We start from the raw sequence: 72,089 nt of genomic DNA on the forward strand, positions 1-72,089 counted from the left end.
ATGCATCTGATGTAGTCATTAACTAGACCTGGGTGAACTGCAGAAGTCAGCCTCCCACCCTGGGCTCCGCCAGGGGGAGGCCCGCCCCATCATGCAGCAGGCTAGTCTTGTTTAGAAGCAGATTGATGGGCCGTCCAGGATTGTTTAGCCTTGGGCTTAGTGGATTTGGGAGCACGAGATTGTCTCGGGTATGCCTGACCTCAGGGGCGTATCTACCTATTGGCCAGGATGGCACTCGCCAGGGGCGCCAGCCGAGCAGGGGGCGCCGCCCGGCGTTGTCACCCTCAGCCAATGGGTTTAATCCCTTAAACCAGGGGTCTTCAACCCGTGGCCTGCTGAGCTGATCTCCGTGGCTCTCTACCCGCCCGCCAAGCACTGGTTTATAGTTTTACGTTTAAAGATCCTCAGGAGCGCTCAGGAGTGCTCTGGAGCGCACCGGAGCTCAGCGCTGCGTCGCGTGACTCCCTGCGCTGCAGCAGCTGGACTGGCTGCTGGGAAATAGGGGGAGTATCTGCCAGTGCAGCTGTTGCAGTGCAGAGAGTGTCACGTGATGCGGCGCTGAGCTCCGGGTAGCATGCTCCTCTCAGGTTGAGCCTGATCGTGTGTGGTGAGAGGCTCCACTCTGCGGCGAGGTAGTATGTTAGTATGTTTATATATGACGGGGGAAGTCACCTTGTCCTACATGAGTGCGGGACCCGGCGTGGTGGGCGGGCGCATGTGTTGTCTATGGGGGGATGATTATAAGTCTGCCTGTGCTGTCTGTATATAAGTGTGTGAGGGGGGGGAATAATCATGGTGTGTGTGTGTGTGTGTGTGTGTGTGTGTGTGTGTTACTCATGGTGCCTGTGCTGTCTGTACGTGTGGGTGTCGGGGGGGGGATTAATTATGGTGTCTGTGCTGTCTGTCTATGTTGGGGGGGGTGTGATCATGGTGCCTGCCCTGTCTGTACGTCTGTGTGTGTGTGTGTGTGTGTGTGTGTGTGTGGGGGGGGGGGGGGATTAATCACACTGCCTGTGCTGTCTGTACATGTGGGAGGAGGGGGGGGATTAATTATGGAGTCTGTGCTGTCTGTACATGTGTGGGGGGGGTTAATTATGGTGCCTGTGCTGTCTGTAGATGTGGGGGGGGATTAATTATGGTGCCTGTGCTGTCTGTATATGTAGGGGGGGGGATTAATTATGGTGCCTGTGCTGTCTGTATATGTGGGGGGGAGGGGGGATTAATGATGGAGTCTGTGCTGTCTGTCTATGTTGGGGGTGTGTGATCATGGTGCCTGCGCTGTCTGTACGTCTGTCTGTGTGTGTGTGTGTGTGTGTGTGGGGGGGGGATTAATCATACTGCCTGTGCTGTCTGTACATGTGGGGGGGGGGATTAATTATGGAGTCTGTGCTGTCTGTACATGTGGGGGGAGGGGGGGATTAATTATGGAGTCTGTGCTGTCTGTACATGTGTGGGGGGGATTAATTAAGGAGTCTGTGCTGTCTGTCTATGTTGGGGGGGGGGGGTGTGATCATGGTGCCTGCTCTGTCTGTACTACATGTGGAAGGGGAGGGGGGATTAATTATGGAGTCTGTGCTGTCTGTACATGTGTGGGGGGAATAATTATGGTGCCTGTGCTGTCTGTATATGTTGGGGGGGATTGATTATGGTGCCTGTGCTGTCTGTACTCTGTATATGTATATGTGTGTGTGTCGGGGTGTGTGTGTGTGTGTGTGTGTGTGTGTGTATTAATTATGGAGTCTGTGCTGTCTGTATATGTGGGGGGAGGGGGGATTAATTATGGTGTCTGTGCTGTCTGTATGTGTGTGTGTGTGTGTGTGTGTGTATATTTATCATGGTGCCTGTGCTGTCTCTCAATGTGGGAATTAATCATGATGCCTCTGCTATCTGTCTATGTTGTTTGTGTGTGTGTGTGTGTGTGTGTGTGTGTGTGTGTGTGTGTGTGTGGGGGGGGTGATCATGGTGTCTGTGCTGTCTGTATATTTGGGGGAGATGATTATGGTGCCTATGCTGTCTATTGGGGGCATATGTGCATCTGGCACTGCATTACTGGGGCACATGTGTATCTGGCACTATTGGGGGCTTATGTGTATCTTGCACTGCACTACTGGGGCACATGTGAATTTGTCACTATTGGAGGCATATGTGTATTTGGCACTATTGGGGGCATATGTGTATCTGGCACTGCACTATTGGGGCGTATGTGTATCTGGCACTATTGGGGGCATGTGTATCTGGCACTGCACTATTGGGGGCGTATGTGTATCTGGCACTGCACTATTGGTGCGTATGTGTATCTGGCACTATTGGGGGCATATGCGTATCTGGCACTGCACTATTGGGGGTGTATGTGTATCTGGCACTATTAGGGGCATATGTGCATCTGGCTCTATTGGAGGCATATGTGTATCTGGCACTATTAGGGGCATATGTGCATCTGGCACTGCACTACTGGGGGCATATCTGAATCTGGCACTATTGGAGGCATATGTGTATCTGGCACTTTTGGGGTCATATGTGTATCTGGCACTGCACTATTGGGGGCATATGTGTATATGGCACTGCACTATTGGTGACATATGTGTATCTGCCCCCCATATGTGTATCATACCCCCATTTTTTATTGGCCACACCCATTTTTTGGCGTGCACACACAGTACCATTAACACATTTTTTCTACTTGCACCACTGTAAATATGTATATATAATATGTGGAAGGCCTCCTGAGCCTGGGATAACTGCTGGGGAAGGAGCGGAGACCTGGAGCACTGACACGTGGAGACCTGGAGCATAGGAAGCAAAATGCTTTTAGTGGCCCTCGGATTTCACTGAATTTTTTAAAGTGGCCCACACTGTCTTAAAGGTTGAAGACCCCTGCCTTAAGCCATAGTGTCTGGCAATACCTGGTGTGCTGAGCTGCCTGTGCATTGCCTGGGATGGAGGGCGGAGGATTGCTCAGCAGGCAGGAGCTGGCACCAGTGTCCGGCACCACAATGCAGTACAGGGAAGAAACTGAAATTAAACTACAATTCCCAGCAACCCTTGCTGTTGGGAGCTGCAGTTTATTTTCAGTTTCATCTCGTAGTATGGTGTAGTGTCGGACACCTGAGTTAGGTAGTGCGCTGCACTGCACTACTATTTGATTATATCACCTGGCCTAGGTGGCATTGTCTCCTCGGCCAGGCCAGGCCAGGCACTGCTGATGTTCTACTGTGTAGCGTAATTTGATTAGGGGGTACTATTGTATTGTCATGCTCCTTTCCCACAAGATCATGACCCTTTTTTGCACATGCACCTTCCCTATTTCAAATATGGGGGGCACCAGTCCCATACTTTGCCAGGGGTGCCTGGACCCCTAGATACACCCCTGCCTGACCTTTTGCTTTCCCTTGAGGCCGAAAGGAACGAAAAGTGGTACCTTTAGGCTTCTGTGCAGAAGGATTAGTATTTGGGAGAAAGGCAGTCTTAGCAGTCGCCACACAATTTTATTTAAGTCTTCCCCAAACAAAATGTCCCCCTTAAAGGGGAGTACCTACAAGGTCTTTTTGGAGTCTAGATCCACCTTGCATGACCTCAACCACAGAATGTGACGAGCCAGGACAGACGTAGTCGACTGCTTGGCTGCCAACACATCCGCCTCAGAGGATGCCTCCTTAATGTAATAGGTGGCGGTGGTAATGTGAGAAAGGTATTGTCTGGCATTGTCAGATATATCCTCGGGCAGCTCTTCCTCTAATGCCTGAACCCATGCTTCAATTCCTTTTGCAGCCGAAGAGGCTGCAATAGTGGGTCTATGTACAGCACCTGTAAGGAAGTAAATAGAGTTCAGGCATCCCTCCACATGCTTAAAGTATCTGTCAGTTCCTTCAGTGAATTGACATTGGTGACAGGCAGAGTGTACGACACCACTAGGCGGGTGACATGAGAATCCACCGGCGGTGAATTTTCCCACTTGTTACATAACTCTGCAGGGAGAGGATAGCGAGCCAAGGCCAATTTAGACAGAGGGAATTTCTTCCCTGGATTAGACCAGGGCTCCTGCCTGATGACCACTGAATGGTCAGAATGTGGTAATACATTTTTAACCACCTTCTGCCATTTAAACATATCAGTTTTCATAGCCACAGTAGTGGAATCCTCATCATCAGTGATTTGTAGGATTTGCTTAATAGCAACCACAAGGGCAGGGACATCAATTTGCAATGGAGAATCATCGTCAGAAACACCTGATTCAGTGTCCGACAAGACAGTATGCTCCGCTTCCTCTTCAGATGAAACATCTAAGAGATTTATGGACCGTGAGGAGGAAGCAGCCTACTTAGATGACCCAGAGACACTAGAGTGATTTTTGTCTGACCAAGGAATGATTTAATTGCTGCAACTTGTTAGACAAATTTTCCACCCAAGGCGGATTAACCATAGGGACAATTTGTGGCTGTAATGGCACAGGTGGTCCCATAGGGAGCATAAGGTGTTCCATCAGAGTACCCAGTAGGTTTGTGAATGCAGTACAGGGTGGCTCCTGATTGGTTACAGGAGCTGTGGACTGACTGGGAGATGTATGATACATAGTATACAGACCATCATACACAGCTTCCCCCTGTGGCAAATCTTTGGCGCATGCTCTGCATGATGCAGGAGTGTCCACAGACTTACTGCCCTTCTTGTTAGACATTGTACACAAATGCAACAACAGCAAATTAGTATGACAAAGCCAGAGTACAATACCTGCGAATAAATCCGTCAGTATGTGACTGTAGATACAGTACACAACACCAGCGAATTAATCCAGTATTATGTGACTGAGTACACAGTAGAATACATGTAATAGGTAAATATTGTGACGCACTATATATATGACCCTGACGCACCTAGTCCCTTAGGGTACAGAATATAGTGATAGATATATCTGGGAAACACTGAAAGTGAAACCACACAGCAGATACAGGCACACACAATCACAGGCAATGCAGATAATTATTATGACAATAAAATTGCACTGGACTAGTATATGTACAGATATATATATATAACACAGCACGGTCCTGGACCGAAGGTATATATCAGAATACTCGTATTATATATCTTGTAATAGGTACACTTTTTCTTAACTAATGCTGTCTGTATAGTGTTTTTAAAGTCACAGCGCTATATACAGGCAGCTTTACCTTGCCCTGCAGTCCCAGAGTCTAGTCGCAACTATACTTTTAAGATGGCACCCAGTGTCAGGGAGTGAGGGAGAGTGTGAGGCAGCACCAGGGCGGGAAAATCTGCAGTAGATGTTGCCCTGGGCCGGGAGAGGCTACAGGTCAAGCGCCAGCTCCCCTATGCTGGACTTCCACCCCAAGTACTAATGAGCCTTATTATATGGGGCGCAGAGCCGGCCCTAACCAATATGATGCCCTAGGCAAGATTTGGCTGGTGCCCCCTAACACCGCCACTAGTTCCGCCTCTGACCCTGCACCCTTTTCCCAGCACCATCACCCCTCACCCATAGCAGTTCTCATTTTGGTGCTCCTACCCCCTATATTTTAAATAGGAACAGTGCGCACATTCATTCTGCAGCCCAAAAAGGGGCGTGTTTTTGCTGGGAAGGGGCATGGCCACAAAATAGTACCCCCAATTCAAATTACGCTACACAGTAGTTCAACTTTATTCACGTTATAAGATGCAATAGTGCCCCTTATTCACGTTACATAACACAGTAGTACCATTTTACCTTATATACATTACTCCTCACAGTAGTGCCCCTTATTCACATTACATCATACCATATTGCTCTTTATTCACTTTGGACCACACAGTAGTGCCCTTTCTTTATGTTATGCCACACTAAGAGCACCTTCTACAGATAGGGTCTAATTCAGAGTTGATCCCAGCAGCAAATTTGTTAGCAGTTGGGCAAAACCATGTGCACTGCAGGGGAGCAGATGTAACATGTGCAGAGAGAGTTAGATTTGGGTGGGGTGTGTTCAAACTGAAATCTAAATTGCAGTGTAAAAATAAAGCAGTCAGTATTTACCCTGCACAGAAACAAAATAACCCACCCAAATCTAACTCTCTCTGCACATGTTACATCTGCCCCACCTGCAGTGCACATGGTTTTGCCCAACTGCTAACAAATTTGCTGCTGCGATCAACTCTGAATAACCCCCATAATCCCACACATTAGTAATGCCTTTATACACATAATATCACACAGTAATGCACTCACACATATGACACACATTATGAATGTCTTTATAAACATAATGCACCTTACACATTATGCCAACCTTTATTAATGCCCTTATACACATAATGTCCCTTACACATATGCCGCATTTTATTAATGCACTATTGCACAACCAACCCACCCGCACTCAGCACTCACCTGGATGCTAACACTGTGACCTCTGCCTCTGCTTGGATACAGATGTGTCCTCATACATCTTGCCTCAATACACCATACAGCAGGAGATGCCTGGCGTGAGTCATCTGGCAGCTCTGCTAACGTTGAGCACCTTTTTTTTTGACGAAAATGCATCTTATTTGCATTACTATGTGGCTAGGATGCACAAGCAGCTTCTGCTGTTTAAAAATAAGAATTTACTTACCGATAATTCTATTTCTCGGAGTCCGTAGTGGATGCTGGGGTTCCTGAAAGGACCATGGGGAATAGCGGCTCCGCAGGAGACAGGGCACAAAAGTAAAGCTTTTACAGGTCAGGTGGTGTGTACTGGCTCCTCCCCCTATGACCCTCCTCCAGACTCCAGTTAGGTACTGTGCCCGGACGAGCGTACACAATAAGGGAGGATTTTGAATCCCGGGTAAGACTCATACCAGCCACACCAATCACACCGTACAACTTGTGATCTAAACCCAGTTAACAGTATGATAACAGAGGAGCCTCTGAAAGATGGCTTCCTAAACAATAACCCGAATTAGTTAACAATAACTATGTACAAGTATTGCAGATAATCCGCACTTGGGATGGGCGCCCAGCATCCACTACGGACTCCGAGAAATAGAATTATCGGTAAGTAAATTCTTATTTTCTCTATCGTCCTAAGTGGATGCTGGGGTTCCTGAAAGGACCATGGGGATTATACCAAAGCTCCCAAACGGGCGGGAGAGTGCGGATGACTCTGCAGCACCGAATGAGAGAACTCCAGGTCCTCCTTTGCCAGGGTATCAAATTTGTAAAAATTTACAAACGTGTTCTCCCCTGACCACGTAGCTGCTCGGCAGAGTTGTAATGCCGAGACCCCTCGGCAGCCGCCCAAGATGAGCCCACCTTCCTTGCGGAATGGGCCTTAACAGATTTAGGCTGTGGCAGGCCTGCCACAGAATGTACAAGTTGAATTTTGTTACAAATCCAACGAGCAATCGACTGCTTAGAAGCAGGTGCACCCAACTTGTTGGGTGCATACAGTATAAACAGCGAGTCAGATTTTCTGACTCCAGCCGTCCTTTAAATCTATATTTTTAAGGCTCTGACAACGTCCAACAACTTGGAGTCCTTCAAGTCGTCTGTAGCCGCAGGCACTACAATAGGCTGGTTCAGGTGAAACGCTGATACCACCTTAGGGAGAAAATGCGAACGCGTCCGCAGCTCTGCCCTATGTCGAATGGAAAATTAAATAAGGGCTTTTATAAAACAAAGCCGCCAGTTCAGATACTCTCCCGGCCGAAGCCAGGGCCAGTAACATAGTCACTTTCCATGTGAGATATTTCAAATCCACATTCTTTAGTGGTTCAAACCAATTGGATTTGAGGAAATCTAAAACTACATTTAGATCCCACGGTGCCACCTTAGGCACCACAGGAGGCTGTATATGCAGTACTCCTTTGATAAAAATCTGGACCTCAGGGACTGAGGCCAATTCTTTTTGGAAGAATATTGATAGGGCCGAAATTTGAACCTTAATAGATCCCAATTTGAGACCCATAGACAATCCTGATTGTAGGAAATGTAGGAAAACGACCCAGTTGAAATTCCTCCATCGGAGCACTCCGCTGCTCGCACCACGCAACATATTTTCGCCAAATACGGCGATAATGCTTCGCGGTGACTTCCTTCCTTGCCTTTATCAAGGTAGGAATGACTTCTTCTGGAATGCCTTTTCCTTTTAGGATCTGGCATTCAAACGCCATGCCGTCAAACGCAGCCGCGGTAAGTCTTGAAAAAGACAAGGACCCTGCTGAAGCAGGTCCCTTCTCAGAAGTAGAGGCCACGGATCGTCCGTGACCATCTCTTGAAGTTCCGGGTACCAAGTCCTTCTTGGCCAATCCGGAGCCACTAGTCTTACTCCTCTTTGCCGTATAATCCTCAATACCTTTGGTATGAGAGGCAGAGGAGGAAACACATATACCGACTGGTACACCCAAGGTGTTACCAGCGCGTCCACAGCTATTGCCTGCGGATCTCTTGACCTGGCGCAATACCTGTCCAGTGTTTTGTTGAGGCGAGACGCCATCATGTCCACCATTGGTTTTACCCAACGGTTTAATAGCATGTGGAAAACTTCTGGATGAAGTACCCACTCTCCCGGGTGAAGGTCGTGTCTGCTGAGGAAGTCTGCTTCCCAGTTGTCCACGCCCGGGATGAATACTGCTGACAGTGCTATCACGTGATTCTCCGCCCAGCGAAGGATCCTGGCAGCTTCTGCCATTGCCCTCCTGCTTCTTGTGCCGCCCTGTCTGTTTACATGGGCGACTGCCGTGATGTTGTCCGACTGGATCAACACCGGTCTTCCTTGAAGCAGAGGTTCCGCCTGGCTTAGAGCATTGTAGATTGCTCTTAGTTCCAGAATGCTTATGTGAAGAGACTTTTTCAGGCTCGACCACACTCCCTGGAAATTTCTTCCCTGTGTGACTGCTCCCCAGCCTCTCAGGCTGGCATCCGTGGTCACCAGGATCCAATCCTGCATGCCGAATCTGCGGCCCTCCAATAGATGAGCCTCCTGCAACCACCACAGAAGGGATACCCTTGTCCTCGGCGACAGGGTTATCCGCAGGTGCATCTGAAGATGCGACCCTGACCATTTGTCCAACAGATCCCTTTGCATGGAATCTGCCGAAAGGGATTGCTTCGTAAGAAGCTACCATTTTTTCCCAGGACTCTTGTGCATTGATGTACAGACACCTTTCCTGGTTTTAGGAGGTTCCTGACCAGGTCAGATAACTCCTTGGCTTTTTCTTCGGGAAGAAAAACCTTTTTCTGAACTGTGTCCAGAATCATCCCCAGGCACAGCAGACGAGTTGTCGGCATTAATTGGGATTTTGGAATATTCAGAATCCATCCGTGCTGCTTTAGCACCTCTTGAGATAGTGCTAAACCCATCTCTAGCTGTTCTCTGGACCTTGCCCTTATTAGGAGATCGTCCAAGTATGGGATAATTAATACGCCTTTTCTTCGAAGAAGAAATATTATCTCGGCCATTACCTTTGTAAAGACCCGAGGTGCCGTGGACAAACCAAACGGCAGCGTCCGAAACTGATAGTGACAGTTTTGTACAACGAACCTGAGGTACCCCTGGTGTGAGGGGTAATTGGAACGTGGAGATACGCATCCTTGATGTCCAAGGATACCATAAAGTCCCCTTCTTCCAGGTTCGCTATCACTGCTCTGAGTGACTCCATCTTGAACTTGAACTTCTTTATGTACAGGTTCAAGGACTTCAGATTTAGAATAGGCCTTACCGAGCCATCCGGCTTCGGTACCACAAAAAGAGTGGAATAATACCCCTTCCCTTGTTGTAGAAGAGGTACCTTGACTATCACCTGCTGAGAATACAGCTTGTGAATGGCTTCCAAAACCGTCTCCCTTTCTGAGGGGGACGTTGGTAAAGCAGACTTCAGGAAACGGCGAGGTGGCTCTGTCTCTAATTTCAACCTGTACCCCTGAGATATTATCTGCAGGATCCAGGGATTTACCTGCGAGTGAGCCCACTGCGCGCTGTAATTCTTGAGACGACCGCCTACCGCCCCCAAGTCCGCTTGCGAAGCCCCAGCGTCATGCTGAGGCTTTTGTAGAAGCCGGGGAGGGCTTCTGTTCCTGGGAAGGAGCTGCCTGTTGCTGTCTCTTCCCTCGTCCTCTGCCTCGTGGCAGATATGAATAGCCCTTTGCTCTCTTATTTTTAAAGGAACGAAAGGGCTGCGGTTGAAAGGTCGGTGCCTTTTTCTGTTGGGGAGTGACTTGAGGTAGAAAGGTGGATTTCCCGGCCGTAGCCGTGGCCACCAAATCCAATAGACCGACCCCAAATAACTCCTCTACGCATCGCCTGTCCACTGTCGTGTCCATAAAGCTCTTCTGGCCGAAATGGACATAGCACTTACCCGTGATGCCAGTGTGCAGATATCTCTCTGTGCATCACGCATATAAAGAAATGCATCCTTTATTTGTTCTAACGACAGTAAAATATTGTCCCCGTCCAGGGTATCAATATTTTCGATCAGGGACTCTGACCAAACTACCCCAGCACTGCACATCCAGGCAGTCGCAATAGCTGGTCGTAGTATAACACCTGCATGTGTGTATATACCTTTTTGGATATTTTCCATCCTCCTATCTGATGGATCTTTAAGTGCGGCCGTCTCAGGAGAGGGTAACGCCACTTGTTTTGATAAGCGTGTTAGCGCTTTGTCCACCCTAGGAGGTGTTTCCCAGCGCTCCCTAACCTCTGGCGGGAAAGGGTATAAAGCCAATAACTTCTTTGAAATTAGCAGTTTTTTTATCGGGGCACCCCACGCTTCATCACACACGTCATTTAATTCTTCTGATTCGGTAAAAACTACTGGTAGTTTTTTCACACCCCACATAATACCCTGTTTAGTGGTACCTGTAGTATCAGCTAAATGTAACATCTCCTTTATTGCCAAAATCATATAACGTGTGGCCCTACTGGAAAATACGGTTGATTCGTCACCTTCACCACCGGAATCAGTGCCTGTGTCTGGGTCTGTGTCGACCGACTGAGGCAAGGGGCGTTTTACAGCCCCTGACGGTGTTTGAGGCGCCTGGACAGGCACTAATTGAGTGTCCGGCCGCCTCATGTCGGCAAACGACTGCTTAAGCGAGTTGACGCTATCCCGTAATTCCACAAATAAAGGCATCCATTCTGGTGTCGACCCCCTAGGAGGTGACATCCTCATATTTGGCAATTGCTCCGCCTCCACACCAATAACGTCCTCATACATGTCGACACACACGTACCGACACACAGCAGACACACAGGGAATGCTCTATACGAAGACAGGACCCACTAGCCCTTTGGGGAGACAGAGGGAGAGTCTGCCAGCACACACCAAAAAGCGCTATATATGACAGGGATAGCCTTATGATTAAGTGCTCCCTTATAGCTGCTTTTATATTAATATATTGCCATTTATTTTGCCCCCCCTCTCTGTTATACCCTGTTTCTGTAGTGCAGTGCAGGGGAGAGACCTGGGAGCCTTCCTGACCAGCGGAGCTGTGACAGAAAATGGCGCCGTGTGCTGAGGAGATAGGCCCCGCCCCTTTTTCGGCGGGCTCGTCTCCCGCTATTTAGTACATTTAGGCAGGGGTAAATATCTCCATATAGCCTCTGGGGCTATATGTGAGGTATTTTTAGCCTTTTTAAAGGTTTTCATTTGCCTCCCAGGGCGCCCCCCTCCCAGCGCCCTGCACCCTCAGTGACTGCCGTGTGAAGTGTGCTGAGAGGAAAATGGCGCACAGCTGCAGTGCTGTGCGCTACCTTAAGAAGACTGCAGGAGTCTTCAGCCGCCGATTCTGGACCTCTTCTTGCTTCAGCATCTGTGAGGGGGCCGGCGGCGTGGCTCCGGTGACCATCCAGGCTGTACCTGTGATCGTCCCTCTGGAGCTTCATGTCCAGTAGCCAAGAAGCCAATCCATCCTGCACGCAGGTGAGTTCACTTCTTCTCCCCTCTGTCCCTCGTTGCAGTGATCCTGTTGCCAGCAGGAATCACTGTAAAATAAAAAACCTAAGCTAAACTCTCTAAGCAGCTCTTTATGAGAGCCACCTAGAATTGCACCCTTCTCGGCCGGGCACAAAAATCTAACTGGAGTCTGGAGGAGGGTCATAGGGGGAGGAGCCAGTACACACCACCTGACCTGTAAAAGCTTTACTTTTGTGCCCTGTCTCCTGCGGAGCCGCTATTCCCCATGGTCCTTTCAGGAACCCCAGCATCCACTTAGGACGATAGAGAAATGATATGCGGCATGCCTATATTCTGTGTGTGACTGTGGCTGTATCTGCGTACAGAATACTACATTACAGTGATTTCCAGGAATACATTGTAACATAGCATTTCATATGGAGATATAGCCGCAGTCACACACAGAATATAGGCATGCTGCATCTCATTTTAATCAGCAGAAGCTGCTTGTGCCCCTAGGCATGTCAAATGCCATAGGCATTTGCCTAGTTTGCCTATGCCTAGGGCCGGCTCTGATGGGGCGTTAGTACACCCGACCTGTGCTCAATTGCCCTGGTGGTTTAGTGGGGTCCCTGCTCAGTGACAGTGTGCATGCCAGCATCACGAACCGTCTCCATAGGTCACGGACAGAATGCGATTTAATGGTGGGTGGGGGACCCTCTTACCTCCTCCATGTGCCTAAAGCCGGAGCATCTATGCCACAAGAACCCAGGAACAGGCCGTGGGAGTATGCGGCGCCGCTTGGGAGGTGATGGAGTTGAAGCGCTGAAGTGTCACCATGACATACAGCGCTGACAGCCCAGATTTGAAGAAATTTTCTGTCAGAAAAAGCTTTTTCAGAGCTGCCCAGTGCAGCCCACCTATTAAGTGACCTGCTGCTGCAGACACCAACTGAAACTGAGCTCACAGTGCCTGGAGGCGGGGTTATAGAGGAGGCCCCAATGCATCCTGGGACTACCTAAAGCTTTAGCCTGTTGGTGTCTCTGGATCAAGATCCACTCTACCCCAATGTTTCCCTGTGGAAACCAATGTAACCTGCTGCAGAAAAATACAATATTCGTATTCAGCTTTATTGATTTAAAAACATTTCTTACACTACTTTTCTTTTCTACTGTATATAGGTAGTCATTCCGAGTTGTTCGCTTGCTAGCTGCTTTTAGCAGCATTGCAAACACTAGGCCACTGCCCTCTGGGAGTGTATCTTAGCTTAGCAGAATAGCAAACGAAAGATGAGCAGAACTGCTAATAAATAATTCCTTGCAGTTTCTGAGTAGCTCCAGACCTACTCCTAGATTGCGATCACCTCAGTCCATTTAGTTCCTGGTTTGACGTCATAAACACGCCCTGCGTTCAGCCAGCCACTCCCCCGTTTCTCCAGCCACTCCTGCGTTTTCACCTGGAACTCCTGCGTTTTTTAGCACACTCCCTGAAAACGGCCAGTTTCCGCCCAGAAACACCCACTTCCTGTCAATCACACTACGATCACTCGAGCGATGCTTGTGCAAATCTCCAAAGTTTTGTGTTAAATTACTGAACGCATGCGTGCTGCGTACCGTGCGCATGCGCATTTCCCACCTAATCGCTCCGTTGCGAAAAACGGCAACGAGCGAACAACTCGGAATGACCACCATAGTCCCCACTTAAAAAGTTGGTTTGTGATGTAATTTATGGGCATGATGCACTTCGGATAGTTCGGCTTGCTTTCCAGCCTGGAATACAACTCTAATTCCTAAACTGTCTGCAACTGAGTAATTTGATCGATACAGTAAAATGGCTATTATCTTATATTGGTTTTGTTATTTATATAATAAATAATAATAATTGTATTTATATGGCGCTCTTTCTCGAATAGGACTCAAGGTGCTTATCAGATACATAGCATAATATAGTACAGAAAAGCTTTTCATAAAATACAGATAGCATGTAGATACTAAAGAGACATTATGGAAATACTTGTGTAAACAGGAAAGTCTTGAGTCTATTTTTGAAGGATTCTATAGTTGGGGCCTCTCGCACTGTGCGGGGAAGTGAGTTCCATAGAGTCGAAGCCGCATGACTAAAAGCTTGACCCCCAGATGATTTACGGGAGATTCTAGGTACTGCTAAAAGTCCTTCATCTACAGATCACAGTAATCAAGTGGGGCAGTATGGAATCTGAAGCTGCTTCAGGTACCTTGGGCCCTGGTCATGTAGTGCTTTGAAACTCAGTAAGCCAATCTTGAAGATGATTTGTCATCTTACAGGCAGCCAGTGAAGGGAGTAGAGGATGGGTGTTATGTGGCTAGAATGGGGCTTGTTGGTTAACAGCCTAGCAGCTGTAAGTGGTGCAATTCTTTTGCTGGGAGTCCAAGGTAGAGTGCATTATAGTAGTCTAACCGAGATGATACAAATGCATGTATGACTTTTGGCAGATCATCTGAGGGAATTAAATGCTTGATTCTGGCTATGTTCAACAGGTGAAAGAATGAGGATTTGATTGAGGCTGATATCTGATGTTTAAGTGTCAAGTCACCATCCAGGACAATGCCAAGATTCCACACACGATCAGTGGTTTGTAACTCTGAATCCCCAAGTGTAAGTCCAGTTGGTTGGCTATGCTGCAGTCTTGTCCTTTAATGTTGCGATCCTATCATAAGGACCTCTGTATTATCTGGGTTCATTCGCAGCCAACTGGCACTCATCCACTCCTGGAGCTCAGCTAGACAGTCATTTAGAGATGTTATTGGGTTATCAGTGCCCGGAGCAAAGGACAAGTACAGTTGTGTATCATATGCAAAGCAGTGGTAGACCAGGCTATGGCGCCTGATTATTTCACCCAGTGAGAGCATGTATATTGCAAAAAGCATGGGGGATACTATAGAACCTTGTGGGCCACTACATGGCAATGACACTGATGGTGATGAGTATACTCCACACAACACTCCCTAACCTGCCTGTGAGAACTGATTTGAACCAGCTTAGGACTGTGCCATAAAGTCCACAGAAATGAATCAGTCGCTCAATCAGAAGCCCGTGGTCCACGATATCAAATGCTGCAGAGAGATCCAGAAGGATTATGATTGAACAGTCACCTCAGTCTCGTGCCATCAGAAGATCATTTAACACACACACCAGGGCTGTTTCAGTGCTATGTCTTCTCCTGAATCCTGATTGGAACGGATCGTAAATATCATGGGTTGTCAGGCGGGTTTCCAGTTGATTTGCTACCACTTTCTCAATAACCTTTCCTAGAAAAGGAAGGTTTGATAACGGTCTGTAGTTGGTCGTGCAGTCAGGATCTAAATTAGGTTTTTTAAGAAGACATCTAACAATTGCTTCCTTTAGGGGTCCAGGAAAAATGCCTGTCTGCAAAGAGCATTGAAGAATTTTTGCAAAGACAGGACCAATTATATCCGTACAACTTATTAGAACTAGAGATGTGCGGGTTCGGTTTTACTCGGATTTACTCGGGTATTTCGAGTTTTGCTTATCGGCTATCCAAAACGCGTGACATCCGTGATCCAATAAGATGCCGTTTCGAGCCCCGAGTAAAACCGAACCCGCACATCTCGAATTAGAACAGTATTTGTTTATACATACAACAACATTTCACCTGCACTATATAACACAACACAACAAAGGAATAATAGTAAATATATTTATGTATATTTGTCTAAGTTTTTTTTTATATATAGATTTCTTCTCATTTGAAAGACTTAACTTCCTGGGTTACCATTCCTATATTGAATTGTAGGTGATTATTCGTTTTTTATATTTTTTATATTTTTTATTGGATTTTATAAAACAAATTGCACTTTACCAGTGAAAAAAAAATGAAGGAGCATTCAATAACACATAAAATAATACCAAAACACTGAAACGTGTATATGCGCATTTAAGTACTCCTCCGACAGAGGTAGTCTGAACACAAAAACAGTGCAATCCAGTAACAGACACACAATAAAAGGATTACAGAAGAAGAGTTAAAAAAGGGAGGGGAGATAGGGTATGGGGAAAGAATTGAAAGAACAATCAAAAGAACTGCATCTTTTCATTAGTATTATGCATAAGAAAACATTGCTTTTACATTGATCGTAAAATCGTATTGCTTCCTGCAATCTGTGTTTGATGTATGCGTAAATAATCCAATTAAACAGTAGTTTGCATGAATCTATGACCTGCAAACTTTTTTGTTCTAGGAAATAGAATTGCCACCTAGCAATAGCTGGTGGGTGGTTGAGCAAGACTATCGATTATCACTAGAGATGAGCGGGTTCGGTTCTCAGAGAACTGAACTTCCCCAAACATCACATTCCAAGCCAGAATCCGAGTCCGGCTTGGGACATCCCGTCAGAATCGGAAACCAGAACGAGGCAAAACGTCATTATCCCGCTGTCGGATTCTCACGGGTCTTGTATTCCATATAAACAGCCGCGCGTCGCCGCCATTTTCACTCCGGACTTGAAGAGCTAGGGAGACAGATCTCTGTCTCTCTGTGGGAAATGGCATCAGGTGGGGTCAGTGTGTGCTCTGTAGGGGTGCTGTTCCTGTCACTGTGGTGTCCCTGTGCTTTTAGGGTTGCTGTCCTGGCTGTCACTGGTGTTTCATGTGTTGTTAGGGGTGCTGAAGCTGTACATGGGTGTTGCTGTCCTGGCTGTCACTGTGTTGTAAAGGGGGCAGGGGCACTGTCCTCCTGTATGCTGTGAAAATACAGGGATGCTGGCTGTAAAAATTCTGGGGTGCAGTGAAAATAAATATACACTGGCCCTATCTTGTATTCTGTAAAAATTCTGGGGTGCAGTGAAAATAAATGTACACTGGCCATGTCTTGAATGCTGTAAAAATTCTGGGGTGAAGTGAAAATACTTGTACACTGGCCAGGTTATGTATGCTGTAAAAATTCTGGGGTGCTGTTGTTAAAAGTACACTAGTCCTGTCTTGTATGCTGTAAAAATTCTGGGGTGCTGTTGTTAAAATAAAAGTACACTGGCCCTGTCTTGTATGCTGTAAAAATTCTGTGGTGCAGTGAAAATAAATGTACACTGTCTTGTATGCTGTAAAAATTCTGGGGTGCTGATGTTAAAATAAAAGTACACTGCCCCTGTCTTGTATGCTTTAAAAATACAAGGGTGCTTTTGTTAAAATAAAAGTACACTGGTCCTGCATGCTGTAAAAAACAGGAGTGCTGCTGTTAAAATACAAGTACACTGGTCCTGCATGCTGTAAAAATACAGGGGTGCTGCTGTTAAAATAAAAGTACACTGGTCCTGTATGCCGTAAACATACAGGGGTGCTGTTGTTAAAATTAAAGTACACTGGTCCTGTATGCTGTAAAATACAGGGGTGCTGTTGTTAAAATAAAAGTACACTAGTCCTATATGCTGTAAAAATACAGAGGGGCTGTTGTTAAAATTAAAGTACACTGGTCCTATATGCTGTAAAAATACAGGGGTACTGTTGTTAAAATAAAAGTACACTGGTCCTGTATGCTGTAAAATGCAGGGGTGCAATGAAAATAAATGTACACTGGCACTGTCTTGTATGCTGCAAAATTACAGGGGTGTTGTGAAAATACAGGGGTGCTGGCACTATCCACGGTTGCAATGTCTAGGCCTTACCTTCACAACACTGTATGGGAAGAGGAGGCTTCTACCACCATTTGCATGCCCTCTGCAAGTGCAGGGAGGGGCATCACCAGTCCAGTTGCTAATATTGAGATCGAGGATGTCACTGTAGAAGTACACCAGGATGAGGAGGGTATGGGTGTAGCTGGCGCTGAGGAGGAAGTTGATGGTAAGGATTCTGATAGTGATATGGATTGTTTGAATAAGGCACCAGTGGAGACAATTGTTGACCATAGGGTGAAAAAATAGGATTTTAATTACCTACCGGTAAATCCTTTTCTCGTAGTCCGTAGGGGACTAATGGTACTATGGTCCACATTAGTACCATGGGGTATAGATGGGTCCACTTAGAGCCTTGGACACTTTAAGAAATCAATAGTGTGCACTTGCTCCTCCCTCTATGCCCCTCCTATCAGACTCAGTCTAGAAACTGTGGCAGATGAGAAAGACATATCCTGAGGAAGGATGTAACAGAACAGTGATGATATTTGAACCAGCACACAAGAGGAAAGCCATGCTAACTAAACTTGAATAGGAACAGCAACAGCTGAACCAACAACATTACTTAAAAGTATCCTCTACGGACTATGAGAAAAGGATTTACTGGTAGGTAATTAAAATCCTATTTTCTCTTACGTTCTAGAGGCTACTGGGACCCACATTAGTACCATGGGGATGTACCAAAGCTCCCAAACCGGGTGGGAGAGTGCTGAGGTTCCTGTAGAACTGATTTACCAAACTGAAGGTCTTCAGAGGCCAAAGTATCAAACTTGTAGAACTTAGCAAACGTGTACAAACCTGACCAAGTAGCTGTTCAGCAGAGCTGTAAAGCCGAGACACCCCGGGCAGCCACCCAGGAAGAACCCACCAACCTAGTAAAGTGGGCCTGTACTTTAGGAACCAGCAATCCTGCCGATGAATAAGCATGCTGGATAGTAAGCCTGATACAGGGAGCAATAGACTGCTTTGAAGCAGGACACCCACTTTTTTTGGGATCATAGAGAACAAACAGCGAGTCAGATTTCCTATGACAAGCTGTCTGCTTCCCATAGATCTTCAAAGCACTCACAACATCCAAGGACTTTGAGGTAGCAAAGGTATCAATAAGCACCGGAACCACAATAGGTTGGTTGATATGAAACACAGACACCACCTTAGGAAGAAATTGCTGACGAGTTCTGAGTTCAGCTCTATCTTCATGAAAAATCAAATAGGGGCTTTTGTGAGACAATGCCCCAAGTTCTGACACATGCCTTGCAGAAGCTAAGTCCAACAGTGTAACAGTCTTCCACGTAAGAAACTTTATGTCAACCTCCTGTAAAGGCTCAAACCATTCAGATTGTAGGAACTGCAACACCACGTTAAGATCTCAAGATGCTGTGGGATGCACAAAGGGCGGTTGGATGTGCAGAACCCTCTTCAAGAACGTCTGAACCTCAGGAAGGGAAGCCAATTGTTTCTGGAATAAAATGGATAAGGCCGAAATCTGGACCTTCAAGGAGCACAATCTTTGGCCCACATCCACATCCGACTGTAGAAAAAGGAGAAAACTTCCCAGATGAAATTCCACTGCAGGAAATATCCTGTTTTCACACCACGAGACAAATTTTTTCCAAATACGGTGGTAATGTTTAGACGTTACCCCTTTCTTGGCTTGGATCAGGGTTAGAATAACCTTGTCCGGAATGCCTTTCCGGGCTAAATTTGATGCTCAACTTCCATGACATTAAACGTAGCCATGGTAAGTCTTGATAGACGAATGGCCCCTGTTGTAGAAGATCCTCTTGAAGAGGTAGATTCCACTGGTCCTCCAGGAGCATCTCCAGAAGATCCGCGTACCAGACCCTTCTTAGCCAATCCGGAGCAATGAGAATTGCTTGAACCTTTTCCTTTTTTATTCTTTTGAGAATTCTTGGGATCACTGGAAGAGGTGGAAACACGTAAACCGTCTGGTAGACCCATGGAGTCACCAGAGTGTCCACCGCCACTGCATGCGGGTCCCTTGACCTGGAACAATACCGCTTTAGTTTCTTGTTGAGACGAGAGGTCATCATGTCAATTTGTTGAATTCCTCACCGACGTGTTAAGGACTCAAACACCTGCGGGTGAAGGCCCCACTCTCCCAGGTGGAGGTCGTGTCTGCTGAGGAATTCCGCTTCCTAGTTGTCTACTCCCGGAATGAAGATTTCCGATAGCGCCACAGCGTGTCTTTCTGCCCAGAGAATTCTTATTACCTCTGACATTGCTGTTTATCGGTATACGTACGTTACTGCCGTCACATTGTCCGACTGATCCTGAATGGCTTGATCTTGAAGAAGATGGAAAGCCTGTAGAAGGGCATTGTATATGGCTCTTAGTTCCAGAATGTTTATTGGAAGAATGGCTTCCTGACTTGATCATTTTCCTTGGAACTGTTCCCCCTGGGTGACGGCTCCCCAACCTCTGAGACTTGTGTCTGTGGTTAGCAGAATCCAATTTTGAATCCCGAACCTTCGACCCGTGGTCAGGTGAGAAGTCTGAAGCCACCACAGAAGAGAAATCCTGGCATTTGGTGACAGACGTATCCTCTGGTGCATGTAAAGATGTGATCTGGACCATTGGTCCAGCAGATCCAGCTGGAAGGGCCTCACATGAAACCTTCCGTACTGCAGAGCCGCGTAAGAGGTGACCATCTTCCCCAGAAGGCGAATTCATAAATGCACCCATATCCGGGCTGGTTTTAGAACATCCCGCACCATCGACTGGATTACCAATATCAATGGTAGGAATACCTTCTGTTCCTCCATATCCAGTATCATCCCTAGGAACGGAAGCCTCCATGTTGGTTCCAGGTGAGATTTTGGTAGGTTCAGAATCCATCCGTGATCCTGAAGTAGTCGGGTTGAGAGAGCAATGCTGTCCAACAACCTCTCCCTGGAAGGCGCTTTTATCAGCAGGTCTTTCAGGTACGGTATTATGTTCACTACCTGCTTGCAGAGGAGAAACATCATCCCTGCCATTACCTTGGTGAATACCCTCGGTGCCGTGGAGAGGCCAAATGGCAGGGCCTGAAATTGGTAGTGACAGTCCTACAGTGCAAACCTTAGATAAACCTGATGAGGCGGGCAAATCGTAATATGAAGTTATGCATCCTTAATGTCCAGAGACACCAGGAATTCCCTCTCCTCCAGACCTGAGATCACCGCTCTCAGAGACTCCACTTTGAACTTGAACACCCTTAAATACGGGTTCAGTGATTTGAGGTTTAAAATGGGCCTTACCGAACCGTCCGTTTTCGGTACCACAAACAGGTTGGCGTAATCAGTGGCAAACGCAGGATTTGCATGGTTTTTTTTCCAGAACTGGGTGGAGCCAATCACGGGGGTGGGGACTGAGGTGACCCAGTATATGCTGGGTCCGTAAAAATAGTGTGTCTGTGTGTGTGTGTGTGTGTGTATATATATATATATATACACACATATCTACACATATATATACCGTGTATATATATATATATATATATCAGTGATGTGCACCGGACATTTTTCGGGTTTTGTGTTTTGGTTTTGGATTCGGTTCCGCGGCCGTGTTTTGGATTTGGCAAAACCTCACCGAAATTTTTTTTGTCGGATTCGGGTGTGTTTTGGATTTGGGTGTTTTTTACAAAAACCCCTAAAAAAACAGCTTAAATCATAGAATTTGGGGGTCATTTTGATCCCATAGTATTATTAACCTCAATAACCATAATTTCCACTAATTTCCAGTCTATTCTGAACACCTCACAATACTGTTTTTAGTCCTAAAATTTGCACCGAGGTCGCTGGATGGCTAAGCTAAGCGACACAAGTGGCCGACACAAACACCTGGCCCATCTAGGAGTGGCACTGCAGTGTCAGGCAGGATGGCACTCAAAAAAATAGTCCCCAAACAGCACATGATGCAAAGAAAAAAAGAGGCGCACCAAGGCCGCTGTGTGACTAAGCTAAGCGACACAAGTGGCCGACACAAACAACTGGCCCATCTAGGAGTGGCACTGCAGTGTCAGGCAGGATGGCACTTCAAAAAAATTGTCCCCAAACAGCACATGATGCAAAGAAAAATTAAAGAAAAAAAGAGGTGCAAGATGGAATTGTCCTTGGGCCCTCCCACCCACCCTTATGTTGTATAAACAGGACATGCACACTTTAACGAACCCATCATTTCAGCGACAGGGTCTGCCACACGACTGTTACTGAAATGACTGGTTGGTTTGGGCCCCCACCAATAAAAGAAGCAATCAATCTCTCCTTGCACAAACTGGCTCTACAGAGGCAAGTTGCCCACCTCATCATCATCCTCCGATTCCTCACCCCTTTCAATGTGTACATCCCCCTCCTCACAGATTATTAATTCGTCCCCACTGGAATCCACCATCTCAGGTCCCTGTGTACTTTGTGGAGGCAATTGCTGCTGGTGAATGTCTCCACAGAGGAATTGATTATAATTCATCTTCTCCACATTTTCTGGAAGTTACCTCGTACGCCGATTGCTGACAATGTGAGCGGCTGCACTAAACACTCTTTCGGAGTACACACTGGAGGGAGGGCAACTTAGGTAAAATAAAGCCAGTTTGTGCAAGGGCCTCCAAATTGCCTCTTTTTCCTGCCAGTATACGTACGGACTGTCTGACGTGCCTACTTGGATGCGGTCACTCATATAATCCTCCACCATTCTTTCAATGGTGAGAGAATCATATGAAGTGACAGTAGACGATATGTCAATAATCGTTGGCAGGTCCTTCAGTCCGGACCAGATGTCAGCACTCGCTCCAGACTGCCCTGCATCACCGCCAGCGGGTGGGCTCGGAATTCTTAGCCTTTTCCTCGCACCCCCCAGTTGCGGGAGAATGTGAAGGAGGAGATGTTGACGGGTCACGTTCCGCTTGACTTGACAATTTTCTCACCAGCAGGTCTTTGAACCTCTGCAGACTTGTGTCTGCCGGAAAGAGAGATACAACGTAGGTTTTAAATCTAGGATCGAGCACGGTGGCCAAAATGTAGTGCTCTGATTTCAACAGATTGACCACCCGTGAATCCTGGTTAAGCGAATTAAGGGCACCATCCACAAGTCCCACATGCCTAGCGGAATCGCTGTTTTAGCTCCTCCTTCAATGTCTCCAGCTTCTTCTGCAAAAGCCTGATGAGGGGAATGACCTGACTCAGGCTGGCAGTGTCTGAACTGACTTCACGTGTGGCAAGTTCAAAGGGTTGCAGAACCTTGCACAACGTTGAAATCATTCTCCACTGCGCTTGAGTCAGGTGCATTCCCCCTCCTTTGCCTATATCGTGGCCAGATGTATAGGCTTGAATGGCCTTTTGCTGCTCCTCCATCCTCTAAAGCATATAGAGGGTTGAATTCCACCTCGTTACCACCTCTTGCTTCAGATGATGGCAGGGCAGGTTCAGGACTGTTTGGTGGTGCTCCAGTCTTCTGTACGCGGTGGCTGAATGCCGAAAGTGGCCCGCAATTCTTCGGGCCACCGACAGCATCTCTTGCACGCCCCTGTCGTTTTTTAAATAATTCTGCACCACCAAATTCAATGTATGTGCAAAACATGGGACGTGCTGGAATTTGCCCAGATGTAATGCATGCACAATATTGCTGGCGTTGTCCGATGTCACAAATCCCCAGGAGAGTCCAATTGGGGTAAGCCATTCTGCGATGATCTTCCTCAGTTTCCGTAAGAGGTTGTCAGCTGTGTGCCTCTTCTGGAAAGCGGTGATACAAAGCGTAGCCTGCCTAGGAACGAGTTGGCGTTTGCGAGATGCTGCTACTGGTGCCGCCGCTGCTGTTCTTGATGCGGAAGGCAATACATCTACCCAGTGGGCTGTCACAGTCATATAGTCCTGAGTCTGCCCTGCTCCACTTGTCCACATGTCCGTGGTTAAGTGGACATTGGGTACAACTGCATTTTTTAGGACACTGGTAACTCTTTTTCTGAGGTCTGTGTACATTTTCAGTATCGCCTGCCTAGAGAAATGGAACCTAGAAGGTATTTGGTACCGGGGACACTGTACCTCAATCAAGTCTCTAGTTGCCTCTGAATTAACGGTGGATACCGGAACCATGTTTCTCACCGCCCAGGTTGCCAAGGCCTGAGTTATCTGCTTTACAGCAGGATGACTGCTGTGATATTTCATCTTCCTCGCAAAGGACTGTTGGACAGTCAATTGCTAACTGGAAGTAGTACAAGTGGTCTTCCAACTTCCCCTCTGGGATGACGATCGACTCCCAGCAGCTACAACAGCAGCGCCAGCAGCAGTAGGCGTTACACTCAAGGATGCATCGGAGGAATCCCAGGCAGGAGAAGACTCGTCAGACTTGCCAGTGACATGGCCTGCAGGACCATTGGCTTTCCTGGGTATGGAGGAAATTGACACTGAGGGAGTTGGTGGTGTGGTTTGCAGGAGCTTGGTTACAAGAGGAAGGGATTTAGTGGTCAGTGGACTGCTTCCGCTGTCACCCAAAGTTTTTGAACTTGTCACTGACTTATGATGAATGCGCTGCAGGTGACGTATAAGGGAGGATGTTCCGAGGTGGTTAACGTCCTTACCCCTACTTATTACAGCTTGACAAAGGCAACACACGGCTTGACACCTGTTGTCCGCATTTGTGTTGAAATAATTCCACACCGAAGAGCTGATTTTTTTTGTATTTTGACCAGGCATGTCAATGGCCATATTCGTCCCACGGACAACAGGTGTCTCCCCGGGTGCCTGACTTAAACAAACCACCTCACCATCAGAATCCTCCTTGTCAATTTCCTCCCCAGCGCCAGCAACACCCATATCCTCATCCTGGTGTACTTCAACAGTGACATCTTCAATTTGACTATCAGGAACTGGACTGCGGGTGCTCCTTCCAGCACTTGCAGGGGGCGTGCAAAAGGTGGAAGGCGCAAGCTCTTCCCGTCCAGTGTTTAGAAGGTCATGCATCGCAACCGACACAATTGGACTCTCCTTGGGGATTTGTGATTTAGAAGAACGCACAGTTCTTTGCTGTGCTTTTGCCAGCTTAAGTCTTTTCATTTTTCTAGCGAGAGGATGAGTGCTTCCATCCTCATGTGAATCTGAACCACTAGCCATGAACATAGGCCAGGGCCTCAGCCGTTCCTTGCCACTCCGTGTCGTAAATGGCATATTGGCAAGTTTACGCTTCTCATCAGATGCTTTCAATTTTGATTTTTGGGTCATTTTACTGAACTTTTGTTTTTTGGATTTTACATGCTCTCTACTATGACATTGGGCATCGGCTTTGGCAGACGACGTTGATGGCATTTCATCGTCTCGGCCATGACTAGTGGCAGCAGCTTCAGCACGAGGTGGAAGTGGATCTTGATCTTTCCCTATTTTAACCTCCACATTTTTGTTCTCCATTTTTTAATGTGTGGAATTATATGCCAGTATCAATAGCAATGGCCTACTACTATATATACTGCGCACAGCTGAAATGCACCACAGGTATGGATGGATAGTATACTTGACGACACAGAGGTAGGTAGAGCAGTGGCCTTCCATACCGTACTGCTATATATACTGGTGGTCACTGTGTCCACAAACTGCAAAACTAAAATGCACCACAGGTATAGAATGTAGATGGATAGTATACTTAATGATGACACAGAGGTAGGTACAGCAGTGGCCTTCCGTACCGTACTGCTATAAATAGTATACTGGTGGTCACTGTGTCAGCAAACTGCAAAACTAAAATGCACCACAGGTATAGAATGTAGATGGATAGTATACTTAATGACGACACAGAGGTAGGTACAGCAGTGGCCTTCCGTACCGTACTGCTATATATAGTATACTGGTGGTCACTGTGTCAGCAAACTGTTCCAGCAGGCACACAATCAGACCCTTTTTAAAAATAACACAGGATTTTTCTAACAAGCAGGAACACCACCTGCAATACCCTCTCATAGGTGTGTATATATAAACAAGTCTGTGTGTATATTAAAACAACTTATTTTCCTGCAAGACTAGCAGGTATTCCAAGCAGGAACACTACCTGCAATACCCTCTCATAGGAGTGCATATTCAATCAATTCTGTGTGTATATTTATTTTTCAAACAAAAAATACACACATTTTTTAGGTAAATACCGTGTGCCCACCACTGTTTAAAAATTCATACTTTTCCACTGTCATAAGTGAATATTTAGTGTGTTTATCTCTCGGCACCTTATGCTTCTCTTCTTAATTGTATCATCTGTACGATACTGCTTATCATCACCAAGACGCATATCTAATTGAAATCCAACAGGTGACCGCAAGAAATTAAGAACGTCCAAATATGTGTCCTATATGACTTTGTAATTCTTCTTTTTCTACATTCTCACTTTCCTTCCTTCCGTGAACTCTCATCCATGATTCAGGCGGACTAGTCCCCTACGGGACACGTCCCGCCAGTCTAACGGGGACAGCAGATTCACATCTTATTATCTATACATTCTTATTATATTCTCTCCCGAGAAGGAATCCATCCTTCCGCTTCGGTGCACTCTCATTGGCGATGTAGGGCAATTTCTCTCTACGACCATACCCCTCCGTTCACGCCCAATCTCGTCCGATCTTGGAAGCTAAACGGAGGTGGGCTGGGTCAGTACCTAGACGGGTGACTACTAGGGAATACCCGGTGAAGTAGGAAGATCTACCTAGGGCAATAACGCCAACAGCAGTATCACTACTTTACTGATTCCTACTATTTTCCTAATCCTTAATAAGTTTACCAATCTAAGACAGTGGCTAACTACCAGATATCAGCACATAGTGTGTGGGCTCTCTCATTCACTAACCCTACCCTATTCAGGGTTGTATTAATACAAACCAAGTTTGTACAGATTCTTGGCAGACGGAGGTTGCTTGTGATGTAGCCACCCTCCATTATGCAATTATCCAGGTATAATTAAGGATCTGAACATACCACACATTATTGTGTAACACTTAATGGTGTTCCTTCCTGATACAATTTTCATACATGGTCATACGTGCAGTATATATCCAGTTTCGAGTTTTCTAATGAGGTGTAGAGTACAAGCCTAAAATGTCATTATCATTTCTCATTTGATCATAATTGAAAAGTAAACAATAATAAGAGTGCGCCCAAACTAGAGTCATACTTTTTCTCCTTGTAGATACATATGTACTTCCTTTTTATGACCCTGGGCGCACCGCCATACGGACAGATAGGGATTTCCAATATATGATCGTCCATTTCTGGCTTCTATATCATTCCCTGTATTTTTGAATCTATTTCTGTGCAAGATCAACAACCTGTGTTTTTTCAGGATCCCGGCAGTACCCTGACAGTGGGGACCCCAACTGCCAGCAAAATGAATGCATCCTGTTTGGATTGCTTTTTTTTTTTTTCTGGATCGTAACCATAGCATCAATATTCATCTCCTGTTATGAGTTAAAAAAAAAAAATCAGGGTCTGCATTCAAGTGTTCCTTCTAAGCACGGCATGCAGCCAGGCAATTGTCTCTCTGGTCAACGGTGAGAATGAGAGGCACGAATTTTGGCAGTGGTTGTTATGCTGTTTGTAGCATAACAACTGTTTCTGCTACATTTTTGCAGAAAAAGAAACAAAACTTCACAGCAGCACATTGTTCATGTTAATCAGCCATCACAAAAATAGGCGAAAGAGTGAAAAAAATAAATCACTGCAGTCAAAGGCTACTTTCCCCTGCTACGTCAGCATGGTTACTGGCTGAGAAGGGTTCTGCAAACATTCACCTATCTGTGGAAGCCCATACTACAAGCGCCCCACCCTCTAGAACATGCTTCCTGTTTCTTTTGGTTACACCCTCGTACAGTCACAGCACAGCCACTTGTGAGTCCAGAGTCCTACTCATTAATTACAGCTACTACAGCAGAGTATAGTACAGCTATTAGCATCATGCCCCTTATACATTCACAACACAGCCACGTGTAAGTCAGGAGTCCTACACCTTAATTACAGCTTCTACAGCAGAGTATAGTGCAGCTTTCAGCAGCGTGCCCCCTACACATTCACAGCACAGCCACTTGTAAGTCAGGAGTCCTACTCCTTAATTACAGCTACTACAGCAGAGTATAGCATAGCTATCAGCATCATGCCCCATATACATTCACAGCACAGCCACTTGTGAGTAAGGAGTCCTACTCATTAATTACAGCTACTACAGCAGAGTATAGTGCAGCTTGTAGCAGCATGCCACCTATACAGTCACAGCACAGCCACTTGTGAGTCAGGAGTCCTACTCCTTAATTGCAGCTGCTACAGCAGAATATAGCGCAGCTTTCAACAGCGTGCCCCCTATACAGTCACACACAGCCACTTGTGAGTACGGAGACCTACTCCTAAATTACAGCTACTACAGCAGATTATAGAATAGCTTTCAGCAGCCTGCCCCTATACACACAACCAACAGCCACTACAGCAGAGTACAGTGCAGCTTTCAGTAGCATGAATTAGTGTGAAATGAAGCCGAGTCCTGGCCGTGGCCACTTACATAGAATTCAAGTCCCGTAAGAATTCAACACCGGGAAAATGACATTCAGCCTCAACGTGGGATGCAAATATGGTGGGGAGCCAGCTCTACAGGAAGCCAGCTCTCTGCTTATCATAGCCCGGTCTGGCAGTCTTGGAGGGATTAAGTACCTCCCAATGGGACTGCCTGCATTGTCTCTGACTGGCAGGAAGGACATCCATTAGGATGTCACTGCAGTCTCAGTGAAGCCAGTGCAGTCTCATGGACTGCATCTAGATTCACAGAGTCTGTGCTAAAGTCGCAGATTTTACCTTGGGGTGGCTGCTGTTCTGTAGCCCATAGGCAAAATCCATCACTGGTGTCTACTATTATCTATCTTGTGTATACCACCAATAGAACACTCACATCAACAGTATCAATAGCCTAGCTGTGAAAAGTCTACACACTTATCTTCCTTAAAGACTGCCTACCTCTGTCTTAAGTCTTACAAATTTTCCTTTCATTTTTCTTCTTTCACTCAAGTACAGTACCTGAAATAGCTTGCTGTGCCATCTTATCTTCAGCTTTGGATTTGTTGCTCTGGTTTCTTTATTCATTACATTAAAATTGGTAGCAAAATTATTAAAATCAGTAGAAATAAAATAATATAAATAAATAATGTCATTAAAAGAAAGAGCTGTATCTCACGTCACCTATCAAATAATGTGATACCTTAAGAATTGTTAGGATAAATTAATAATCTTCCATTACAAAAACTGTCATAATATTATATTAATTACATATCAAATTCTTAGAAAGAAATAAACAGAAATGGGGAACAACCTTTCAATTTAAATATAAGTCCCTACTGTACAGTATGTGTGCAAAAACATATAATGTATACAGTAGAGAGGCACACATGGAGAATATATATTATAATGAGTTCTCACACAGATGTATCTCATTCTAGTTATATACTGCATGTCTGTTGTAATTGTTACATAAAGAGTATTTTTAGCAACATTTACCTTTATTGTTGCAATTTAGAGCAGGTTTATAATGTGTACTCTCATAAATGTATAATATTTTATTATTAATTTTTATTTATTCTCAGTTATATATACAGCATAACAGCACACACATATTCTGCAGTATTGAACAAAGAATGTTTGAGCATTCACATCAGTACCTGCCCCAGTGGAGCTTACAATCTATATTCCCTACTACATGTACATGAACACACATTCACATTAAGGTTCATTTTCTTGTTAGGAGCTAATTAACTTTCCAGTATATTTTTGGATTTTGGGAGAAAACTGGAGTACTCAGAGGAAACCCATGCAAACACAGGGAAAATATACAAACTCCACACATTTACACCATCTTTACTTCCCATACAATATAAGACTAGGCACATATTCTGTTAATAATAAAATATTATTGAAACTGTTCAAAAAATAAAATGAATGTCATCAATATATCTCAATGGATAAAAAAAACTGAAGACCTCTAGACCTCTGCTAGAATATGTACAGCAGCTCCAATGAATGCTATAAACAAGCAGATTAGTGCATTAATGCATGAAATGAGAAAACCATATAAAACCTATATGAGTAAAAAAGTGACACTTGAGTCCAACAGAAATGACCTTGCATAGAATCAATGTTTAAAATCTTTTATGAAATGATTGAGCCAGGGTAAACAGCAACTGGGTATATATGGGAAGAGGTGATGCAGGCTAAGGTAAGCCTAACTAGCCCTTTCTTTACCCTAACACTTCCCTCCTATTCTCTATGGCTGCTTCTTGTACCGGTGGGTCAATATAGATTCCATGCATAGTACAGTTTTTGACCTTGAGTAATGTTAGTAATGATCACTTTTAATACAGAAAAATAAATTTTCAAAATGGCAAAATGGATCTCAGCAATGCTTTTCTACTTGTGCAAATGGGCCTGATTACCTACACTGTGCATTTTCTGGCTTTTGGAGCTGCCTGCTGGAAAAAGTTAAGCATTACCTCCAACAAGTACTGCCTTAATACCTTCTTGTTTCTGCAGTCTCATTCATATCTTACAGTAGTTAATCATGAACGTTAGGGGGCACCAGGATTGACTTTAAGGCATGTTTTACTTTTGCTTTGTGGATTTTTTTTTCATCACAAGGGTATTTAACCTCATATAAATGTGCATACTCATAGACACAGGGGGCGGGGGTCCAATTGCACAGCAACCCTCTATCCCCTGGTCAGTCACCACTACATGCAGTATAAAGAGTAGAATGGAGCTGCTGCACATGCCCAGTGAGAGACGGCAGCCAGGTCACTACAGCATGGGTGTGCAAGGGGCCACGAGGGTCACCCAATTATTTGGAGCCAGTGAGAGTAGGCAACACTGGCATATTTGTGATGTGTGTTGTGTAGTGTGTGTGGTGCACACGGGCCCCACCCGGAGTCCCACACCGTACACCCTGCACCCATTTTTTTCAATACTTGCCTTCCAGAGTCCCAAAAGGAGATTGCACATGGGCCTCCTCTTTTCTGAGTGCTCAATCATCGCACCAGTGAGAGAATCTGGTAAGCGGCTTACTGTGATCATTGTGTCTGACTTGCATAAACTGCACTTTGTTTGGGGCAGACTATAGCTTGTTACATGCTAATTATGCATCCCATAGGGGCTGGAATCAACCACTCTAAAATTAAACATTTGGAAACCTTCATCCAGAAACCCTGCGTATGCCCCTGATACCTGCATCAAATGTGCATGGATGGTAATAAAGTTTAGGATGAAACCTGATTTCACACACATCCTAATAAGCAACCATACAAGTGAAGTACTTTTATAGGGACAAAGAGGATGTGCAGCTGCGCCTGTTATTCGAGTGCACATCTTTTTCAAAGTGTAATTACTGATTTCAATTTTTTCCTGTGATTTTTATCTATTTCTTGGAATATAGTTTTAAGAATGAGGCAAAGCAATCTGTTCATGTACTCGCATATACCGTATAAATCCTCTTTTCAAGATAAACCCACAGATATAGTTACAAGATATGAGTAGTGTAATTGTGTAATGTACTCATTTTGTAGTTTAAGAAGAATAACGTGGCATGTGTAATGATCAGGTGGATCACTGGGTCTGATATTTACAAGATTATTTTTATATAATTGTTTGATAAAAATGTAAAGCTCTGTTCATACATGACTAGTAGGAGAAGTAATTGAGGCTATTCAGTATGCCACACTTAAACTAGAAAGCAAATAGAGCATCCACAGTATCATTGTTCCCAACAGCAAACCTCATTACTTGTAATGTGCATTACATTTCAGTATGCTGAAGAAGAATCTACTCGATGTTCATTCTGTTGAAGCTTAGTATCAAGTACTGTGTGAAATGGGATGAAAAACTGCCATATGGAAAAATATGTGCTCCAGCTGCTATTTTATTATTTCACCTTGATCATTACACCGTAGTCAGTTGCACCTCCAGCTCTGATGTGTAAATGTGGCCTGGCATTCTGCATAGTATTGTCCCTATGGCAACTTTTCTTCGGCTCTCACTCTGGCCTGACATATGCTGGTGTCACAAAACAGGAGAATTGTCTGTTGGAATGACTCCAGTGTAATCTGGCTCTGTGAGCTGCGCTTTAACCCTATCCCTTTGGCCACAGAACTGCTCAGTGGGTAAGTACTGCATGACTACTGTAGGTAAATATCTGAATAAAGAAAATCCATATTTATTTATTTTAACCACAGAACTATCACATTAATAATTATGAAACAAACTAATTGTGCTCTGCTATTGTTCCATAAATTGAAAGGGAAATAGCCATACACTGGGGGAGAGCCAACACTGGGAATGGGAATGCGCTGATGTGCAGGAGTGAAAAGAACTACTGGATTACTATAGGTTGTAGTGCATGGAACAGATGGGCCCTTTTTGGGGGATCTGGTCTTTAGGTCGACAATAAGTAGGTCGACACTGTCTAGGTCAACCACTATTGGTCGACAGTAAGTAGGTCAACATGGTTTCTAGGTCTACAGAGACTCTAGGTTGACATGACAAAAGGTCAAAAAAAATTCAAATATTTTTGAATTTTTTTAACTTTTTCATACTTTACGATCCACATGGTCTACAATTGGGAATGTTAACCTGTGCCGAGCACAGCAAGGCACCTTGCCCGAAGCTTGCGAGCCATACAAGGGGACCCAGTGCACTAATTGGGGTTCCTGGTCACTGTACGGAGAAAACGACACAAAAAAAAGTAAAAAAACTCATGTCGACCTAGTACATGTCGACCTAGAGTCCCTGTCGACCTACTTACTGTCAACCAATAGTGGTCGACCTAGACACTGTCGACCTAAGTCTAATCTACCTAACATACCACACACCCTTTTTTTCAGTACAATTCTTTGTGCAGAGCAATTTTAATATCATTTACAACTGTCTGTGTCTTTGTTTAACAGCGATAAAAATAAGATGTTTAATAGGGATGCGGTCAATTCATCTACAATTAAAATCCTGACGGTTAAAATACCGGCAACCATTGACCGATGGCCAAAATCCCGACAAGGTCAAAATCCCGTCATGGTCAAAATACTTGTTCATAATTTACCATTCCTGTTGACCTGGGGGGGGGGGGGGGGAATATAATAGTGTGCCAAGCGCAGCAAGGCACTGTGCCCTAAGCATGGCGAGCACAGAGAGCCATGTGAGGGGGCGTGGTACACTTATACGGTGTCCATGTTGACCTATGTCGACAAACACAAAATAAAAAAACAAAAAAAATTGTGTCGACTTTTTGACCTGTCGACATTTTAAATGAAGGTATTTTGACCTTGTCAGTATTTGAAATGTCGGTATTTTGACCTTGTCGGGATTTTGACAGTTGGTCAATTGTCATCTGTATTTTGACCATCGGGATTTTGATTGTAGGTATTTCATACTACACCTGTTTAATATGGCTAATGTCAAAGGTGTTTTTGGCTTATGCCATACTGTAAGTAGTGTATTGTCTTGTGATCACCACACAGTGGGCCTTATTCTGAGTTGATCGCAGCAGCAAATTTGTTAGCAGTTGGGCAAAACCATGTGCACTGCAGGGGGGGCAGATATAACATTTGCAGAGAGAGTTAGATTTGGGTGGGTTATTTTGTTTCTGTGCAGGGTAAATACTGGCTGCTTTATTTTTACACTGCAATTTAGATTTCAGTTTGAAAACACCCAACCAGTGGCGTGCGGTGAGGTCAGTGGCTGGTGAGGCACTGCAGCTATAATGTCCTTCGAGTATCGCCGATGACTCCTACCGCTGCAGAGTCAATGCCTGCTACTGCCGCCGCCCCTGCCAATGCTCGCAGCCTCCCTGCTAATCAAACTTGTGATGAGCTGGAGGCTAATATATTGTCAACTGTTATAAATTTATGGGAAAGAGAGAGAAGGAATATGGGGAGATGGGAGAAAGGAGGAATAGGGGGGAGACGGTAGACAGGGGGAGAGGAATAGGGGAAGACAACGCAAAGGGAGAGAGTTGGAATGAGGGAGATGGCAGGCAGAGAGTAAGGAATAGGGGGAGAATGAAGTGAGAGAACGAATAGAGGGAGACGGGAGAGAGAGAGAATGAATAGGGGGAGAAGGAAGAGAGAGAATGAATAGAGGGAGACAGGAGAGAGAGAAGGAATAGGGGGAGATGGCAGAGAGAAAAGGAATAGGGGGAGACGGCAGAGAGAGAGGAGGAATGGGGGGGAGACAAAGCAGAGGTAGAGAGGCGGAATGGGGGAGACGGCAGACAGCGAGAGAGGAATAATGGAAGAAGGAAGAGAGAGAAGGAATAGGGGGAGAAGGAATAGAGGGAGATGGGAGTGAGAGAGAGAGGAATAGAGGGAGACGGCAGAAAGGTGGAATAGGTGGTGACTGGAGAGATGAGCGAGAGAAGGAGGAGGAATAGGGGGAGACCACTAATTACAGCAATAAGCTAGTATGTACTGCAAGTAAAAATCTGAACTAGTTAATGCAGTTACAAATGGGGGAATAGAAAATATATAGTAGAAGGTTTTTAAGAGAATTTGCACACAAATTAAAGGTGCACCTAAAAATCAGTGTCTCTTAGGCCCTCATTCCGAGTTGTTCGCTCGCAAGCTGCTTTTAGCAGCATTGCACACGCTAAGCCGCCGCCTACTGGGAGTGAATCTTAGCTTAGCAGAATTGCGAACGAAAGATTCTCAAAATTGCGAATAGAAATTTCTTAGCAGTTTCTGAGTAGCTCGACACTTACTCTGCCACTGCGATCAGTTCAGTCAGTTTCGTTCCTGGTTTGACGTCACAAACACACCCAGCGTTCGCCCAGACACTCCCCAGTTTCTCCAGCCACTCCCGCGTTTTTCCCAGAAACGGCAGCGTTTTTTCACACACTCCCATAAAACGGTCAGTTTCCGCCCAGAAACACCCACTTCCTGTCAATCACACAAAGATTGGTGGGAAATAACCACATTGACAAAATATTTGGAGTTTGGAATGATACCAAGAGGTTTACGTATTCAAAAGAATCCCAGCTTTGAACCCTTGCAAACAAATTTTTATGAGCAATGGAATAAAATTTGGATACTTGCTCAAAAGATTTGATGGTTCTTATTGTCAAAGCTAGAAAAAAGTCTTTAGAAGTTTTGAATAAAAAAATAAAGGATACAGAAAATAAATTTGAACCATTAAAAAATATGACTGATTATACAAATCTGATGAAGATGACCAATACCAAACTATTAAAGCTTGAAAATGACATCATACTACAGAAGCAGAAAAAATTCCAAAGGGATCATAAAGAAAAAGTACTCATCCCAAAAGATGAGAGGAGAAAAATGGGAAATCCACTAAATCAGCAAAATAAAGAAAATTCGAATAAACAAAATTGGCATGACCAACGAATTACTCAGCAACAATATAACCAAAGACGTACACACAATCAAACAAGTGCAAGAACCTATAAAGAACCACTGATTCAAAAACCACCTCCTCCACCATCACAAAGAAGACGATACGCCTCATACGATTCTAGAAATTTTGAATATAATACTAATGATAGAAAAGATTGGAGATGGGAATCTTTTGAAAAAGGACAAAAAGCAGTGGAGAAACAAGAAAGTGAAGAATACCATCTGTTAATGGAAAAAATTGGATCGGCAAGTACAAACTCCACACAAAGAAAATGACCTTTTATAATTACAGAAGAGGATGAGGAAGATAATGATTATTTAGACCTTCCCACAAAAAAAGACAAGCCACCGGAATGGACAGAAGTTGTCAGCAAGCGACAGAAAAAAACACCTCTATCCCCAGGAGAAGGGGTGTCAGGGGTGGCAAGAAGAAAAAACAACTAATAAAAAAGTCCCAAGTCTTGAATGCAGAGGAAGAAGGAATTTATAATCTTAGTAAAATAGATCTAACTCCTTATCAAATATCCTTACTGTCAAAAGGTTTGAAATTTTCACCGCAATCAAACGCTAATCCATTTGACTTGTATATTGATACACAAAAATTTATACGAAAATTGTGTATAAAAAAATTCTTCACTCAGAATGACAGCACTTTCAGTAATTCCACCTTTAGTGAATTTCAACATAGCCAGTTTAGACCATCATCCACCTTCTTTCCCGCGCATATCAAAGGCCCACACATCAGCACTTTTGAAAAATTGGTAGAAAAAGACATCAGGGCCCTTACAGGGAAAGAAAAGAAGAAATGTAATCTTTCTAAAGAAGAACAAGAGGCATTAAAAGAATTAAAGGAAAATAACAGTGTCATTTTTAAACCAGCCGATAAGGGTCTAGGACTGGTGGTAATGGATAAAGAAAGTTATGAAAAAGAAATTGATAATTTACTTTCAGACCCAGAGACATATCAAATACTTCAAGGTGATCCAATTGATCAATATAAAAGTGAACTTGAAGAACTTTTACAAGAAGGATTGCAATTAAACATTTTAACCCAAAAATAATTTGAGTTCCTTTTCAAAACACATCCAAAGATACCAACATTTTATCAGCTACCCAAACTTCATAAAGACTCACAGAATCCACCAGGACGCCCAATAGTGTCAGGCGTAAATTCCTTATCCTCGAATTTATCTAAGTACGTGGACTTTTACCTTCAAGAGATAGTAAAAGATCAAAAAAGTTACCTGAAAGATACTATAAATATCCTGTAAATATTGGAAACAATTGTTTGGGATAAGGACTACATTCTATGCACATGTGATGTTCGATCTTTGTACACCTGCATTGCACATGATATTGGTTGTGAGGCTAACAGACATTTTTTGTCTAATAATACAAACCTACCCAATGCCAAGGTAAATTTTATTATGGAATGCATCAATTATATTTTGACGCACAACTATTTCTGGAATGATGATACATTTTATAAACAGAAGAAGGGTGTGGCGATGGGTTCTTCCTTCGCACCGAGTTACTCTAACCTTTTTGTGGCTTGATGGGAGGAGCAATCCATCTGGAAGAACAATCCCTTCCTTCCTCATATATTAATATGGAAGAGATATATAGATGATCTCATCTTTATATGGAAAGGTCCAGATAACATTTTGAAAGAGTTCTTATCTCATATGGAAAATAACAATTATGGTCTGGAATTTACATTCACAACAAGTAGAAAAATGGTTATATACCTAGATTTGGAAATATTAATTGAAGAAAACAAAATACATACTAGGACACACACTAAGACAGTAAGTGGTAATAATATGCTTTCTTACAATAGCAATCATCATAACAATTGGATTAGGAACATTCCAAGTGGTCAGTTTAGGAGACTTCGGAGGAATTCTTCTAAACATGATATTTTCTTGACACAAAGCAACTTTTTAAAAAATAAGTTTGTAGGAAAAGGTTATAATGAGACCAATCTACAAGAAGAAATCACAAAAGTCACAAATATAGATAGAAAGGATTTAATTTGTTATAAACCTACAAATATGGAGAATAACTACAACTTAGCTTTCATCACTCAATATAATAGCCAGCATCAAGCTTTTGAAAAAATCATAAATAAACATTGGCATATTTTACAACTTGACAATAAATTGAAACCATTGATTAAAGATAAACCGCAAATTATATATAAAAAGGCACAAAATTTAAAACAGAGTTTAGTGAGAAGTTGTGTACCATCTGAAGACACCAAATTGAAGGAAAATCGGGGAAGTTTCTTTTGTTTAAAATGTGTTGCATGTAAAACAACAAAGCAAACATCAGTACAGCCTATAAAGAAATTCAAATCTAGCATTACAAAAAAAGAATTTGATGTAAAAGGTAGAATTACTTGTGACACCGAAAGAGTAATATATATGTTAGAGTGCCCTTGTGGACACCAATATATAGGACAGACTAAAAGAAAACTAAAGATCCGTATATCCGAGCACATATTGAACATTAAAAAAGGCTTGGAAACTCATAGCGTGTTCAAGCATTTTTTAGATTGTCATAATAAAGATGCCTCAAAGTTAAAATTTATGGGCATACAAAGGGTGGAAAATAATTGGAGAGGAGGTGACATTTCACAAATCTTGAGGCAAAAAGAAACAAAATGGATTTATTTCATGGATACGTTAACACCCAAGGGGTTAAATACTGATATAGAACTTAATGCTTTTTTATAAATTAATATAGAGTTTATTATGTACACATTATATTATTAGAACTGCGCAAAACCATATAAACATCAAAAGAAAAAAGAACATCATGGACAGCTCTCTTTTTTTGTTCCTAACAAAAATTAGGACACATGGTAACCGCCTGTTTTTAATTGAATTTCCGTTTTTTAATAAAGTTTTATCCTATAAAAAGGGATTGAGGACGTCCATCAGTTATTCTAGATGAAGGGCTTATGCCTGAAACACGTTGGATTTCATATTAAGGAGCCCTTACTGTGCACTGAATTTGTGAAATCAGACTGTGACACGGACGGGGAACAAGCCGCCTGCTAGCCGCTAATTACAGCCGCCAGCCGTTAAGCCGCTAATCAGAAGCGATCAGCCGTCAGCCGTATACATAACGGAAGCAGTGGAGAGTGAGCACCGTGTGCTACGGGTGCCGGAGCCGCTGTTCAAAGCTAGGATTACAGGGGTAAGATACTCCTTAATATACTCGTTTACTAACAACTAACGGACTAACGAGTATTTAGATAGGGTTAGATAGGTATCCTCATCTTTTTGGCTGAACTGCAACCCAATCCTTAATTAGTCCAAAAAGGGCTGTAAACATTTTTATTAATCTTTTTCTTTCACAGGTTTTGCGCATACACATATTCACATATATCAAGCGCTCTTTTTATTTTTACATAAATCTTTTGGATGGTATAGATTCCTTAACCAGGGCCGAAATTATTTTAATCCTGCATCATTTCCAAGATTCTGCGAACTTTATGATGGTGGCCACAAAAGAAATTGGTTTGCTTGACGCACGCAATACTGCCATGGTGGTGTCAGCACGCGGGGGCTTGTGGCTGCGCCAGTGGACTGTGGATTCCAAAAAGGGCGTGGAGAGCCTACCATTCACGGGCGAGGCTCTGTTCGGGGATGAACTGGATTCATTGATATCCAAGGCTACGGCGGGTAAGTCAACATATCTTCCTTCCGCAGCGACCCCGGCTAGGAAAACCTACACTGCTCCAATGTTGCAGTCCTTTCGGACAGCAAAATTTTAGGGCAAATCCAAGGGTTCTTCTATCACCTTCAAGGGGAATAGAAGTACACCCAGAAAATCCGCAGCTGCAGGTTCTCAGGAACAGGCCACAGGGTCTGCTTCCTCAAAGCCTTCATCATGACGGTGGAACGCACTGCCTGGAAGACAGGCAGGTGGGAGCCTGGTTACGTTATCTCAGTCACGTTTGGGCAACATCATGCCTGGATCTCTGCGTCATAGACCTTTTCACCCAGGGATACAGACTGGAGTTTCAGGAACTCCCACCTACCAGATTCTTCAAATCCGGTTTACCAGCTTCGCCAGAAGCAAGTTTAATTTTACAGGCAGCAATTCAAAAACTGGTACAAACTCAGGTCATTGTTGCAGTCCCTCTGCACCTACAAAACAAGGGTTATTATTCCAACCTGTTTGTAGTAACGAAACCGAACGATTCGCTAAGGCCCAATTTTAAACCTCAAGTCACTGAAACCATACTTATGGGTATTCAAATTGAAGATGAAGTCTCTGAGAGAGGTGATCTCAAGTCTGGAGGAAGGGGAATTTTTGGTGTCTCCGGACATCAAGGATACGTACCTTCATGTAATTTCGGCCGCCTCATCAGGCTTTTCTCAGGTTTGCATTACATGTCTGTCACTACCAGTTCCAGGCCCTGCCATTTGGCCTCTCCATGGCACCGAGGGTGTTCACCAATGTAATGGCAGAGATGTTTCTCCTCCGCATGCAGGGAGTGAACATTATACTGTACCTGGACGACTTACTGATCAAAGCACCATCCAGGGAACAGTTGTTGAACAGCATTGCCCTGTCAACGAGATTTCTCCAGGATCACAGGTGGATTATGAACAGGCCAAAATCTCACCTGGAACCAACACGGAAGCTTCCGTTTTTGGGGATGATACTGGACACCGAAACACAGAAGGTGTTCCTTCCGATGGCAAAGGCATTGGTGATCCAATCGATGGTGCGGGACGTTCTAAGACTGTCCCAGATATCGGTGCATCTCTGCATTTGCCTCCTGGGAAAGCACTGCAGCATGGGAGGTTTTATGCAAGGCCCTTCCAGCTGGATCTACTGGACAAATGGTCCGGATCGCATCTTCACATGCACCAGAGGATACGTCTGTCTCCTATAGCCAGGATTTCTCTTTTGTGGTGGCTTCAGACTTCTCACCTGACTGAGGGCTGAAGGTTCAGGATTCACAACTGGATTCTACTAACCACCGACGCTAGCCCCAGCGGTTGGGGAGCAGTCACCCATGGGGAACAGTTCCAAGGAAAATGGTCAAGTCAGGATTCCATTCTTCCAATCAACATTCTGGAACTAAGGGCCGTATACAATGCCCTTCTACAGGCATCCCATCTTCTTTACGATCATGCCATCCAAGTTCAGTCAGACAATGTGACGGCGGTATCGTACATAAACCGAAAGGGCGTAACGAAGAGCAGAGCTGCAATGTCAGAGGTCACAAGGATGCTCCTCTGGGCATAAAGACACACGGTAACGTTGTCCGCGATCTTCATTCCGGGAGTAGACAACTGGGAAGCAGACTTCCTCAGCAGACACAACCTCCATCCAGGAGAGTGGGGATTTCACCCTCAGATGTTCGAGTCCCTGACACGTCGGTGGGGAATACCACAAATCAACGTGGTGGCTTCTCGTCTCAACGGGAAGCTTGAGTGGTATTGTTCCAGGACAGGAGACCCACAGGTAGTGGCGGTGGATGCTCTGGTGACCCCGTGGGTCTATCAGATGGTTTACGTGTTTCCACCACTTCCGTTAATCCCAAGAATTCTCAAAAGGATGAAAAAGGGAAAAGGTTCAAGCAATTCTCGTTGCTCCGGACTGGCCCAGAAGGGCCTGGTACGCAGACCTATTGGAGATGCTCCTGGAGGACCCATGGCCTCTTCCTCTTTGAGAGGACCTTCTTCAACAAGGGCCGTTTGTCTATCAAGACTTACCACTGCTACGTTTGATGGCATAGAAGTTGAGCGTCAAATTTCTGTCCGGTGAGGGTTTCCAATCAAGGTTATCCCTACCTTGATCCATGCCAGGAAGGGGCTAACGTCTAAGCATTGCCACTGTATTTGGAAAAAGTATACATCTCTGGGTGTGAGAACAGGAAATTTCTGCGATGGAATTTAAACTGGGATGGTTTCTCCTTTTTCTGCAGGCAGGAGTGGATGTGAGCCTTCGTTTGGGCTCCTTGAATGTCCAGATTTCGGCCTTGTCCATTTTCTTCCAGAAACAATCATCTCTTCCGAAGGTTCAGACCTGGTTGAAAGGTGTTCTGCACATCCAACTGCCCTTTGTGCCTGCTACGGCACCTTGGGATCTCAACGTAGTGTTGCAGTTCCCCCAATCGGATTGGTTTGAACCCTTACAGGTTGTGGACATAAATTTCCTTACGTGGAAGACCGTTACACTCTTGGCTCTGGCTTTGGCCAGGCAGGTGTCGGAATGGGGGGCATATTCTCACAAGAGCCCCTATTTCATTTTTCATGAGGGTCGTGCTAAGCTCAGAACGCATCAGCAGTTTCTCCCTAAGGGGTGTCTGCATTTCATATCAACCAACCTATTGTGGTTCTAGTGATTACTGACACCTCTGCTTCTTCGATGTCCTTGGATGTTGTGAGGGCTTTGAAAATCTGTGTGAAGCGGACAGCTAGTCACAGGAAATCTGACTCGCTGTTTGTTCTCTATGATCCCAATAAAATTGGGTGTTCTGCTTCTAAGCAGTCTATTGCTCGCTGGATGAGGCTTACTATCCAGCATACTTATTCTACAGCAGGTTTGCCGGTTCAGAAATCGGTACAGGCCCACTCTACTAGGTCAGTGGGTTCGTCCTGGGCGGCTGCCCGAGGTGTCTTGACTTTACAGATCTGACGAACAGCTACTTAGTCTGGTTCGAACATGTTTGCTAAGTTCTACAAAAAAAACCTTCAGTTTGTTCAATCAGTTCTGCAGGAACCTCAGAACTCTCCCACCCGGTTTGGGAGCTTTGGTACAACCCCATGGTACTAATGTGGACCCCAGTATCCTCTAGGACATAAGAGAAAATAGGATTTTAATTACCTACCGGTAAATCCTTTTCTCGCAGTCCGTAGAGGATACTGGGCGCCCGGCTGGTGCTTCTTTTCTGCACTGTTTCTTGGTTAAGTATGGTTTTAGTTCAGCCGTTGCTGTTCCTATTCAAGTTGGGTTACAGGTAGCTTGGCTTTCCTCTTGTTGTGTGTGCTGGTTCGAATCTCACCACTGTTCAGTTAAATCCTTCTCTCGAAGTATGTCCGTCTCCTCGGGCACAGTTTCTAAACTGAACCTGGTAGGAGGGGCATAGAGGGAGGAGCCAACCCACACTATTAATTTATTAAAGCGCCCATGGGGGGTCATTCCGAGTTGATCGCTCGCTAGCAGTTTTTAGCAGTCGTGCAAACACTATGCCGCCGCCCACTGGGAGTGTATTTTAGCTTAGTAGAAGTGCGAACGAATAGATCGCAGAGCGCCAGCAAAAAAAAATTTGTGCAGTTTTAGAGTAGCTCAAAACCTACTCAGCGATTGCGATCACTTCAGACCATTCAGTTCCAGATTTGACGTCACAAACCCGCCCTGCGTTCGCCCAGCCACGCCTGCGTTTTCCCTGGCACGCCTGCGTTTTCCCTGGCACGCCTGTGTTTTTTTTAACACTCCCTGAAAACGGTCAGCTGACACCCAGAAACGCCCACTTCATGTCAATCACTCTGCGGCAGCCAGTGCGACTGAAATGCTTCGCTAGACCCTGTATGAAAATACATAGTTTGTTGTACCCGTACGTCGCACGTGCGCATTGTGCGGCATATGCATGCGCAGAACTGCCGTTTTTTAGCCTGATCGCTGCGCTGCAAACAAATGCAGCTAGCGATCAACTCGGAATGACCCCCCATGTCTCCTAGTGGACCCGTCTATACCCCATGGTACTAATGTGGATCCCAGTATACTCTACGGACTATGAGGACCTATTTTTTCACCCCTGTCAATGTATGTAGATGTTAAGGCTGCTTGAATATAACCACTGAGAATGACACACAATGTAAGTATAGTCATAATTGTTCAAGCCTTAAATATGGTTACATATTTTGTAAAAGTATGTAGCAGTGCTTATATTGGCAATTCCTCATCGTATGTATTCTATATAGATTCATGGCTGGCTAACACAATAATAGGATGTATGGTATTCCTCAAACTTCCAAACTGGTTCCAAACCTGGTCTGCTCTGCTGCTTGTACTGAAGGAGGGGTATAGGGAGACAGTGATGCATGTACTGGGATAGGGGAACAGAGCATAGTGCACAGTTCCACTTGTACTGGCGGGGGAAGGGGGGGGGATTAGGAGGTGCCTGTCTCAACCCTCTGCCCACCCTCTCTCTCTCTCTCTCTCTCTCTCTCTCTCTCTCTCTCACACATGCCTCTCTCTTCCCATCTCTCTCTCAACCCTCACCTCCACTCTCTCCCCTCTCTCTTTTTATTTGCATCACCTCTTTTTCACTCCCTCCCACCTCACTTTCTTTCTCACCCCACTATCTCCCACACACAACCTCTCTCTCTCTCTTTCTTTCCCTGTTTTTCTCTCTCTTTCCCCTTCTCTCACCTAGCTCTCTTAGCCCACTCTTTCTTTCTCTCAACCCTCCTTCCCCCGTCTCTCACTTTTCTTTCTCGTTATCTATCTCTCTCACCCCCCTCTCTCTGTTTTTCTCTCCCTCTTTAACCTTCTTTTTCTTTCTCTCTCCCTTCCCCCTCTCTCTCACACACACCCCTCTCTCTCACCTCTCTCTTTCTCTCCTCTTCTTTCTTTCTTTTTTTCTTTCTTTCTTTCTTTCTTTCTTTCTTTCTTTCTTTCTTTCTTTCTTTCTTTCTTTCTTTCTTTCTTTCTTTCTTTCTTTCTTTCTTTCTTTCTTTCTTTTTCCCCTCTCCCTCTCTCCCCTCCCTCTCTTTCTCCACCTCCCTCTCTCTCTCTCTCTCTCTCTCTCTCTCACCCCTCCCGCTGCACAACACAGTGTGGTGTAATGTGAATGAGAAGCAATACAGTATGGTGTAATGTGAATAAGCGACACTACTGTGTGATGTAATGTCAATAAGAAACACTATCGTGTGATAAGATGAATAAGGTTGCACTATTGTGTGTTGTCATTTGAATTGGCGGTACTATCCCAGCAAGAACACACTCTTTTTTGGGGTGCACATCTGCGGCTCGCCCTGTCTTTAAAATAGGGTGGGTCACTATGCTCTTCCTGGCACAGGGCAATAAAATGAGGATTGCTATAGGTGAGGGGTGATGGGTGTTTCTGGCTGTTGATCTGTGCTGCCGGGTGATGGGTGCTGTGCTGGGAGAGGGGTGCTGGGTCAGAGGAGGAACTAGCGGTGGTTCTAGGGGGCATCAGACAAAATCTTGCCTAGGGCATCAAATTGGTTAGGGCTGGCTCTGGCTCCATGCACTTTGGGCCGCCCACAAATTAATTAAAATATAATTAATTTCCAACACAAACATATATATATATAGTACATATCGAGGGGGGGGGAGTTGAGGGTGTACGGGGCCCCCAGAGATATCATTGTATGGGGCCCCAAGATTTCTGTTGCCAGCCCTGCTACTGCTGTGGGCATTATGTATAACTAGCACTGCGGCACTTCTGTGGGCATTACGTGTAAGAACGCTACTACTGGAGGGATGTATGAAGACGCTACTGGGGTAATAATGTATAAGCGGCACTTCTGTGGGTGCGCCCCTTCCTTGTGAGAACACACCCCTTTTCATAGCACATGCCAAAGGCGTGCACTGACCTTTTGTGAAGTATGGGAGGGTGCAAATTTACAGTTTGCAGGGGGGCGCTGAACATCCTAGCACCGGCTCTGCTTACCGGCAAAGATGTATACATATGTACATCTGTACGCATAGAAGCATGTTTTTTAATAATTGGATAAATATCGAAACAAGAACTACAAAGCATTTCTTTGGTTTTGTTTCACTTTACTGAAATTAAAAAAAAAACAAAAAAACTTTTTTTAGCTCTTATATTTAAAGTTTGATGTGTAATAATGAGCACAAAGACTAATGGTATTTTTTAAACATACAAAGTCTTCTAAAAAAATCAAATTATAATATTTGTAGGTGCTGCATAAAAAGTCTACAGAAAAATAAATGTGCACCATACACCCTGCACCCATTCTAGATATGCCATTGGAACGCTATAGAACCATAAGGTGCATACACACAGTGAGATATTGTCTATGACCGATTTTGACTATGCGATTTCCCTTGAACTCCCCCAGAGCTCAGAAGCACAAATTTTGGGGTAAATTTACTAAGATGGGAGTTCTACTTATGATGGGATGTTGCTACAGCTCAGGAGTTACTCAGCCGCTGCGATGATCCTGTATGGAGCTGACATCAGGAACCCTCCCTGGAAACGGCCGGAACGCCTGCGTTTTCCTGGGCTCTCCCTGAAAACGGAGAGTTGCCGCCCACGCATGCCTTCTTCCTTTCAATCTTCTTGCGATCGCCAGTGCGATCGCTTTCTTCGTAAGTTCTGCCGCTGCCCGGCGATCCCCATCACCAGTGGTGCATGTGCATGTGCATGCGCTGTTCAGACCCATTCCCACGGCTGCAAAAAAAGGCAGCATGCGAACGGGTCTGAATGACCCCCTAGGTTTTGCCCATCTGCTAATAAATTTGCTGCTACGATCAGGTCTCAATTAGGACCATAGCGTGATTTGCATTAACTTTCCTTACAGTCAAAATTGTAAGGTTACAATGCACCGTGCGTATGCACCTACAGATTTCTCTGTAAACCATAATACTGAATCAGAAGAAGCTGCAATAACTTTTTTTAATGCGTAAAATGGAAGAAGAAGCATATCACAGCATATTAAACAGAGCCCTCAGTGCATGTAAAAACAGTATGGATGTGTTGGAGTTCTCCTAACAGCCAGCAGCCTGCCCTTCCATTAAGAGTGTTCACTACACCTGAATAAATAAACAATACCAATAAAAGTTTTAATGGAAAGATATGGCGCTTAGTCAAAAAAGAAAAAGAAAGCACCATGCAGTTAAAGATGACTAGAACACTTCCTTTTTGGCCGAGGACCATATTTTTCCATTAACACTTTACTGGTAGAGCCCTGAGAGGTAAATTTACTAAGATTCATGTTTTGCCTATTTTAGCCGAGATCAATCGGCCATTTTAGATTGCAACTTTTTGAAGAAAAAAAAACACTGGTAATTTACTACGGGGGTCATTCCGAGTTGATCGCACGCTGCAACTTTTTGCAGCTCATGCGTTCAACTAGACGCCGCCTATGGGGGAGTGTATTTTTGCATAGCAAAGCTGCGATCGCTTGTGCAGCCCTGCTATGCAGAAACAGTTTTGTGTAGAACAAGACCAGGGTAAGAGTTACTTACCCTGTGTGATCAATCCAGCGTTGCAGGTCCCTGAATTGACGTCAGATATCCGCGCTCCAAACGCCTGGACACACCTGTGTTCGCCGCACTACTCCCAGAAAACGGTCAGTTGACACCCACAAACGCCCTCTTCTTGTCAATCTCCTTGCGATCGGCTGTGCGAATGGATTCTTCGTTAAATCCATTGCTCAGCAATGATCAGCTTTGTAGCTGTACGACGCGTCTGCGCATTGCGGTGCATACGCATGCGCAGTAGTAACCTGTTTGCTGCGCTGCGAAAAACGGCAGCGAGTGATCAACTCGGAATGACCTCCTAAGCTCCTGTATTTCTATCATTTGAGTTTTCCAATGTCAATGTGATTCATAAGGCAGAGCAGTGTTTTACGGGGGAGTTTTGTAAAACACCACCGAACATGACACAATGAAGCCCAGCTGGATCAGTGAAGTCCATGCAGGGCTTCATTGTGTAAAGTTTTGAAACAATTAAAATTCAGGGGGGGAAATTGCATGGGGTCCCCCCTCCTAAGCATAATCAGCCCTGGGCTCTTTGAGCCAGTCCTGGTTCTTAAAATACCAGGAAAAATTTGCATAGGTGTCCCCAGTATTTAATAACCAGCACCGGGCTCTTGGACTGATCCTAGTTTCAAAAATAAAGGAGGAAAAAGGGCATAGGGGTTCCCCATATTTTTTAAACCAGCACTGGGCTCCACTAGTCAAAAAGATAATGCCACAGCCGGGGGACAGATTTATACTGGTATCTGCAGCTGCGGCATTACCAATTCAACTAGTCAGCCCTGGATGGGGTTCCCTGGGTGAGTGGGACCCCCCCAATAAAGGGGTCCCCCTTGGCTGTGGGTGGCGACTTTATAGTCCATTGTGTTAAAAACAGAATAAATATTGTCTTTTGCTGTGGAACTACAGGTCTCAGCAAGCCTCCATCACATGCTGGTTCTTGGAGAACCACAAGTACCAGCATGTGGGGCATTAAAGAGCTCGCTGGTACCTGTAGTTTCACAGTAAAATAAATATTGCAATAAACACAGGACAAACACAATGGGGGTAATTCCAAGTTGATCGCAGCAGGATTTTTGTTAACAATTGGGCAAAATCATGTGCACTGCAGGGGAGGCAGATATAACATGTGCAGAGAGAGTTAGATTTGGGTGGGGTGTGTTCAATCTGCAATCTAAATTGCAGTGTAAAAATAAAGTAGCCAGTATTTACCCTGCACAGAATTAAAATAACCCACCCAAATCTAACTCTTTCTGCACATGTTATATCTGTTCCCCCTGCAGTGCACATGGTTTTGCCCAATTGCTATCAAAAATCCTGCTGCGATCAACTTGGAATTGCCCCCAATGTACATAGAATAACTTTAATAAAACATACTTGCACACTCACATTTACATTTACTTACTGTACCTACATTCCCATGGAGCCCCTCATCCCCCTGTTCACGTAGAATCCATAGGGTACCCCCCCTCCCCCCTTCCCCCGTATTTTTGGAATCAGGACCCTTCCATGAGCCAGGTGCTGGTTCTTAAAATACTGGGTGCCCCTAATCAAATTTTTCCTGGTATTTTTGGAACCAGGTTCAGCTCAAAAAGCCTGTGGCTGGTTATGCTTAGGAGGGGGGACCCCATCAATTTTTTTCTGATTTTTGACTCTTACAAACTTTTACACAGAGAAGCATGCACAGATCTCACTGATCCGTGCACAATTCTTCAAACACAACAGCCAAAAGCAGGTCTAATTGAAAGTAGAGATGAGCGGGTTCGGTTTCTCTGAATCCGAACCCGCACGAACTTCATGTTTTTTTCACGGGTCCGAGCAGACTCGGATCCTCCCGCCTTGCTCGGTTAACCCGAGCGCGCCCGAACGTCATCATGACGCTGTCGGATTCTCGCGAGACTCGGATTCTATATAAGGAGCCGCGCGTCGCCGCCATTTTCACACGTGCATTGAGATTGATAGGGAGAGGACGTGGCTGGCGTCCTCTCCATTAGAAATTAGATTAGAAGAGAGAGAGAGATTGTGCAGAGTCAGACAGAGTTTACCACAGTGACCAGTGCAGTTGTTGTTAGTTAACTTTTATTTGTTTTAATATAATATATCCGTCCGTTCTCTGCTATATCCGTTCTCTGCCTGAAAAAAAACGATACACAGCAGCAGCCAGTCACACAGTGTGACTCAGTCTGTGTGCACTCAGCTCAGCCCAGTGTGCTGCACATCAATGTATAAAAGGCAAAGCTTATAATAATTGTGGGGGAGACTGGGGAGCACTGCAGGTTGTTATAGCAGGAGCCCCCAGGAGTACATAATATTATATTAATTTAAAATTAAACAGTGCACACTTTTGCTGCAGGAGTGCCACTGCCAGTGTGACTAGTGGTGACCAGTGCCTGACCACCAGTATAGTAGTATATTGTTGTATGTATTGTATACTATCTCTTTATCAACCAGTCTATATTAGCAGCAGACACAGTACAGTGCGGTAGTTCACGGCTGTGGCTACCTCTGTGTCGGCAGTCGGAACTCGGCAGGCAGTCCGTCCATCCATAATTGTATTACAATATATACCACCTAACCGTGGTATTTTTTTTTCTTTCTTTATACCGTCGTCATAGTGTCATACTAGTTGTTACGAGTATACTACTATCTCTTTATCAACCAGTGTACAGTGCGGTAGTTCACGGCTGTGGCTACCTCTGTGTCGGCAGGCAGTCCGTCCATCCATAATTGTATTATTATTATAATATATACCACCTAACCGTGGTTTTTTTTTCATTCTTTATACCGTCGTCATAGTGTCATACTAGTTGTTACGAGTATACTACTATCTCTTTATCAACCAGTGTACAGTGCGGTAGTTCACGGCTGTGGCTACCTCTGTGTCGGCAGTCGGCAGGCAGTCCGTCCATCCATAATTGTATTATTATTATAATATATACCACCTAACCGTGTTTTTTTTTTCATTCTTTATACCGTCGTCATAGTGTCATACTAGTTGTTACGAGTATACTACTATCTCTTTATCAACCAGTGTACAGTGCGGTAGTTCACGGCTGTGGCTACCTCTGTGTCGGCAGTCGGCAGGCAGTCCGTCCATCCATAATTGTATTATTATTATAATATATACCACCTAACCGTGGTTTTTTTTTCATTCTTTATACCGTCATAGTGTCATACTAGTTGTTACGAGTATACTACTATCTCTTTATCAACCAGTGTACAGTGCGGTAGTTCACGGCTGTGGCTACCTCTGTGTCGGCAGTCGGCAGGCAGTCCGTCCATCCATAATTGTATTATTATTATAATATATACCACCTAACCGTGGTTTTTTTTTCATTCTTTATACCGTCGTCATAGTGTCATACTAGTTGTTACGAGTATACTACTATCTCTTTATCAACCAGTGTACAGTGCGGTAGTTCACGGCTGTGGCTACCTCTGTGTCGGCAGTCGGCAGGCAGTCCGTCCATCCATAATTGTATTATTATTATAATATATACCACCTAACTGTGGTTTTTTTTTCATTCTTTATACCGTCGTCATAGTGTCATACTAGTTGTTACGAGTATACTACTATCTCTTTATCAACCAGTGTACAGTGCGGTAGTTCACGGCTGTGGCTACCTCTGTGTCGGCAGTCGGCAGGCAGTCCGTCCATCCATAATTGTATTATTATTATAATATATACCACCTAACCGTGGTTTTTTTATACCACCTAACCGTGGCAGTCCGTCCATAATTGTATACTTGTATCCAATCCATCCATCTCCATTGTTTACCTGAGGTGCCTTTTAGTTCTGCCTATAAAATATGGAGAACAAAAAAGTTGAGGTTCCAAAATTAGGGAAAGATCAAGATCCACTTCCACCTCGTGCTGAAGCTGCTGCCACTAGTCATGGCCGAGACGATGAAATGCCAGCAACGTCGTCTGCCAAGGCCGATGCCCAATGTCATAGTACAGAGCATGTCAAATCCAAAACACCAAATATCAGAAAAAAAAGGACTCCAAAACCTAAACTAAAATTGTCGGAGGAGAAGCGTAAACTTGCCAATATGCCATTTACCACACGGAGTGGCAAGGAACGGCTGAGGCCCTGGCCTATGTTCATGGCTAGTGGTTCAGCTTCACATGAGGATGGAAGCACTCAGCCTCTCGCTAGAAAAATGAAACGACTCAAGCTGGCAAAAGCACAGCAAAGAACTGTGCGTTCTTCGAAATCCCAAATCCACAAGGAGAGTCCAATTGTGTCGGTTGCGATGCCTGACCTTCCCAACACTGGATGTGAAGAGCATGCGCCTTCCACCATTTGCACGCCCCCTGCAAGTGCTGGAAGGAGCACCCGCAGTCCAGTTCCTGATAGTGAGATTGAAGATGTCAGTGTTGAAGTCCACCAGGATGAGGAGGATATGGGTGTTGCTGGCGCTGGGGAGGAAATTGACAAGGAGGATTCTGATGGTGAGGTGGTTTGTTTAAGTCAGGCACCCGGGGAGACACCTGTTGTCCGTGGGACGAATATGGCCGTTGACATGCCAGGTGAAAATACCAAAAAAATCAGCTCTTCGGTGTGGAGGTATTTCACCAGAAATGCGGACAACAGGTGTCAAGCCGTGTGTTCCCTTTGTCAAGCTGTAATAAGTAGGGGTAAGGACGTTAACCACCTCGGAACATCCTCCCTTATACGTCACCTGCAGCGCATTCATAATAAGTCAGTGACAAGTTCAAAAACTTTGGGTGACAGCGGAAGCACTCCACTGACCAGTAAATCCCTTCCTCTTGTAACCAAGCTCACGCAAACCACCCCACCAACTCCCTCAGTGTCAATTTCCTCCTTCCCCAGGAATGCCAATAGTCCTGCAGGCCATGTCACTGGCAAGTCTGACGAGTCCTCTCCTGCCTGGGATTCCTCCGATGCATCCTTGCGTGTAACGCCTACTGCTGCTGGCGCTGCTGTTGTTGCTGCTGGGAGTCGATGGTCATCCCAGAGAGGAAGTCGTAAGACCACTTTTACTACTTCCACCAAGCAATTGACTGTCCAACAGTCATTTGCGAGGAAGATTAAATATCACAGCAGTCATCCTACTGCAAAGCGGATAACTGAGGCCTTGACATCCTGGGTGGTGAGAAACGTGGTTCCGGTATCCATCATTACTGCAGAGCCAACTAGAGACTTGTTGGAGGTACTGTGTCCCCGGTACCAAATACCATCTAGGTTCCATTTCTCTAGGGTTGCGATACCGAAAATGTACACAGACCTCAGAAAAAGAGTCACCAGTGTCCTAAAAAATGCAGCTGTACCCAATGTCCACTTAACCACGGACATGTGGACAAGTGGAGCAGGGCAGGGTCAGGACTATATGACTGTGACAGCCCACTGGGTAGATGTATGGACTCCCGCCGCAAGAACAGCAGCGGCGGCACCAGTAGCAGCATCTCGCAAACGCCAACTCGTTCCTAGGCAGGCTACGCTTTGTATCACCGGTTTCCAGAATACGCACACAGCTGAAAACCTCTTACGGCAACTGAGGAAGATCATCGCGGAATGGCTTACCCCAATTGGACTCTCCTGTGGATTTGTGGCATCGGACAACGCCAGCAATATTGTGCGTGCATTACATCTGGGCAAATTCCAGCACGTCCCATGTTTTGCACATACCTTGAATTTGGTGGTGCAGAATTTTTTAAAAAACGACAGGGGCGTGCAAGAGATGCTGTCGGTGGCCAGAAAAATTGCGGGACACTTTCGGCGTACAGGCAGCACGTACAGAAGACTGGAGCACCACCAAAAACGCCTGAACCTGCCCTGCCATCATCTGAAGCAGGAGGTGGTAACGAGGTGGAATTCAACCCTCTATATGCTTCAGAGGTTGGAGGAGCAGCAAAAGGCCATTCAAGCCTATACAACTGACCACGATATAGGAGGTGGAATGCACCTGTCTCAAGCGCAGTGGAGAATGATTTCAACGTTGTGCAAGGTTCTGCAACCTTTTGAACTTGCCACACGTGAAGTCAGTTCAGACACTGCCAGCCTGAGTCAGGTCATTCCCCTCATCAGGCTTTTGCAGAAGAAGCTGGAGACATTGAAGGAGGAGCTAAGACAGAGCGATTCCGCTAGGCATGTGGGACTTGTGGATGGAGCCCTTAATTCGCTTAACAAGGATTCACGGGTGGTCAATCTGTTGAAATCAGAGCACTACATTTTGGCCACCGTGCTCGATCCTAGATTTAAAACCTACCTTGGATCTCTCTTTCCGGCGCACACAAGTCTGCTGGGTTTCAAAGACCTGCTGGTGAGAAAATTGTCAAGTCAAGCGGAACGCGACCTGTCAACATCTCCTCCTTCACATTCTCCCGCAACTGGGGGTGCGAGGAAAAGGCTCAGAATTCCGAGCCCACCCGCTGGCGGTGATGCAGGGCAGTCTGGAGCGACTGCTGATGCTGACATCTGGTCCGGACTGAAGGACCTGACAACCATTACGGACATGTCGTCTACTGTCACTGCATATGATTCTATCACCATTGATAGAATGGTGGAGGATTATATGAGTGACCGCATCCAAGTAGGCACGTCACACAGTCCGTACTTATACTGGCAGGAAAAAGAGGCAATTTGGAGGCCCTTGCACAAACTGGCTTTATTCTACCTAAGTTGCCCTCCCACAAGTGTGTACTCCGAAAGAGTGTTTAGTGCCGCCGCTCACCTTGTCAGCAATCGGCGTACGAGGTTACATCCAGAAAATGTGGAGAAGATGATGTTCATTAAAATGAATTATAATCAATTCCTCCGCGGAGACATTGACCAGCAGCAATTGCCTCCACAAAGTACACAGGGAGCTGACATGGTGGATTCCAGTGGGGACGAATTGATAATCTGTGAGGAGGGGGATGTACACGGTGATATATCGGAGGATGATGATGAGGTGGACATCTTGCCTCTGTAGAGCCAGTTTGTGCAAGGAGAGATTAATTGCTTCTTTTTTGGTGGGGGTCCAAACCAACCCGTCATTTCAGTCACAGTCGTGTGGCAGACCCTGTCACTGAAATGATGGGTTGGTTAAAGTGTGCATGTCCTGTTTTGTTTATACAACATAAGGGTGGGTGGGAAGGGCCCAAGGACAATTCCATCTTGCACCTCTTTTTTCTTTTATTTTTCTTTGCGTCATGTGCTGTTTGGGGAGGGTTTTTTGGAAGGGACATCCTGCGTGACACTGCAGTGCCACTCCTAGATGGGCCCGGTGTTTGTGTCGGCCACTAGGGTCGCTTATCTTTCTCACACAGCTACCTCATTGCGCCTCTTTTTTTCTTTGCGTCATGTGCTGTTTGGGGAGGGTTTTTTGGAAGGGACATCCTGCGTGACACTGCAGTGCCACTCCTAGATGGGCCCGGTGTTTGTGTCGGCCACTAGGGTCGCTTATCTTTCTCACACAGTCAGCTACCTCATTGCGCCTCTTTTTTTCTTTGCGTCATGTGCTGTTTGGGGAGGGTTTTTTGGAAGGGACATCCTGCGTGACACTGCAGTGCCACTCCTAGATGGGCCCGGTGTTTGTGTCGGCCACTAGGGTCGCTAATCTTACTCACACAGCTACCTCATTGCGCCTCTTTTTTTCTTTGCGTCATGTGCTGTTTGGGGAGGGTTTTTTGGAAGGGACATCCTGCGTGACACTGCAGTGCCACTCCTAGATGGGCCCGGTGTTTGTGTCGGCCACTAGGGTCGCTTATCTTACTCACACAGCGACCTCGGTGCAAATTTTAGGACTAAAAATAATATTGTGAGGTGTGATGTGTTCAGAATAGGCTGAAAATGAGTGTAAATTATGTTTTTTGAGGTTAATAATACTTTGGGATCAAAATTACCCCCAAATTCTATGATTTAAGCTGTTTTTTAGGGTTTTTTGAAAAAAACACCCGAATCCAAAACACACCCGAATCCGACAAAAAAAATTCGGTGAGGTTTTGCCAAAACGCGGTCGAACCCAAAACACGGCCGCGGAACCGAACCCAAAACCAAAACACAAAACCCGAAAAATTTCCGGCGCTCATCTCTAATTGAAAGTTCTATTTCTGTACAAATTCCATGCTTTTGCGGCAGAGTTTGGGTATTGTCAGTTTTGATTGAGAATATGAATCCTGAATCCTTAGTAATTTCCCATGTTCTATGAGGTTGATAATGTCGATTTATATACAGGAATGAAAAGCTATACCCGCTATACACTCTAAGCACACTTTAAACCTTTAGCCACTGCGGCCGCTATACTTGCTACACACGCTACGTACTTTTTACGCTATTAGCGTACAGAGTCCCGTACGATGTATGGACTCTGTGTACAAATGCCGCGCTGGCGGTACAATGCACCCGCAGCGCGTACACACCCAATGAATACACTTTAAACCTTATACAGCAATGCAATGCGTTACTAATACACTTTTAAACCTTAGCGGGGAAAGGAAGACACAACACCGATTTGTAGTTAAATCACTGGGTTCCGACACCACAGCGTAATATTGCTGAAAGGGGGTTACAATATATACAATACAATTTAAGACAATATAACAGAATAATGGCTACAGTCAATGGTACATACGTGAGTATATTCGCGTGCGCTTCCCGATCCGGTCCTCCGTAATCTAATAGATAACGTTGTGAGTCTTGTGTCAGACCAGGCCTGCAGCAGCTCTCTTTATACACTTCTTCCAAAAAGCAATACAATAGATACTGTAATCTCTTTGTCCATTGGACACAGTAATGCACATTTACAGTACAGGAGAGGTCATAGGTCTGTTTGAATAGGTGGGCGATGTCTATTTTCACTGCTCTTGTGGGTGGTCTTCTCTGGATTCCCGCCGCATACATAATGTACAGTAAATACAGTTTATATCTATATTCTGCTCCTGCACATAACTATCCGCAGGAACATGTGATCTTCCTCAAACCAACACCGGAATGTTTCCTTTAAAATACCCTACAGCTGGATACCAAACACCACCTTGTAACCTTGTTCTGTCCCCTCTTATCCTGTAAAGGTGAATCCCTTTGTTCTGTTACCATTTAAACTGATGTTAATTTCTGATGTGGTGCAAGGAGACTATGTGTACATTGTGCACTATTTGGATTAAATATGTAATGTATGCGTTCACAAACTCTACCGTAAATACTCATACCACGCGCTAATGCGCAGGACCGCGGGAGCGACCATACGCAAATTGCGAATATGCGCACGCACAGCTGAGCAAGTACGCGCATGGAGGCCATCTGTGTTTAGTTTGTACATGATGTGTGTACTGCAATATTTTTCGACATTGACAGTCCACCCTTTGGCAGTCACCAATAACTGCCACTATCTAATCACTAAACAGAAAAATATCTACACAATATCTACAGAAGTTTTGGATGGTCGGGGGAGAGTGGTAGGTAGGAAATGTATGACCTAGTGGCATAGTAAAAAGCATGTATGTATGAATCCATGTCAGAGGGGCATGTATCATCGTGCCGTATATGTTCTAAATAAGCTTCGAGGTATTGCGAAGTATACATTAAATCCTTCTCATCCCATATTAAGGGTCTGTAAATGGGCCAACAAACACTACCGAGCTCTTTTCGGCTTCTTGTTCCAACAAATGGGGTGCACATTTAGTTGATGATACATGGAGGAGGAACATATGTGAGTGCTAGTATATGTGGATATCACCTGTTGACTATGTGTGTCATTAACTGAAGGTTGTAGAGATGAAGATAAGACACATATCTAAAATACATTCACATAAACATTTACATAAACATTCTTGGGTAGGGCTGATGTCTTTTCCGGATGGGTGTATCTGGGCAGAGGGGGAGACAAAAGAAAAACAGGTGAACGAAACAGGCCATGAAATTCATTTGCAATTCTTATCATATCACTGGCTCTATGGAAGGGTCATGAATTAAATCTGCTGCTATAACAGTACCCTTGCTCCTGAGACTCATCAACTTTGTGCCGTGCTTGCGCCGCATCATAATTTGAACACACCTAAATATCAAACCAATAATTATGACGACTCCAGCGTACCCGCACTGTTGGTATACCCGGAGGGTCCTTGTATCTCTCCCTCACGCTCACAACCGCTAAGGGGGCCCCATGGAATCGGGGAACGCTGGATAGCCCTCCTGCAGATTGCGGCATTTCGATCGGCGCAAAGCCGTGACCCGGAGATTGGGCCGTGGCCAGACGGGAGGCTCGAGGCCGCGCAGCTAACTACACGGAGCTCTCTTGGATCCCATAGAGGCGACTGGCACCCACAGCCACCCGCCTGCCACACTGGAGCGCAGGACACGGAGCGGGAGACGCAGCCCACCGGAGCGGGGACAACAGTGACGGTCATCTCACCTCCAGTGGCGGTGTACGAGAGCCGACGGGACCTCGATTGGGTGAGCTGCTGACCCCCTTCCCTTGACTAATAGTCCCCTCTCCACTGAGGCAGCCTGATCCTCCCGTCACTGAGCCCGGTATGTCCGAACCCCGGCCACTACACCTACTGCCGGCTGCTGTCTACCTCTTGTTATACGGTGACCACGGGGGTTCCCTGGATAACGACACCACCGTGACCCTCGCTGCCCGCGGCCAGACAACATAAGTGCCTACCGCACTACGACCGGTCATCGGCTGGCCCGTGACTGTGCTGAGGTGCTCCCCTTCCTCGACACCTGACTGTCATGAGCTACACAGATGAGGGCTACCTGTTTTATTCTGCAACAATAGCTATGTCCCACACCGGATTACTACTTATCCTGCCTACTACGATGTGAGGAGCACGTAATGTTGGCTCTATGCTAAATCATTCTGCGACCAGGTTGCGATAAGGGACTCACTACTAATAATAAAGTCCAGGGAGTCGACTCCGACCTAGTTCGCACTTGTGACGTCAGCTCCGCCAAGCCGTTACTATCAGTGGACACCTGTTCATCACTCACACTCCACTATGTCACAGAAGAACAGCAAAACCCCTGCTCAAGCTAAGCCTAGTATTCTCCGGGCGTGGGAAAAGGCTGGAGCTACATATCGTGGCTCCCCTACCGTAGACCCCATGTCAGATGCAGATGATGCTCCCTCTCCGAAGCCTGGCCTCACGACCCAGGATGTAATTGCAATCGTCACCAAGACCATTCAATCAGAAATGAGATCAGTCCTAGCTGAATTCAGATCTGAACTCGCTGATCTAGGCTCTCGCACAGATTCCCTGGAACGTAAAGTGGATGAAGTCTGCCAATATCAAGTAGTGGTCGAACAGGAGCTATCGGAAATTCGAGCAGATATGGCCCAACAGGAAGACCATCTAGAGGATTTGGACAACCGGAATCGCAGGAATAATGTCCGGATCCGCAACTTACCGGAGAGCGTCTCTATGGAGAGCCTCCCGACCTTTCTAGAAGGCCTGCTGCAAACCACGATACCCGAGGTCTCTAAAGATTTCCTCCTTCTTGATAGAGCACATCGAGCCCTACGCCCACGTCCTCCACCCACCCAACCTCCAAAGATGTCATCCAGCGGTTTCATTATTACAAAACAAAAGAGAAATTTATGATGGCGGCCCGGGAACATCAAACAATTCTCTACTCGGGGAACCCAGCTACAGATCTTCCAGGACTTAGCCCCTTCCACACTACGAAAACGCAAGGACCTTACTGCTATCACCAAAGTGCTTCGAGATAACTCTATTAAGTACAAAATAAGAATTTACTTACCGATAATTCTATTTCTCATAGTCCGTAGTGGATGCTGGGAACTCCGTAAGGACCATGGGGAATAGCGGCTCCGCAGGAGACTGGGCACAAAAAGTAAAAGCTTTAGACTAGCTGGTGTGCACTGGCTCCTCCCCCTATGACCCTCCTCCAAGCCTCAGTTAAGATACTGTGCCCGGACGAGCGTACATAATAAGGAAGGATCTTGAATCCCGGGTAAGACTCATACCAGCCACACCAATCACACCGTACAACTCGTGATCTGAACCCAGTTAACAGTATGATAACCGTAGGAGCCTCTGAAAAGATGGCTTCCAACAATAAACAACCCGATTTGTTTGTAACAATAACTATATACAAGTATTGCAGACAATCCGCACTTGGGATGGGCGCCCAGCATCCACTACGGACTATGAGAAATAGAATTATCGGTAAGTAAATTCTTATTTTCTCTGACGTCCTAGTGGATGCTGGGAACTCCGTAAGGACTATGGGGATTATACCAAAGCTCCCAAACGGGCGGGAGAGTGCGGATGACTCTGCAGCACCGAATGAGAGAACTCCAGGTCCTCCTCAGCCAGGGTATCAAATTTGTAGAATTTAGCAAACGTGTTTGCCCCTGACCAAGTAGCTGCTCGGCAAAGTTGTAAAGCCGAGACCCCTCGGGCAGCCGCCCAAGATGAGCCCACCTTCCTTGTGGAATGGGCTTTTACAGATTTTGGCTGTGGCAGGCCTGCCACAGAATGTGCAAGTTGAATTGTACTACAAATCCAACGAGCAATCGTCTGCTTAGAAGCAGGAGCACCCAGCTTGTTGGGTGCATACAGGATAAACAGCGAGTCAGATTTTCTTACTCCAGCCGTCCTGGAAACATATATTTTCAGGGCCCTGACTACGTCCAGCAACTTGGAGTCCTCCAAGTCCCTAGTAGCCACAGGTACCACAATAGGTTGATTCATGTGAAACGCTGAAACCACCTTAGGGAGAAATTGAGGAGGAGTCCTCAATTCCGCCCTATCCGAATGAAATATCAGGTAAGGGCTTTTATAGGATAAAGCCGCCAATTCTGATACGCGCCTGGCTGAAGCCAGGGCCAACAGCATTACCACTTTCCATGTGAGATATTTCAAATCCACTGTGGCAAGTGGTTCAAACCAATGTGATTTTAGGAACCCTAAAACTACATTGAGATCCCAAGGTGCCACTGGAGGCACAAAAGGAGGCTGTATATGCAGTACCCCTTTGACAAACGTCTGAACTTCAGGAACTGAAGCCAGTTCTTTCTGGAAGAAGATCGACAGGGCCGAAATTTGAACCTTAATGGATCCTAATTTTAGGCCCATAGACAATCCTGCTTGCAGGAAATGTAGGAAACGACCCAGTTGAAATTCCTCCGTAGGGGCCTTCTTGGCCTCACACCACGCAACATATTTTCGCCAAATGCGATGATAATGTTTTGCAGTTACATCCTTCCTGGCCTTGATCAGGGTAGGGATGACTTCATCTGGAATGCCTTTTTCCTTCAGGATCCGGCGTTCAACCGCCATGCCGTCAAACGCAGCCGCGGTAAGTCTTGGAACAGACAAGGTCCCTGCTGGAGCAGGTCCTTCCTTAGAGGTAGAGGCCACGGGTCCTCCGTGAGCATCTCTTGCAGCTCCGGGTACCAAGTTCTTCTTGGCCAATCCGGAGCCACGAGTATCGTTCTTACTCCTCTCCTTCTTATGATTCTCAGTACTTTTGGTATGAGAGGAAGAGGAGGGAACACATATACCGACTGGAACACCCACGGAGTTACCAGAGCGTCCACCGCTATTGCCTGAGGGTCCCTTGACCTGGCGCAATATCTGTCCAGTTTCTTGTTGAGACGGGACGCCATCATGTCCACCTTTGGTTTTTCCCAACGGTTTACAATCACTTGGAAAACTTCTGGATGAAGTCCCCACTCCCCCGGGTGGAGGTCGTGTCTGCTGAGGAAGTCTGCTTCCCAGTTGTCCACTCCCGGAATGAACACTGCTGACAGTGCTATCACATGATTTTCCGCCCAGCGGAGAATCCTTGCAGCTTCTGCCATTGCCCTCCTGCTTCTTGTGCCGCCCTGTCTGTTTACGTGGGCGACAGCCGTGATGTTGTCCGACTGGATCAATACCGGTTGACCCTGAAGCAGAGGCCTTGCTTGACTTAGGGCATTGTAAATGGCCCTTAGCTCTAGGATATTTATGTGAAGAGACGTTTCCATGCTTGACCACAAGCCCTGGAAATGTCTTCCCTGTGTGACTGCTCCCCAGCCTCTCAGGCTGGCATCCGTGGTTACCAGCATCCAATCCTGAATGCCGAATCTGCGGCCCTCTAGAAGATGAGCCTTCTGTAATCACCACAGGAGAGATACCCTTGTCCTTGGAGATAGGGTTATCCGCTGATGCATCTGAAGATGCGATCCGGACCATTTGTCCAGCAGATCCCACTGAAAAGTTCTTGCATGGAATCTTCCGAATGGAATCGCTTCGTAAGAAGCCACCATTTTTCCCAGGACTCTCGTGCACTGATGCACTGACACTTGTCCTGGTTTTAGGAGGTTCCTGACTAGCTCGGATAACTCCCTGGCCTTCTCCTCTGGGAGAAAGACCTTTTTCTGGACTGTGTCCAGAATCATCCCTAGGAACAGTAGACGTGTTGTCGGAATCAGCTGTGATTTTGGGATATTTAGAATCCACCCGTGCTGACGTAGCACTACCTGAGATAGTGCTACTCCGACCTCTAACTGTTCCCTGGACCTTGCCCTTATCAGGAGATCCAAGTAAGGGATAATTAATACGCCTTTTCTTCGAAGAAGAATCATCATTTCGGCCATTACCTTGGTAAAGACCTGTGGTGCCGTGGACAATCCAAACGGCAGCGTCTGAAACTGATAATGACAGTTTTGTATCACAAACCTGAGGTACCCTTGGTGAGAAGGGTAGATTGGGACATGGAGATAAGCATCCTTGATGTCTAGAGATACCATATAGTCCCCTTCTTCCAGGTTCGCTATCACTGCTCTGAGTGACTTCATCTTGAATTTGAACCTTTTTATGTAAGTGTTCAAAGATTTTAGATTTAAAATTGGTCTCACCGAGCCGTCCGGCTTCGGTACCACAAACAGCGTGGAATAATACCCCTTTCCCTGTTGTAGTAGGGGTACCTTGATTATCACCTGCTGGGAATACAGCTTGTGAACAGCTTCCAATACTGCCTCCCTGTCGGAGGGAGACGTTGGTAGAGCAGACTTCAGGAACCGGCGAGGGGGAGACGTCTCGAATTCCAATTTGTACCCCTGTGATACTACCTGCAGGATCCAAGGGTCCACTTGCGAGTGAGCCCACTGCGCGCTGAAATTCTTGAGACGGCCCCCCACCGTGCCCGAGTCTGCTTGCAGAGCCCCAGCGTCATGCTGAGGACTTGGCAGAAGCGGGGGAGGGCTTCTGCTCCTGGGAAGAGGCTGCATGGTGCAGTCTTTTTCCCCTTCCTCTGCCCCGGGGCAGGAACGAGCGGCCTTTTTCCCTCTTGCCCTTATAGGGACGAAAGGACTGGGTTTGAAAAGACGGTGTCTTTTTCTGCTGAGAGGTGACCTGGGGTAAAAAGGTGGATTTTCCAGCCGTTGCTGTGGCCACCAGGTCCGATAGACCGACCCCAAATAACTCCTCCCCTTTATACGGCAATACTTCCATATGTCGTTTGGAATCCGCATCACCTGACCACTGTCGCGTCCATAACGTTCTTCTGGCAGAAATGGACATCGCACTTACTCTAGATGCCAGGGTGCAAATATCCCTTTGTGCATCTCGCATATATAGTAATGCATCCTTCAAATGCTCTATAGTTAATAATATACTGTCCCTATCCAGGGTATCAATATTTTCAGTCAGGGAATCTGACCAAGCCACTCCAGCGCTGCACATCCAGGCTTAGGCGATCGCTGGTCGCAGTATAACACCGGTATGTGTGTATATACCTTTTAAGATATTTTCCAGCCTTCTATCAGCTGGTTCCTTGAGAGCGGCCGTATCAGGAGACGGTAACGCCACTTGTTTTGATAAGCGTGTGAGCGCCTTATCTACCCTAGGGGGTGTTTCCCAACGTGCCCTAACCTCTGGCGGGAAAGGGTATAGTGCCAATAATTTATTAGAAATCAGCAGTTTTTTATCGGGGGAAACCCACGCTTTATCACACACCTCATTTAATTCATCTGACTCAGGAAAAACCACTGGTAGTTTTTTCACACCCCACATAATACCCTTTTTTGTGGTACTTGTAGTGTCAGAAATGTTCAATGCCTCCTTCATTGCCGTGATCATGTAACGTGTGGCCCTACTGGACATTACGTTTGTCTCGTCACCGTCGACACTGGATTCAGTATCCGTGTCAGGGTCTGTGTCGACCATCTGAGGTAACGGGCGTTTTAGCGCCCCTGACGGTGTCTGAGACGCCTGAACAGGCACTAATTGATTTGTCGGCTGTCTCATGTCGTCAACAGCAAAGTGCTGACATTGTCACGTAATTCTTTAATTACCACCATCCAGTCAGGTGTCGACTCCCTAGGGGGTGACATCACAAACACAGGCAATTGCTCTGCTTCCACATCATTTTCCTCCTCATACATGTCGACACAATCGTACCGACACCCAGCACACACACAGGGAATGCTCTGATAGAGGACAGGACCCCACTAGCCCTTTGGGGAGACAGAGGGAGAGTTTGCCAGCACACACCAGAGCGCTATATATATACAGGGATAACCTTATATAAGTGTTACTCCCTGTTATAGCTGCTGTATTTATATATTAGCTGCCAATAGTGCCCCCCTCTCTGTTTTACCCTGTTTCTGTAGTGCAGGACTGCAGGGGAGAGTCAGGGAGCCGTCCTTCCAGCGGAGCTGTGAAAGAAAATGGCGCTTGTGTGCTGAGGAGAAAGGCTCCGCCCCCTTCACGGCGGCCTTTTCTCCCGCTTTTTTCAGGAAACTGGCAGGGGATAAATGCATCCATATAGCCCAGGAGCTATATGTGATGCATTTTTTTTAGCCATATAAGGTTTACATATCGTTTTTATTGCGTCTCAGGGCGCTCCCCCCCAGCGCCTTGCACCCTCAGTGACCGGAGTGTGAAGTGTGCTGAGAGCAATGGCGCACAGCTGCAGTGCTGTGCGCTACCTTATTTGAAGACAGGAACGTCTTCTGCCGCCGCTTTCTCCGGACCTCTTCGCTCTTCTGGCTCTGTAAGGGGGCCGGCGGCGCGGCTCCGGGACCCATCCAGGCTGAACCTGTGATCGTCCCTCTGGAGCTAATGTCCAGTAGCCAAGAAGCCCAATCCACTCTGCAGTCAGGTGAGTTCGCTTCTTCTCCCCTTAGTCCCACGATGCAGTGAGCCTGTTGCCAGCAGGACTCACTGAAAATAAAAAACCTATTTAAACTTTTACTTCTAAGCAGCTCAGGAGAGCCACCTAGCTTGCACCCTTCTCGTTCGGGCACAAAAATCTTAACTGAGGCTTGGAGGAGGGTCATAGGGGGAGGAGCCAGTGCACACCAGCTAGTCTAAAGCTTTTACTTTTTGTGCCCAGTCTCCTGCGGAGCCGCTATTCCCCATGGTCCTTACGGAGTTCCCAGCATCCACTAGGACGTCAGAGAAATGGGGTTTTCCATTCCAATTACATGTCACAAGAGATGGCTCTCACCACTCGATAAAAACACCTTTCCAAGGCTATGACCTCCTCAAATCCATGGGCATATTTGAATCTCTCCCTGATGAGATTCGGAAACAAATCCCTATCACCTCCCCTAGGAGGCCTGGAGCTCCTCCCCCCAAATGGTCTACTAAATGAGCAAATGAGATTCCCTCTTCGGATCAGTAAATATAACGGACATTGCATATTGGTCCCTCTCCTCTTTTCTATTTTAACAGCTTTATGATATATTGTTTGGCATATTAGATCACTGAGGTTTAGCGCACTTAGTGAATTTAGATGTTTTGCCTGATCTCATTATGATGCTACATGGCGACCCTGATTTGTTGTTGACTGCGTGCCCTGGGGTGGACCAGCGGTTATGCCGCTCTGCACCGGAGGGCGGCGGGGTCTTCTATAGACGGGTTCTCCAATATATAATTGGGGCTTGTTACAGATTATCAATAAATGTCAATATGTAATCGCCTATACTAGCCCCCATTGTAGAGGCGATGATCATTGAGCTCTCAAATGCTACCTTGATGTATATACCATGTTATGCTAGTTTCTCTTCCTTCCGTTTATAAAGTTTTCCATATATAGGTTTGGTGATTGGCTGGTTTATGCACACTCTGTGCCTCCTGCATGTCGGCTCTGGGTGGTCCCTCTTTCCTGTGTTGGTCTCGTGCCTTGAATTGGTAAGGCTAATCTGCCGCTAAATCCTGGGGGACCACCCGGGCACCGACTCTGGACGTAACGATTGTGACTACTATTGTTGTTATATACCACCATGGATTCAGCAGGGCACTGTTATATGCTACAATGATGTTATTTCTAAGATGCCCTAGTTGAACTCACATAGGAAGATATGGTTATTGTTACTGTTAATATAAATACTGATAGCGATGTCTTTCTCGTTCTTCATATCTCCCTCTATTTTCTGATCCGATTTCCCCACTCTCTTTAACCTGGTTCGCAGAATGTACCTCCTCCTCTTTCTTTTACCCTTCTGCGTGTTCCTCATTTTCCTTGTTATGTATTATTCATGGCGCGCCCCCACACTCCGAAGGGGCTGCCCGCTTGTTGTCAGCCCCTTCAATTTTAGACCCAACCCGTTTCTAGGAAAGGGTCTTTCCCTTAAGTTCGTATTCACGATCTTCCTTACCTATGTCTTTTGTCTTTCCTTTCCCTTTTTAATGCCCCATGGTCGGCCAAGTCAAGGGCTATCTTTTCTATTGAGCTATCCTGTCTTTCAGCCTCCATGACTTTAAAAGTCCTATCCATTAACGTCAATGGCCTTAATTCCCCGACTAAGCGCTCCATGGCGTTTCAGTTTTTTGCCAGACAAAAAGCGGATATCATATTCTTGCAGGAGACCCATTTCAAGGCCCCTCACCCATCACTAAGCTCCAAACGCTATCCTCATGCTTTTTATTCCACGATGTCAACTAAACGCAGAGGCACTGCCATCCTGGTACATCGTGACCTGCCCCTGGTCGTCCAGGATGCAGTTCTCGATGACCATGGCAGATTTGTGATTCTCTCCGGCTCCCTTAATCAAACTCCCATTACTTTGGCATCGGTTTACGCTCCAAGCATGCAGCAGGGTTCCTTCTTTAAAACGTTCTATGACCACCTTTCTAAATTCTCAAATCCCTGGGTTATTGTGGCCGGTGATTTCAATGCTACAATGGATCCCAATGTTGACAGATCCCGCCCAGGCGCTGAGCCCTCTCCCCATACGAAACTGTCTAGACTCCTCCAATCCTGCGTCACTGCACACAATTTATATGATGCCTGGAAAACCCTCTACCCAACCGCTAAGGGCTACACACACTATTCCCCGCAACATGATATATACACTCGTATCGACTACGTTTTTGTAGATAAGGACTCCACTCAAACCCTTTTGGGCGCCCAGGTGATTCCGATCACCTGGTCCAACCATTATGCGATACTATTTGATTTTACTTGCTCTCATAAACCTTCGACTTCCCGTAAGTGGCGCCTTAATGAGTCCCTACTCCTTAAATCCTCTAATGTGTCTCGAATAGAGGATGCGATTCACCACTTCCTAGCTGACAATGCCTCCCCTGACATATCGCCAGCAATACTATGGGAAGCCCATAAGGCGACTTTACGGGGTCTCCTTATTAGCCTTACGTCTACCCAGAGGAAGATTGAGTCTAAACCAATTGCGGACCTAGAGGCTGAATTAACCTCCCTGACTCTTCGTCATCAGCGATTCCCTAAACGCAAACTATATTTAAAGATACTCGCCCTGAAAGGACAATTGTCCCAAATTCTCACAAAGCAGACGATCAAGTCACTTTTGTGGATCCGCCAAAAGTTCTACGAAAAGTCGAACAAGGCAGATACTTTATTAGCCCGCCGATTGCGCGAGAAACGCACTCTCAATCGATGGCTCCACAACGTGTGACCCTAAAGTGATGGCTTCCCTCTTCCAGGACTATTTTGCTACCCTCTATAACCTTCCCTCTGAGGCCCCTACCGATCCACACCATATATCAACTATCCAACAATATCTTACCTCTTGTCACTTACCGAAACTAACTACAGCGGACCTTAAGATACTCAACGATCCCATTACTCATGAGGAAATCCTTATCACAATTGGGCAGCTTCGCCGCTCTTCCGCACCAGGTCCTGATGGATATACAGCCATATATTATAAAAAATTTTCCCAAGCCATCCTTCCTATGTTACATTCATTATTTAACTCACTAATGGAGGGGAGTTCGCTCGATGCAGCTACCACCAGAGCCAATATCATCGTTATTGCCAAGCCTGATCGAGATCCTATGGAAATGAAAAACTATAGGCCTATTTCATTATTGAACACAGATTTAAAGCTATTCGCTAAAATTTTGGCAAATCGACTCGCCCCCCATCTTCCCACACTGATTCACCCAGACCAAGTAGGCTTTATTCCCAATCGTCAAGCTGCTGATAATACTCGGCGCATTATAGATCTCATTCACCTCTCCCTTCGGGACTCCACCCCAACTTTGGTGGTGGCTCTCGATGCGGAGAAGGCCTTTGATAGGGTAGCCTGGCCCTTTATACAGCAAGCCCTACAGGCTGTAGGAATTCAAAGTCCATTTTATAATGCCATCACCTCGCTCTATGTTAACCCAACTGCGTCTATCCTAGTTAATGGCCTTTCCTCCCCGCCACTTACTATTAGAAATGGCACCCGACAGGGATGCCCACTCTCCCCCCTACTTTTTGCCCTAGTAATGGAACCGCTTGCGGCAAAGATCCGATTGAACTCCAATATCTCAGGTGTTTTAGTGGACAACCATCAATATAAAATCGCCCTATATGCAGATGATGTCATTTTGACTCTGACCGACCCGCACAAATCTCTACAACACCTTTTTGAAGAGATCCATACATATAGCGCCATTTCAAACTATAAACTCAATGCCGACAAAACAGAGGTGCTAGACCTACATATCGCTCCACAGGATCTCAGTTTTTTACGCTCCTCCTATTCCTTTAAATGGCAAAATGCCAAACTTAAATATCTAGGCATTTACCTAACCAAATCTTATTCATCGTTATATGCTGCTAATTTCCAACGGCTGATATCCTCACTTAAAGCAGATCTCACCACATGGAATAAATTATTTATCTCCTGGTTTGATCGCATCGCGGCAGTCAAGATGAACCTACTGCCAAGGATATTGTACCTATGGCAAACCCTACCTATTCACATCCCAGTTAAAATATTGAAAAATCTACAACGAGATATATCTAGCTTCATCTGGGCTGGGAAAAAACCTTGAGTTAAAATACGGCTGCTCCAGCAACACCGCTCGGAGGGCGGTCTAGGGGTACCAGATCTGATTCGATACTACCGAGCCACACATCTGGCTTCTTGTGTTCTCTGGCACTCACCTCCGGCACAGAGAATGTGGACTTTTCTTGAGGCGCATTCCCTCCATATATTCTCACCCTCAACCCTATTATGGTGCCCTTCTCGCTCCCGACCCACCTCTAACCTTCTCTTACCGACAGTGCGCTTTTCCTTGTCAATATGGGATTTTTGTACACGCTTTTATCAACTCCGTTCTCACAACCCTTACCTAACTCCTCTATGGAATAATGCACAATTCCCGCCAGGCAATAACCACTCTGCATTTCACCATTGGACCGCGCATAATATTCTCTTCCTACAGGACGTTGCTCCTCTTTCCTCATTCCCATCCTTTGCAAATCTACAATCCCGCTACTCGCTTCCTCATTCGGTATTTTATCAATTTTTACAAATCAGACACTTCTACGGAACACTCCCTAAACCCACCCACCCTATTATAGCTACTCCTCTGGAAATATGGTGTTGCGGTTCTCGTTCAACGAAGGGACTCCTGTCGCGCATTTACCGGGTGTTACTGACACACAATGTCCCCCCCAAGGAGAGTCACGAACTGGCCTGGGAAAGAGATGTGGGAGAGATCTTAACTGTGGAGGAATGGGAGGATATTAGACAGGAAATTACCAAAAGTTCTATCTCAGTCCGTATAGCTGAAAATTCATATAAATTTTATTACCGCTGGTACCTAGTTCCTACTAGACTACACTCTATCTATCCCACGAGCTCGGATGAGTGCTGGAGACTGTGTGGATCTAAGGGGACCCTGTTGCATGTTTGGTGGTCTTGTCCGACGATCGCCAATATTGGAGACAAATTCATAAATTGGTTTTAGAAGTTACGCACTTAACCATCCCTGCCTCGCCCCTTTACTCGCTACTTTCCCGTCCCATCCCTGACACCTCACGCTACCAACGAGCCTTAATTAAACATATCTTGAATACAGCTAAATGTCAAATAGCGTCTAATTGGAAATTTGTGACACCTCCCACTTTGACTGCTACTATTAATGCAATTTGGTTCACATATAAACTAGAGCGGATTACTGCTTCTCTTCGAGACTCCCCACTCTCATTTACTGAGACATGGACACCCTGGACTCTACATTTTAACGCTGAACCGCCATTGACAACCATCTAACATTTGATGTTTGGTGACTAATACTTATTGTATGATACTGAATATCTAATATTTAAACTAGACTATACTCACACCACAAAATTATTACTCAGTATGGCTCAGACTGGCCGACCTCTCCCTTTTCTTTTTCCCTCCCACGGTTATCTATAATCCCCTTCTTTTACTGTACTTTATTCTAGAGATGAGCGCCGGAAATTTTTCGGGTTTTGTGTTTTGGTTTTGGGTTCGGTTCCGCGGCCGTGTTTTGGGTTCGACCGCGTTTTGGCAAAACCTAACCGAATTTTTTTTGTCGGATTCGGGTGTGTTTTGGATTCGGGTGTTTTTTTCCAAAAAACCTAAAAAACAGCTTAAATCATAGAATTTGGGGGTCATTTTGATCCCAAAGTATTATTAACCTCAAAAACCATCATTTCCACTCATTTTCAGTCTATTCTGAATACCTCACACCTCACAATATTATTTTTAGTCCTAAAATTTGCACCGAGGTCGCTGGATGACTAAGCTAAGCGACCCTAGTGGCCGACACAAACACCTGGCCCATCTAGGAGTGGCACTGCAGTGTCACGCAGGATGTCCCTTCCAAAAAACCCTCCCCAAACAGCACATGACGCAAAGAAAAAAAGAGGCGCAATGAGGTAGCTGTGTGAGTAAGATAAGCGACCCTAGTGGCCGACACAAACACCGGGCCCATCTAGGAGTGGCACTGCAGTGTCACGCAGGATGGCCCTTCCAAAAAACCCTCCCCAAACAGCACATGACGCAAAGAAAAAAAGAGGCGCAATGAGGTAGCTGTGTGAGTAGGATAAGCGACCCTAGTGGCCGACACAAACACCGGGCCCATCTAGGAGTGGCACTGCAGTGTCACGCAGGATGTCCCTTCCAAAAAACCCTCCCCAAACAGCACATGACGCAAAGAAAAAAAGAGGCGCAATGAGGTAGCTGTGTGAGTAAGATAAGCGACCCTAGTGGCCGACACAAACACCGGGCCCATCTAGGAGTGGCACTGCAGTGTCACGCAGGATGGCCCTTCCAAAAAACCCTCCCCAAACAGCACATGACGCAAAGAAAAAAAGAGGCGCAATGAGGTAGCTGTGTGAGAAAGATAAGCGACCCTAGTGGCCGACACAAACACCGGGCCCATCTAGGAGTGGCACTGCAGTGTCACGCAGGATGTCCCTTCCAAAAAACCCTCCCCAAACAGCACATGACGCAAAGAAAAAAAGAGGCGCAATGAGGTAGCTGTGTGAGTAAGATAAGCGACCCTAGTGGCCGACACAAACACCGGGCCCATCTAGGAGTGTCACTGCAGTGTCACGCAGGATGTCCCTTCCAAAAAACCCTCCCCAAACAGCACATGACGCAAAGAAAAAAAGAGGCGCAATGAGGTAGCTGTGTGAGTAAGATAAGCGACCCTAGTGGCCGACACAAACACCGGGCCCATCTAGGAGTGGCACTGCAGTGTCACGCAGGATGGCCCTTCCAAAAAACCCTCCCCAAACAGCACATGACGCAAAGAAAAATTAAAGAAAAAAAGAGGTGCAAGATGGAATTGTCCTTGGGCCCTCCCACCCACCCTTATGTTGTATAAACAGGACATGCACACTTTAACCAACCCATCATTTCAGTGACAGGGTCTGCCACACGAATGTGACTGATATGACGGGTTGGTTTGGACCCCCCCCAAAAAAGAAGCAATTAATCTCTCCTTGCACAAACTGGCTCTACAGAGGCAAGATGTCCACCTCATCATCATCCTCCGATATATCACCGTGTACATCCCCCTCCTCACAGATTATCAATTCGTCCCCACTGGAATCCACCATCTCAGCTCCCTGTGTACTTTGTGGAGGCAATTGCTGCTGGTCAATGTCTCCGCGGAGGAATTGATTATAATTCATTTTAATGAACATCATCTTCTCCACATTTTCTGGATGTAACCTCGTACGCCGATTGCTGACAAGGTGAGCGGCGGCACTAAACACTCTTTCGGAGTACACACTTGTGGGAGGGCAACTTAGGTAGAATAAAGCCAGTTTGTGCAAGGGCCTTCAAATTGCCTCTTTTTCCTGCCAGTATAAGTACGGACTGTGTGACGTGCCTACTTGGATGCGGTCACTCATATAATCCTCCACCATTCTTTCAATGGTGAGAGAATCATATGCAGTGACAGTAGACGACATGTCCGTAATCGTTGTCAGGTCCTTCAGTCCGGACCAGATGTCAGCATCAGCAGTCGCTCCAGACTGCCCTGCATCACCGCCAGCGGGTGGGCTCGGAATTCTGAGCCTTTTCCTCGCACCCCCAGTTGCGGGAGAATGTGAAGGAGGAGATGTTGACAGGTCGCGTTCCGCTTGACTTGACAATTTTCTCACCAGCAGGTCTTTCAACCCCAGCAGACTTGTGTCTGCCGGAAAGAGAGATCCAAGGTAGGCTTTAAATCTAGGATCGAGCACGGTGGCCAAAATGTAGTGCTCTGATTTCAACAGATTGACCACCCGTGAATCCTTGTTAAGCGAATTAAGGGCTCCATCCACAAGTCCCACATGCCTAGCGGAATCGCTCCGTGTTAGCTCCTCCTTCAATGTCTCCAGCTTCTTCTGCAAAAGCCTGATGAGGGGAATGACCTGACTCAGGCTGGCAGTGTCTGAACTGACTTCACGTGTGGCAAGTTCAAAGGGCATCAGAACCTTGCACAACGTTGAAATCATTCTCCACTGCGCTTGAGACAGGTGCATTCCACCTCCTATATCGTGCTCAATTGTATAGGCTTGAATGGCCTTTTGCTGCTCCTCCAACCTCTGAAGCATATAGAGGGTTGAATTCCACCTCGTTACCACTTCTTGCTTCAGATGATGGCAGGGCAGGTTCAGTAGTTTTTGGTGGTGCTCCAGTCTTCTGTACGTGGTGCCTGTACGCCGAAAGTGTCCCGCAATTCTTCTGGCCACCGACAGCATCTCTTGCACGCCCCTGTCGTTTTTAAAAAAATTCTGCACCACCAAATTCAAGGTATGTGCAAAACATGGGACGTGCTGGAATTTGCCCATATTTAATGCACACACAATATTGCTGGCGTTGACCGATGCCACAAATCCACAGGAGAGTCCAATTGGGGTAAGCCATTCCGCGATGATCTTCCTCAGTTGCCGTAAGAGGTTTTCAGCTGTGTGCGTATTCTGGAAACCGGTGATACAAAGCGTAGCCTGCCTAGGAAAGAGTTGGCGTTTGCGAGATGCTGCTACTGGTGCCGCCGCTGCTGTTCTTGCGGCGGGAGTCCATACATCTACCCAGTGGGCTGTCACAGTCATATAGTCCTGACCCTGCCCTGCTCCACTTGTCCACATGTCCGTGGTTAAGTGGACATTGGGTACAACTGCATTTTTTAGGACACTGGTGAGTCTTTTTCTGACGTCTGTGTACATTCTCGGTATCGCCTGCCTAGAGAAGTGGAACCTAGATGGTATTTGGTAACGGGGGCACACTGCCTCAATAAATTGTCTAGTTCCCTGTGAACTAAC

The 72,089-nt window shown here is 45.7% G+C and overlaps 1 pseudogene; it reads left to right on the top strand.

Annotated features, from left to right (window-relative positions):
- Nucleotides 1–26,069: 26,069 nt before the first annotated feature.
- Nucleotides 26,070–26,188, top strand: LOC134948197 (5S ribosomal RNA; annotated as a pseudogene).
- Nucleotides 26,189–72,089: the final 45,901 nt, after the last annotated feature.

The sequence above is a fragment of the Pseudophryne corroboree genome, chromosome 1 (assembly GCF_028390025.1).
Source record: "Pseudophryne corroboree isolate aPseCor3 chromosome 1, aPseCor3.hap2, whole genome shotgun sequence".
NCBI lineage: Eukaryota > Metazoa > Chordata > Amphibia > Anura > Myobatrachidae > Pseudophryne > Pseudophryne corroboree.